We start from the raw sequence: 67,581 nt of genomic DNA, 5'->3' as shown, positions 1-67,581 counted from the left end.
CCGGAGCGCTACATGCCAGCCCCCCGTAAGTGCCATGCGAGAGTGGGCATCGAGCCAGGTCGGAGTGTTCCAGCTTAGCGTATCTGGTCTCCGGTGCGCTGTCTCGGTCCAGGCTATCCTGCACCGGCGCTGCGCATTGTGTCTCCGGGGCGCTGGGAGGGCTCAGTTCGGCCTATGCCTGTGCTCCGCCCGTGCCGGGCAAAAGTGGGCATTCAGCCTGGAGTTTGGGTGGCAAGCCTACGCACCAGAACTCCAGTGCTCCCCCACAGCCCGGTTTATCCTGTGCCTCCTCCTCGGACCAGGCCTCCAGTGGGCGTTGCTCCAACCTGGTTTATCCTGTGCCTCCTCCCAGGACCATGCCTCCAGTGGGTCTCTCCAGCCTGGTCTATCTTGTGCCTCCTCTCAGGACCAGGCCTCCAGGGGGTCTCTCCAGCCTGGTTTATCCTGTGCCTCCTCCCAGGACCAGGCCTCCAGGGGGTCTCTCCAGCCTGGTGTGTCCTGTGCCTGCGCCCAGAGCCAGGCCTCCTGCATGTCTCCCCAGCCTGGTGAATCCTGGGCCAGAGCCACCAGAGCCACCTGCCAGTCCGGAGCCGCCAGAGCCGCCCGCCAGTCCGGAGCCGCCAGAGCCGCCCGCCAGTCCGGAGCCGCCAGAGCCGCCCGCCAGTCCGGAGCCGCCAGAGCCGCCCGCCAGCCCGGAGCCGCCAGAGTCGCCGCCAGCCCGGAGCCGCCAGAGTCGCCCGCCAGCCGGGCGCAGCCAGAGTCTCCCGCCAGCCGGCGCAGCAAGAGTCGCCCGCAGCAAGAGTCGCCCGCCAGCCAGAGACGCCAGCCGGGCGCAGCCAGGGACACCCGCCAGCGGGGCGCAGCCAGGGACGCCCACCAGTCGGGCGCAGCCAGGGTCGCCCGCCAGCCGGGCGCAGCCAGGGTCGCCCGCCAGTCCTCCGGCGCAGCTAGGGGCGCCACCTAAGTGGGCTAAACCAAGGGTGGAGCGGGGTCCACGTCCCGCACCAGAGCCGCCGCCGTAGGAGGGCCCACCCAGACCCTCCCCTTCAGAGTCAGGTTTTGCGGCCGGAGTCCGCACCTTTGGGGGGGGGGGGGTACTGTAACGCACTGGCCATAGAGAGGGGTTTTTGTTCTCTATTTTGGTTAGGCCAAGGTGTTACATGGGTGGGCGTTCTATGTTTATTTTTCTATGTTGGTTTGTTTCTTTGGTTGGCCGTGTGTGGCTCCCAATCAGGAAGAGCTGTAGTTCGTTGTTGCTGATTGGGAGTCATACATAGGCAGCCTGTTTTTCCTTTGGGGTTTGTGGGTGATTATTTTCTGTTTAGTGTTTTGCACCTGACAGAACTGTTTGGCTGTCGGTTTCTTGCTTTTTGTGTTTAAAGTGTTCGATCTTTTAATAAATTCATGATGAGCACTAACCACGCTGCATCTTGGTCCCCTCTTCCAGACGATCGTTACACAAACAGGCTATAATTTCTTTAATTTGTGGTAGAACTTTTACATTTTTTTTTTACATTTGATGTATTTAGTGTAAACAATATGCTAGCTGTAATACTAACTAAATCATGCTAAGCAGTCTGTCAATTTTCTCCAGAAACTGTAGAAGTGTCATTTCCATCATAGTCATTTCCATCACAAACTTAAATGTGGTGGAAATGACAGATAGTGGTGGAAATGACACAAATCCATTATCTTATTCATTTTTAGTTTACTTTTTTTACTTTAAGCTTATTTAATAATGTTTTAAATTTATTCAATCTAGAAAATGCTCCAAGTTGAAAACTAAGTAGTATTTGCCTTTATTTTTTAGAAGATGTCACATAAAACAGCACAGAGGTCACAGACATATAGAAACAAAATCAAAAAGTATCCTATACGATACCAGGAACATCTGCAAAAAGACAGGGAGAGATACTGGAAGAAAAAAGAGAAGGGAAATCTATCTCTGAGCTTACAAAGCGAGAACAAAGAAACAAGAGAAGGCAAAGGAAATTCCACCAATGGAATAGAAGACAGACTTTAAAGTTGCAATGGAGACCTACCTATCAGGCAACACACCACCTCAGTCACCAGATGGCTTGCAGCCAGAACACGAGGATAACATACCTGCCCCTAACTTACCTGCCCTGATGCACACCCTGATACCCCTTCCTCGTCGTCTGCAACAGCAATGAGAAGTCGAATACTTGCTGGAAGGAAAAAGGTTGGAAGAGGTCGCTCAAAAGCATACAGAGATCTTAGTATGACAAATGTCAAACTTGATAATGCTTTACGGAAAGCTGAGAAATACTATAAAAGGTATGATCGACTGATGAACAAAATGGAGAGACAAGATTCCCCAAAGACAAAGACAAAACAGCAAATGAAGGGAACTCCGAAGAACTTGAGAAGGATTTTATTGTTTCAAAATGCCATCATTGCAGAGTTAAAACAAAAGTATAAAAAAAAAAGTGCAGTGCCAAGGACAAACAAGTGGCTTCAAAAATGCTCAGAGGCAACATCCTGAGAAAGTATGGCCTGGTCAAAGCCGCAAACAGAGAATCTGGATTTTCAGCAAAAGCAATGAGGGCAAATAAAAACAGGCCATCAAGTCTTCAATACTCCAGGAAAAATCATTGTAACAGAATTAGCACAGCCACAGAAGAGAAAATCACTAGATTCTATGAACGTGATGACAACAGCAGAGCAACAACAGGGAAAAAGGACACACTAACGAGGAACAAGAAGAAAAAACAGAAGCGCTTCTTGAATGGCACAATTCAGATCATTTATCAGAAGTTTAAGAGGGAATATTCAGAAATTCAAATTTCCTACTGTGAATTCTGCAAAAGACGTCCTTTTTGGCTTGTCAAGCCAGCAGTCCAAGATAGGGACACATGTCTCTGCAAAACCCACGCCAATCTCCAGTTCATGGCGGACAAACTACAGTATCACAAAGTGATCAATCAGCTGCAGCAACATTGAGAAACTCATTGAGTCTTTGTGCTGTGAGAACCTGAAGAAAGAGTGCAGGTATAGAGAGTGCTCCCTTTGCCAAGCAAAAGAGCTTAAAACATCTGACTTTGATGCTGGTGAGCAGACATGGTGGTTTGAGTGGAAAAACAAAGCTGGAGAGAGAGAAGAAAAACAAAGAGGGAAACATGGAGAAGTTTACTACATTTGACAGTAAAAGAAAAGGTATGTGGCACACTGCAGATTCTATTGGAAGACTTCCTTCTCCAAAGGATTGAAAGAGAAGTTGGGGAAACACATGTACAACATTCGACACCAATACTCCAAACTGAAAGAATTAAAAGAGAATCTGGGGAAAGAGGAGATCATTGTGCATATTGACTTTGCAGAGAACTACCTGTGTAAATGGCCAATGAGAGACGACATCATATGGTACAGACCACAGCATGTGCTTGGACTTGTCCCTGAGCCCCATCCAGGGACCAAAAGGCACATGGAGCTGGATGCCTTGGTCTGGGAGGAACTTAGCTCTCTTTCTAATCCTTAGATACACTTGGAAACTCACTATACAGTACATACAAAGCAGGGCATAAAATCATAAATTAAAATAAACATGTGTAGCTCTCAGTTAACTCTTCCCTCTATATATGTGCTAGAATTTCTATTTGTAGCATCTAAGTGTAGTCAAGGACAACATATTGTTCTCATGTTGAAAAGGTGTTAGATCCAGTGTTTTGGAATCTTACTTTGTCTTATATTAAATGTTTAACAATGGTTGTTGTTCAAAATGTTTGGAATAAAATATTTTCATACGTTTTTTTTTTTACATAGATGTAATTTCCACCACACCTTGTCATTTCCATTACAACCCATATTTTTGAGGTAAATTAGTATATTATGTGTAATTTACATACATTTATTTGTTTTAGATATGGAAATCATATGGTTGTTATCATAATCTCACAAAAAGGTTGGGTGGAAATATCTTATTTTTCATGATGAATAAATGTTTTCAGCTATCACCAAGGCAAGTTTATACATTCAGGCGTTGTGTTGAATTATTAATATTAGGAAAACCTTGAAAATCACTTAAAATAATATGCAATACAAGTTCATGTCCAAATGTATAAGAAATCCGTTATAAATCAATTGTATGATATTTCATTTTCAACTAAAATGGATGTTTAATGACGTGATGGAAATGACATTTGTCTATTTTCTGTCTGGGAAAAATGACAAAATATATAAACTCCTGAATAGTACGATCCTGGAGGGGAGCCAGGACCTTTTTGTGGAAGCTGATGTATCACCGCGAGTAGAAGAAGAGGACGTGGAGGAAGGTGGAGATAGGAAGAGGGGAGAAGATGGAGCAGAAGACGGATGAAATAGGGAGCAGCATGGATTCAGAGATGAGAAGAGGGAGTTTTCAGGAGGAGGGGGGGAGTGGTCTGGGTGGAGGCACTGGGGACGCACAGATTTTGGGGGGACGCTCGGCCCATGTGGGTGCTTCGGGGGGAGGTGAAGTGGAGGGGAGTGGGACGCTGACAACAATACAGGAGACGGAAATGGATACAGGAAGCATAACAGGCACGGGAAAGAAGAATTTGAGTTGGTTGGATGAGATGGATTTAGAGTTGATTTCGGATACAGACGACACTGAAAAGATAGACAGAATAAGGGGAGGCTACAGGAAGAGGAAAGCGGCGGCGGGGGACGTGAAAAACAGGTAGAAGATAATGACTATATATATTTGTTTTATTATTTATTGGAATGGTTAATATCATGTCAATAAATTCGAATGGTTTGAGAACACTGGAAAAAAATTCTAAGAATAGTAAAAATGAAGAATTCTGATATTTTATGCATTCAAGAGACACATTGGGATAATGTTTGTATTTTAGAAGTGAAAAGAATATGGAGAGATTTTATTTTTGTAAACAATGGTAAGGGGAATTCAAGTGGTGTTGCTACTTTATTGAGGAAGGATGTGGTAGATAATGTGAAACATATATATATAATGATAATAATGGGAGGATTTTAATTTTAGATTTTGAATATACGAGTGTGGTTTTTAGGATTATAAATATTTATGCGCCTGATACTGAAATAGAGCGCAAGGATTTATTTTTAGAATTAGGGAAATGGGGTGAGGGAAACTGTATTGTGGTTGGGGATTTTAATGTTAAAATGGATAGACTGGATATGACAAGAGGAGCTATTTTTAGAAGTGATGTATCTAGGAGGGTTTTAAAGAAGATTATGTTAGAAAAAGGAATGATTGATATATGGAGGGATGAAAATCCAGATAAAATATCATTTTCTAGAAGGTAGGTGGTTTTAGGGGTTTTGAAACAAACAAGGATAGATCTGGTTTTAGTAAAAGAAGGTTTAAGGAATTTTATGAAAGATATTAAGTATGTTTTTACAACTTTTAGTGATCATGCAGGTTTAACATTTTTGGTGGGTTTAGATAAGGAAAGAACAGGGGGTGGAGTATGAATGCAGGGTATTTAGGAGATGAGGAATATGGGAAACAACTTAAATCATTGATAGAATATGAAATGGAAGATAAACATAAAGGGAATGATAAGTGTCAATGGTGGGAAAATGTTAAAGAAAAAATAAGTCTTTAGTATTAGATATGCAAGGAATAAGAGATTTAGGATGTGAAGAAAATGAGTTAAGAGCTAAATTGAATGAAGAAATGAAGAAATGTGATAGTGAACCTAATTATAATATTGAAAAGTTTTTGGAATTTAAAAGCACAATTGAGTAAATATGAAATAGATAAGTGTAAGGGTGCAATTATAAGAAGTAAGGCAAAGTAGGTTTTGGAGGGGGAGAAATGTACTTCCTTTTTTCTTGGTTTAGAGAAGAATAAACAGAGGAGAACATATATTAGAGAGAAATATAAACTCAGATGGTATTGCGCCGTCGCTACCTTCGCTCTCTCTCTCCCTCTCTCCCGCTACTTTCTCCTCTTCCATCCTATCATCTCTTCCCTCTGCTCAATCCTTCTCCAACCAATCTCCTGATTCTGCCTCCTCAACCCTCCTCTCCTCCCGTTCTGCATCCTTTGACTCTCTATGTCCCCTATCCTCCCGACCGGCTCTGTCCTCCCCTCCTGCTCCGTGGCTTGACAACTCATTGCAAGCTCACAGAACAGGACTCCGGGCAGCCGAGCGGAAATGGAGGAAAACTCGCCTCCCTGCGGATCTGGCATCTTTTCACTCCCTCCTCTCTACATTTTCTTCCTCTGTTTCTGCTGCTAAAGCCACTTTCTACCACTCTAAATTCCAAGCATCTGCCTCTAACCCTAGGAAGCTCTTTGCCACCTTCTCCTCCCTCCTGAATCCTCCTCCCCCTCCCCCCTCCTCGCTCTCTGCGGATGACTTCGTCTACCATTTTCAAAAGAATGTTGACGACATCCGATCCTTGTTTGTTAAGTCAAACGCCACTGCTGGTCCTGCTCATATTGCCCTACCATATGCTTTGACCTCTTTCTCCCCTCTCTCTTCAGATGAAATCTTGTGACTTGTGACGGCCAGCCGCCCAACAACCTGCCCGCTTGACCCTATCCCCTCCTCTCTTCTCCAGACCATTTCCGGAGACCTTCTCCCTTACCTCACCTCGCTCATCAACTCATCCTTGACTGCTGGCTATGTCCCTTCCGTCTTCAAGAGAGTGTGAGTTGCACCCCTTCTCAAAAAACCTACACTCGATCCCTCCGATGTCAACAACTACAGACCAGTATCCCTTCTTTCTTTTCTCTCCAAAACTCTTGAACGTGCCGTCCTTGGCCAGCTCTCTTGTTATCTCTCTCAGAATGACCTTCTTGATCCAAATCAGTCAGGTTTCAAGACTGGTCATTCAACTGAGACTGCTCTTCTCTGTGTCACGGAGGCTCTCCGCACTGCTAAAGCTAACTCTCTCTCCTCTGCTCTCATCCTTCTAGACCTATCTGCTGCCTTTGATACTGTGAACCATCAGATCCTCCTCTCCACCCTCTCCGAGTTGTGCATCTCCGGCGCGGCTCACTCTTGGATTTCATCCTACCTGACAGGTCGCTCCTACCAGGTGGCGTGGCGAGAATCTGTCTCCGCACCACATGCTCTCACCACTGGTGTCCCCCATGGCTCAGTTCTAGGCCCTCTCCTATTCTCACTATACACCAAGTCACTTGGCTCTGTCATATCCTCACATGGTCTCTCCTATCATTGCTACGCAGACGACACACAATTCATCTTCTCCTTTCCTCCTTCTGATAACCAGGCGGCGAATCGCATCTCTGCATGTCTGGCAGACATATCAGTGTGGATGACCGATCACCACCTCAAGCTGAACCTCGGCAAGACGGAGCTGCTCTTCCTCCCGGGGAAGGACTGCCCGTTCCATGATCTCGTCATCACAGTTGACAACTCCATTGTGTCCTCCTCCCAGAGTGCTAAGAGCCTTGGCGTGACCCTGGACAACACCCTGTCGTTCTCTGCTAACATCAAGGTGGTGACTCGATCCTGTAGGTTCATGCTCTACAACATTCGCAGAGTACGACCCTGCCTTACACAGGAAGCGGCGCAGGTCCTAATCCAGGCACGTGTCATCTCCCGTCTGGATTACTGCAACTCGCTGTTGGCTGGGCTCCCTGCCTGTGCCATTAAACCCCTACAACTCATCCAGAACGCCGCAGCCCGTCTGGTGTTCAACCTTCCCAAGTTCTCTCACGTCACCCCGCTCCTCCGCACACTCCACTGGCTTCCAGTTGAAGCTCGCATCTGCTACAAGACCATGCTGCTTGCCTACGGAGCTGTGAGGGGAACGGCACCTCCGTACCTTCAGGCTCTGATCAGTCCCTACACCCAAACAAGGGCACTGCGTTCATCCACCTCTGGCCTGCTGGTCCCCCTACCTCTGCGGAAGCACAGTTCCCGCTCAGCTCAGTCAAAACTGTTCGCTGCTCTGGCACCCTAATGGTGGAACAAGCTCCCTCACGACGCCAGGACAGCGGAGTCAATCACCACCTTCCGGAGACACCTGAAACACCACCTCTTTAAGGAATACTTGGGATAGGATAAAGTAATCCTTCTAACCCACCCCCCCCTTCCCCCCCATAAAAAAGATATAGATGTACTATTGTAAAGTGGATGTTCCACTGGATATAAGGTGAATGCACCAATTTGTAAGTTGCTCTGGATAAGAGTGTCTGCTAAATTACGTAAATATAAATGTAATATTAGAAACAGTGCAGAATTTTTACAAGGATTTATTCAAGAAAGGGGAGGTTGTTGAGGGGTGTGTAAAGGAGATTTTGGATAGTTTGGATGTGCAAATTGATGTAGAGGACAAAGACATGTGTGATGGGAAAATAACAGTGAATGAAGTTAAAGATGCGATTTAAAGGTTTACAAGTAAATAAGAGCCCGGGAGTAGATGGAATAATTGCAGAGTTTTATAAAATATATGAACGTTTTTTAGCACCTATTTTATTGGAAGTTTATCAATATATGGAGGATAATAATAGTGTTTCAGAATCTATGGTGACAGGGCTGATAACAATTTTATATAAAAATAAGGGGAGCAAATTTAAACTGTAGAATTATAGGCCAATTAGTTTATTAAATTCGGATTATAAGATTCTAGCTAAGATACTGGCAAATAGAATGAAGAAAGTTTTCAATTATATTATAGCACCTACACAGAATTATAGTGTGCCTGGTAGAGATATTGCTGATACAATTAATACAATTAGAGATGTGATAAATAAATGAATCAGGATAAGATGGGGGGAATTGTTTTAAGCATAGATTTAAATAAAGCTTTTGATAGGGTGGAACATGATTTTATGTTTAGGGTAATGAAAAAATATGGTTTTGGTAATAGGATGGATAAAATTATTATATAAGAAGGCTGTCACGGGTGTCGTTGGTAATGGAGGACCAAAACGCAGCAGGTATGTGTAAGCTCATCTTGACGTTTATTAACTCAGAATGAACGTACAAAAATAACAAACAAGAGAACGAACGATCAACAGACAGTCTGGCAAGGCACAAGGCTAAACACAGAACAATCTCTCACAAATACACAGACAAACACAACCAACTAATATAGGACTTCCAATCAAAGGCAACACAACACAGCTGCCTTCAATTGGAAGTCCAACCCAATTAACTCAACATAGAAATAGATCAACCAGACTACACATAGAAATACATCAACATAGACCATAATTCAAAACCCGGAAATAATAAATCAAACGCCCTCCTAACTAACACACCACCCTGAACCACATAAAACAAATACCCTCTGCCACGTCCTGGCCAAACTAAAATGACAATTAACCCTTATACTGGCCAGGACGTGACAAAGGCAAAAAGTAGGGTGAAGTGTAATGGGGTTTTAACTGATTCTTGTATTCTTGAGAGATCTGTGAGACAGGGGTGTCCTTTATCAGCTTTATTGTTTGTTTTATCAGTAGAACCTTTAGCAGCATTCCTGAAAAAAGATACATTGAATAATTGTGTACAGACTCCGCAAGGAGGTTTTAGTATGATTCATCAATATGTAAATGATACCACTATAACAGTTAGAGATGAGGGAAGTGTAAAAAGGGTGATGGAGTGTTTTAAAGTATATGGACAAGCCTCAGGTGCAAAGGTTAATATGGAGAAATCGGTAGTGATGTATATTGGAAATAGGAATGAGAGGAATTTTACTTTTAAGGTGGTAAAATATTATTTTAAGGTGTTAGGAGTGTTTTTAGGGGTGAAGGAAATGGAAGCTAGGGATCTGACATGGAGTGGAGTAATAAGCAAAGTTAGAAAGGTGGTAAATATGTGGAGGGGGAGGTCTTTGAAATTAAAGGGAAAGTAATTGTAATAAATTCATTATTGATGTCAGTTTTTATTTATGTAATGAATGTTTTAGATATGCCAGAATGGGTATTATCTGTAATGAACAAGATTTTAACAGATTTTTTATGGGATGGGAAGAGTGCTTCCACTACAGAGAAAATAGCTTTTAAAACGTTGATTGCTGGTTATGAGGGGTTTTGAATTTGGTGGACTTAAGTGTCAGGAAAACAGCAATTAGAGTTAAAATGGTATGGAAATATTTATATGGTGAATTGGATTATGGGCGGAAAAGGTTTTTTAAAGAGTATTTGCAGGAGGTTGGGAGGATGGGGGATAATGGTGTATTTATGAGTATAAAAAAGGAAATGTTTGGAAATATACCATTGTTTTATAGAGAAGTGTTTGAGACTTGGGGACAGTTTCTACCAAGTATTTGTTATGAATGTACCATTTCAGAAAATATTTTAAATCAGCCAATATTCCTGAATCCAAAGATAAAGAATAAGAATATGATGTTGTTTTGTAAATATTTTATGAGGGCTGGGATGAGGCAGATTGGAGATATTTTATGAGGTAATTCCAGGGTTTCTTCCAACACAGGCTATTTATGATAATGTGGTGGAAGTGGATGATGAAATAAGTAAAACTATAGTGGAGAATATGTATAAGAGAATATTAGGAAGTATTCCGGGGGAGTGGGTTGTTTTAATAAATAAAGAGGTGGTTAATAGAGCTACCGGTATTATATTACGAGAGTACTGGGGAGAAACATGAGTTGTCAGGTTTAAAAGTTAAAATGGTTTATAGACAATGTATTTTAAAAGAGATAAAAGTTCCTGCTTCGGAAAAAGTGTGGTCTAGGGTGTTTGTAAATATGGATGTGAAATCAATATGGAAGAATGCAAATGTAAAATATAACACTGGAATGTGAAGATAATGATTTTAAATTGAAACATAATAGGATTTTTACAAATGTGGTATTGCATCAGATAAATAAGGGTAGAAAAAGAGTTTGATATTTGTGATGTGGGGCTGGAAAATGTTATGCATTTTTTTATTGAATGTAGAAGGTTAAAGGAGTTTCATGAGTTTTTGAAGAGGCTGTTAGAAAAGCATTGGGGGGAAAATATTTGTGAAGGGTTGGAGTGGAGGAGGTTTTTTCTTTTTGGGGTAAAAAGGAAAAGTAAAGTTTTAAATATTAATCTGTTAAATTATGTTTTGATTCATGCAAGATATGCTATAAGATTAAGGAGGGATTTGGGGCATTATGAAGGAAAAATTGTGAGTGTAGAAGCAATTTTATGAACATTTTGGAGAAAGATGTGAAGCTGGTACATTAATATGGCGGAGGAGACTTTGAAAAAACGTTTGTGAGGTGAAGTACTTTGATTGGAACATTGCCTAATGGTAAACTTGTGTTCAATTATTAAGTGGTTTCATTGTTTAATTGGAGGATGTTTGGAGATTTAATTTATTTTCACTTTTTTGGAAGGGGGTGAATTCTTCACCCTAATTTGTGTTATTCATTAAATGTTGTAATAATTGATTGTTTTTCATAATAAAAGATACAAAATAAAAAAAATATGACCAATCTCAGAAGCTAAGCAGGGTAGGGCCTGGTTTGTTCTTGGATGGGAGACCGCCTGGGAATACCAGGTGCTGTAAGCTTTTTGCTCCAGTAGAGGGTTCTCTTGTGTCATGCATGGAGCAACTGCCTTGTATTTATCGCCCTAATAATATCATGTATTTTTATTGGACTAAATGCAGTTTGTAAGTGCTTCCCTGCCCTGCCCTGATCAAATCAAATCATGGACAGGGCGTTTCCCTCAAAGTAGGCAGTACATTCGGCATTTGTTTTTAGTCTAGGAGACTGTCAATGTCTGAAGTCCATTAGGGCCCTGTAAAATCCATTCAATGATTGTTTTTCCTGCCCAAGTTTACATTTCCAGTTGACCGTTGGTCCCTGTTTCTGCAGGTTTTCGCTCTCAAAAGTACACCTTTTTAATAGAAAAACAACACGATTGGATGTTCTATGTCCACGACAACGTTTCAACCCTATCAGGAGACCACTTTTGTAGTTACCCTTAAATGCAAGTGTGCGCCAGGAAGAGACTTTTGTTTGGTTAAGCGGTGTTTCTGTAGCGCTCATGTGATTGCAGAGTTTGCAAAACAAATGGCCACTGGATTGATGCAAATAATCATGATATAATTCTGCCAGGCTGGCATAGGCTACTTTGTTAGTTAACATTTAATTGGGAAGGTTTTGGGGGAAGCCTTTCCTTCTCTACCAGAAGGTTATCATTAGCCTCATCGCTAACAGCTACACAAGTGTAGACATGTGCGCGCTCCACTGGTATGCTCACAGACAGGCATGCACAAAGACTTGGCAGTCCTGTGCTGTTTCAGAAAGTTGCATGTAAATACGAATCACTGAATCGTTTTGTTAATGTGTTATGATTCACTTGGACAAATGAATGCCTAAATGATTACTGACCCGTAGCACTCACGTTTGTAGCCATGAAATGCTTTGAAAGGCTGGTCATGGCACACATCATCACATCCCAGAAACCCTACACCCACTCCAATTTGCAAACCACACCAACAGATCCACAGATGATGCAATCTCTATTGCACTCCACACTGCCCTTTCACACTTAGACATAAGGAACACCTATGTGAGAATGCTATTACGTTTACATTTACATTTAAGTCATTTAGCAGACGCTCTTATCCAGAGCGACTTACAAAATGGTGCATTCACCTTATGATATCCAGTGGAACAACCACTTTACAATAGTGCATCTAAATCTTTTAAGGGGGGGGGGGTTAGAAGGATTACTTTATCCTATCCTAGGTATTCCTTAAAGAGGTGGGGTTTCAGGTGTCTCCGGAAGGTGGTGATTGACTCCGCTGTCCTGGCGTCGTGAGGGAGCTTGTTCATTCATTGACTATTCATTGACGACAGGTCAGCTTTCAACACCATAGTGCCCTCAATGCTCATCACTAAGCTAAGGACCCTGGGACTTAACACCTCCCTCTGCATTAAGTTTTCTGATAGACCACTGCGCCACTCGGGAGGCCCTAAGGCACTGCCGGCCGCGATTGGGAGACCCATGGGGCGGTGCACAATTGGCCCAGCGTCGTCCGGGTTAGGGGAGGGTTTGTCCGGCAGGGATGTCCTTGTCCCATCATACACTAGCGACTCCTGTGGCGGGCCGGGCGCAGTGCTCGCTGACACGGTCGCCAGGTGCACGGTGTTTCCCCCGACACATTGGTGCAGCTGGCTTCTGGGTTAGGTGGGCATTGTGTCAAGAAGCAGTGCGGCTTGGTTGGGATGCGTTTTGGAGGACGCACGGCTCTCGACCTTCGCCTCTCCCGAGTCCATACGGGAGTTGTAGCAATGAGACAAGACTGTTACTACCAATTGGATACCATGAACAAAAAGGGGGAAAAAAATAAATAAATAGAAAAATTAAATAAATGTTTGCTCATGAAACAACAGTGTTAGGCCTGAACACCGACAACGATGAGATAGACTATAGGGAGGAGGTCAGAGACCTGACTGTGTGGTGCAAGGACAACAACCTCTCCCTCCATGTGATCAAGACAAAGGAGATGATCGTGAACTACAGGAAAAGGTGGACCGTGCACGCCCCCCATTCTCATTGACAGGGCTGTAGTGGAGCAGGTTGAGAGCTTCAAGTTCCTTGGCGTCCACATCACTGTCATGACGTTGCCCTCTCTCTGGGTACAGAGAACACAGTTGAACCCCCTCCCTCTGCACCAGTCCTTTTCTATGCACCATCCCCCGACCTCTATACTTCTGACACTGCTGTGGTGAGAGGGGTCGTAAAATTCCAAAGGAGAATGTCCTGCCTCACGGCCCAGTTTTGAGACAGAGAGGGGTTTCATAGAGAGACAAAGGAATTCTTCCAATTCACAGAATTGGGGAACCGAACAACATTTATGTTCTGGGGAAGGTATAAAAGATCGGTGAAGAATCCAGCTACGAACTGGTCCACTTGGTACAATTTTGTGATACTCATTAGAGACAATATTGCCATATTACCATAATAATGTTTATATAATAGCCTCAGCTATGAGACTTACATCTAAATGGCTGTATACAATGATTTAATAAGATTAAAGCTATTTGGAATATGTTGAGAGGCTATGTACTGATGTTAACGTGATAGAATTGTATTTCTGTATAAAGCTTAACTCAGTCATCGGCACGCCCCCAGGGACACAGACAGGACAAGGCGTCATGTGACAGCTTGTCTATGTTCGGTATAAAACCCCCACCCAGAATTTATTTCACAAGACCAGCTTACCTCAGAAGAGAGAGCCAAGGTTTGACCATGCATTCCTCTACTGAAGTTTAACCATACCACATGGTTAAACTTTTAGGCTATCGATACCGACAGAATAATAACAAGTCTTTGATATTAATTAATAGTCTGCAGCTAGAAATTCGATATCATTGAATGCGAAGACCGACAAAACATCCTTTCTATAACGACATGAACGAATGTCGCTTTGAAAGATCCATTCTAACCGAGGGAGAGAGAATGCGGACAAAAACTCTCCAACAGGACAAAAACTCTCCAACAAGGATCCCGACGACACACTGAGCGTAAATATATATTGATTGCAATTGTTCCCGAATGAGTGAGCGTTCATGTGCAAAGGATTAGCATATCAATTGTTAATATTTATCAACTCTGTTGTGCCTTCTCCGCTGCCCCCAACCCCTTGTTTGTTTAACAAGCCGCCATGCCGGTTTAGCCCACTAGGGCACATTACTCTACCAATTCTTTGTGACGATAACTACTGTTTGTATGCTTTCTGTGAATTACTTTGTTTAGTAAATAAATGATGTTAAGACAGTTGATGTATGGATGACTTAGTGAAGACTGGGTTCGTGCAGATACAACAATTTACGACGTTTGGAATGAGACTGGACGAGGTAAAATACACCATTTAAACCAGAAGATAATCGGCCAGATACTATAATATAATATATAATGTTATAATATAGGAAAGTTATATTAGGAAAATTATAACTTTGTAATCTGAATATTTTCCTTGGTGCCCCGATCTCCTAGTTAATTACAGTTAAACGATTAATCAATTTAATCGCGTAATAACAATTACAGGGTGTTATTTTGATAAACATGTCTTCAGTTTAATGGTGCCCAAAGACACGACATCACCAACAAACTAACACTGTCCAAGCACACCAAGAGAGTCGTGAAGAGGACACGACAAAACCTATTCACCCTCAGGAGAAAATATTTGGCATGGGTTCTCAGATCCTCAAAAGGTTTTACAGCTGCACCATTCCTTCGCTTATGGCCATACCAGTCTGAATTCGCCTGATCTCGGAAGCTAAGCAGGTTTGGGCTCGGGCCTGGTTAGTACGTGTATGGAAGACTACCTGGGAATACCAGGTGTTATAAGCGTTTTGTCCAATGAAATGCACTGCATGCAAATAGTGTAGTTTGTGTAGGCAATAGCAGCAGGAAATAAATTATACATTTTTCCCATTCTATATTGTTTTATTTTCAATACAAATGGACTGAAATTAAAGCGCTCTCATATGCTTCTGAAATGGGCCACATGATAGAACTTGAGATGAAATTCAGTTCTTGCAAGATGAGATTACTGTTCCACCATTGTTCCTGCCAATGTGAGTGGCCTTATTGTTGATAGTGGATGAGAATAGACAAACACCAATACCTCAATCAAATCCAAACAATAGGCTATGTCCATAATGTCATGCTGATCAATAATATATTCTCCCTATCCCAGTCTGCTGTCCCCACATGTTTCAAGATTGCCACTATTGTTCCTGTGCCCAAGAAGGAAAAGGTAACTGAACTAAATGACTATCGCCCCGTAGCACTCACTTCTGTCATCATGAAGTGCTTTGAGAGACAAGTCAAGAATTGTATCACCTCCACCTTACCTGTAACCCTAGACCCACTTCAATTTGCTTACCGTCCCAATAGGTCCACAGATGATGCAATCGCCATCACACTGCCCTATCCCATCTGGACAAGAGGAATACCTATGTAAGAATGCTGTTCATTGACTATAGCGCAGTATTCAACACCATAATACCCTCCAAGCTCATCATTAAGCTTGAGGCCCTGGGTCTCAACCCCACCCTGTACAATTGGGTCCTGGACTTACTGACGGACCACCCCCAGGTGGTGAAGGTAGGAAACAACATCTCCACTTTGTTGATCCTCAACACTGGGGTCCCACAAGGGTGGGTGCTCAGCCCCCTCCGGTACTCCCTGTTCACCCATGACTGTGTGGCCATGCACTCCTCCAACTCATTCATCAAGTTTGCAGACAACACAACAGTAGTAGGCTTGATTACCAACAATGACGAGACAGCCTACAGGGAGGAGGTGAGGTGTCAGGAAAACAACCTATCACTCAATGTCAACAAAACAAAGGAGATGATTGTGGACTTCAGGAAACAGCAGAGGGAGCACCCCCCATCCAAATCGACGGGACAGCAGGGGAGAAGGTGGAAAGTTAAGTTCCTTTGCGTACACATCACAGATAAACTTAAATGGTCCACACAGACAGTGTGGTGAAGAAGGCGCAACAGTGCCTTTTCAACCTCAGGAGGCTTAAGAAATGTGTCTTGTCACCTAAAACCCTAAAACTTTTACAGATGCACAATTGAGAGCATCCTGTCCGGCTGTATCACCGCCTGGTACGGCAACTGCACCGCCCACAACCACAGGGCTCTCCAGAGGGTGGTGCGGTCTGCACAACGCATCACCAGGGGCAAACTACCTGCCCTCCAGGACATCTACAGCACCCGATGTCACAGGAAGGCCAAAAAGATCATCAAGGATAACAACCACTCAAGCCACTGCCTGTTCACCCCGCTGCCTTACAGAAGGCAAGGTCAGTACAGGTGCATCAAAGATGGGACCGAGAGACTGAAAAACATCTCAAAGCCATCAGACTGTTAAACAGCCATCACTAACACAGAGAGGCTGCTGCCTACATACAGACTTGAAATCATTGGCCATTTTAATAGATGGATCCCTAGTCACTTTAATAATGCCACTTTAATAATGTTTACATATCTTGCATTACTCATCTCATATGTATATACTGTATTTTATACCATCTATTGCATCTTGCCTATGCCGCTCTGTCATTGCCCATCCATATATTCATATGTACATTGTGGCGGATGAATCAGAATTAGTTGGGTAACATAGATAATTATTATGTTTTATTAGCATAATATGCTTATGTGAGATACTTGTCATTAGAATGTATCCCTTTGGACTCTGGTGTCTTTTAGTTGCACTTTTCCCTTAGCTGGGGCTCAGTCACTTGGGGCCCAGAGAGGGGAAGAGGTCAGACTTGTCTTTGACATATCTCTGTTGCTATGCAGAATATCAGACAGGGAGGAGGACAAAATGGAACATTGTCTTCATATGTGAATGTGTCTTTACCTATTCTTAAACCATGTGAAGAGATGGCGTGATTAATGGGGAACCAATTATTTGTCTCCACAATGTCTGTGCGGAAGTCACTCCCCTCAGTGAGCTTGTCCAGGAGTGGGATCAAGAGGGGGTTTACTTGAGATGGGAGTATCTAGAGTTGACAATTGATATGCCATTGGATGAGATGGTGTTTTTGTACTATGAAGTACCAGGAACGAGATTAGAACCTCGTCATTAGGGACCAAACTGAACGATAATATATAGGGAATGTTATCTGGTTAAGGGATACTCCTTTCTCAAGTATAAGGTCCCTTTGTGAACAGTTCCTAAGATCTGTTGTTCATCATGTACATTGAGAGGGGTGGATCTTGGGTATAAAAGCTCTTTGTACTTATGTGTAGTCACTTTTCAATGGTTCATTAGAGATAGCGCATCATTGAAAGTCACGTGCTTTTGCAAATGCATCTTAATTATTAAAGATGTAGTTTTAAGTATAACTCTGACTGGTGTGTGAAGTTTGTAACTCTCCTCATTTGGTAATGCAGAAATTAGCCACCACAACATATTCATTCCTTTATACTTGTGTAAGGTAGTTGTTGTGGAATTGTTAGATATTACTGCACTGTCAGAACTAGAAGCACAAACATTTCGCTACACTCGCAATAACATCTGCTAACCATGTGTATGTGACCAATCAAATTTGATCTGATCTCTATAGATAATTAGAATAGGTAAGCCTACGGTAATGTTATAGGGCTGTCACACAGTGCAGAATGCATTAGAAATTGAATCATGAATCACAAAAACATGTTCTTTACATTTTCCACAGTGGTGTAAATCTTGAGGACAGGACAACCTCTGGGTGTTGTTGAGTTCCACCTGGCATACGTTCTCTGCTGAGTTCACAGAGCTGAGGAATGCAGTGTGGTGTCTATACAATGAACTGAGACATATGCATTTGGGACAGAGGCATGAGGGCGTGCATAACATTGACTCCCACACCTCAGTCCAGCTAGCCAAAATATTTGAATGGAGTTCTGGCTCCAAGCTGGAATCTAATAAGAAGACATTTTTCATGTATATAGGAGCGCCATTGATAGGCTATAGCCTAGCCTTCATTTCACTTTCTTTGTGTTGCATTGAAGTTGTTACAGGCCTGAAGAAAACATGTCACTTTTCCATTACAATCTTTTATCAGAAATCAATTTCATACGGTCTCCCAACCAAATGTAGGTCTCAATTGCAGGTTGATTTGAAAGCCAAAACAAAGTTCTCTCAGTGTCCACAGAGTCCAGAGCCTTTGCAAGACAGTCTCTTTATGGCCGAGATTAGCATGTAATCCCCTTTTGTGGAGGGTTAGTGGATTTTGGGGTTGTTGGGAGTAGGGCAGGAAACTAGCTGTTATGTAAAAGCTATTAGCAGTCTGGAAGATAATACCCTATTATTGGCCCGAGAGGCGATCCCCAAGGACATTTGGGGACTGAGGTGCTCATTCAGAATGAGGGGGTGGGGGACGAGATTTGTCCCTTGATCAGAAATACTAATTGGTTCTATAATACATGTAAAGTAGGATATGTAATATACTGTATGACACAAGTCGTCATACCGGCTGTATTTCTGCCTGCTTGAACGGCGAATAGCTCAGATACACATGAAAACATTAAAATGCCCCGGGAAGCGATAGAACATCGCTCAGAGATGCACAAATACGATATAACATCAAAAATGGGTTTCCTTTAAGAGGCCATTTTAAGAGTACTGTAGATCTACATGTGTGATGGTTGTCTACCTTGTACCCTTTAGGATTGATTCGCTCACCATTTTCTCACTATAGTTCGTCCAGTTTGTCAGTTCACATGAATATTGAGAGAGATTAACGTGCCCTATTTAATACTACAGACATTAAAACATGGAAGGAGGGCTGGCTGAGACAGCCCTCCAAGTAACTATGCAGGGACACGATGGTATCAATCTATGAAGCCTATTTTATCTAGCCAATATATATCCCACGTTTGCTTGGGCATGTTCTCCATGAGGCTCTTGTGTGGGAAAGAATCATAACACCTCTTGCACAATTATTTTTTAATGGTTCACTGTAAGCATGTGTTAGTCATCATGGAGAAAACTTGTTATGCTGATCCAATCACCTTCAGCTGTTATCAGTTGAGATGGGTGCTGGTGATCTATGACATCTTACTATAGGCTGCATCAATATATTAATTACAGTTGTATATTACTATGAAATTATTGCCATTTGTAATATTTCTCATATCAAGTATAGCATTAATAAATAGTTCAGACAAATAATATAATTGCAAGTTCTAATTTGATGTAAAACACAAAATGGAAGTCAAGTTTGAGTCTCGGTCCAGGATAAGTAACGTCACAACGGACTCTGGTCGTAGAGGGAGAAAGGGCGACTTGAAGTTCACCATTGTTGATGTACAGCTGCAATTTGAGCCCAGAGACTGTTTTGGGGTTTATTCAAAACAGAACAGTCATGGAGGTAATGTGAATCTACACAACAGAGAACAGACAGAAAATGTTAGCTAGCTTCCACTGTTCTGAATAAGCTCCTGAAACAAAGGAGTAGGCTATAACAGGTAATTCCTCAGCTGACCATTTGGCTACTGATCATCTAATCCAGATTGTATAATTCATCTAATACACACAACTCTAGTCCTTGAAGACTGCAGCCCGGCTGCTTTTATGCATCTCCTTGTCAAAATATAAATGTATTTATATTCCTTATGTCTGCCCTGATACACTAAGTAGCCAAGTATTTTGAAAGGAGCAAAAAAGGAAGTCAATATTGACAGGCTTTGTGTTCCTACTTTTCAGTCCATCACAAGTAAGAAACAGTAAACCCATCCGGAAAACCAGACACTGAGAAGCATTGGACTTGAGATGGAAAAGATGTCAATGTATTGATCTGACCTCTTGTTCATCTGAAGTGTCTCAGTGTCTGTTTGACCGACTCCACTGCTCCTACCCTCATTTGTTGTGGTCTAAAGGCAGGATATTGCTGAGCACAGAACCACCAGTCTACCATTCTTAGGGCTTTGAGATTAAGCACCTTTTGTTGAGGGATCCACAAATGAAAAGACAACGCGCTGCAACCTTATAACTTTTTCCTGTTGTGTTAACACTTCCGCTTATAAAACGTAAGTTTCACATATTCAATTAAGAAGCACCTTAACATACTTTGAACCTCAGTGTCAGTCAAACTCAAAATCACTGAACTCCTCTGAATCAGCATTAGCTACAGCAACAATCACATTATAGATCTGGAATACAGTGACAAATATTAGCATAGGGAAATAAATATCATCGTCTCTAAATAATTGTTAAATAAATACATTTTAAAAATGTCCATCGGTCAGTGGTAGCTATAGGCCTAGAAATAGGGACACACATTACACAAACGTAGAAACAGTGAGAACAGACTGGGCCTTTTCCAGTGTTCACTTATGGTTCTCTAGTATTACAGGCCATTCTCTCTATAAATCAATGTTGACTACCATAGGCCTAACCTCCATAAATACACTACATGACCAAAAGTACATGGACACCTGCTTGTCAAACATCTCATTCCAAAATCATGGGCATTATATGGAGTTGGTCCCCCCTTTGTTGCTATAACAGCTTCCACTCTTCTGTGAAGGGTTTCCACTAGATGTTAGAACATTGCTGTGGGGACTTGTTTCTAGTCAGCCACAAGAGCATTAGTGAGGTCACGCACTGACGTTGGGCCTGGCTGTCAGTCGGCGTTCCAATTCATCCCAAAGGCGTTCGATGGGGTTGAGTTCAGGGCTCGGTGTAGGCCAGTCGAGTTCTTCTACACTAATCGACAAACCCTTTCTGTATGGACCTCACTTTGTGCACTAGGGCATTGTCATGCCGAAACAAGGGCCTTCCCCAAACTGTTGCCACAAAGTTGGAAGCACAGAATCGTCTAAAATGTAATTGTATGCTGTAGCGTTTAGATGTCCCTTCACTGCAACTAAAGGGCCTAGCCGGAACCTTGAAAAACAACCCCAGACCATTATTCCTCTTCCACCAAACTTTACAGTTGGCACTATGCATTGGGGCAGGTAGTGTTCTCCTGGCATCCGCCAAACCCAGATTCGTCCGTCGGACTGCCAGATGGTGAAGAGTGATTCATCACACCATAGAACGCGTTTCCACTGCTCCAGAGTCCAATGGCGGCGAGCTTTACACCACTCCAGCCAACGCTTGGCAATCTTCAGCTCCCGTCATGGAAACCCACGCTCGGTCATGGAAATTTCATGAAGCTCCCGACGAACAGTTCTTGTGCTGACGTTGCTTCGAGGCAGTTTGGAACTCGGTAGTTAAGCATTCGGCAATGCCGTTCTGTGAGCTTGTGTGGCCTACCACTTCGCGGCTGAACCGTTGTTGCTCTTAGACGTTTCCACTTCACAATAACAGCACTTACAGTTGACCTGGGCAGCTCTGCCAGGGAAGAAATTTGACAAACTGACCTGTTGTAAAGGTGGCATCCTATGACGGTGCCACGTTGAAAGTCAGTCCTCTTCAGTAAGGCCATTCTACTGCCAATGTTTGTCTATGGAGATTGCATGGCTGTGTGTTCGATTTTATACACCTGTCAGCAACAGGTGTGGCTGAAATAACCAAATCCACTAATTTGAAGGGATAGAGAGATATATATATATATAGCATCTATAAAGTACTTATTGAGTCTATAAAGTACTCCATCTAGTCCAGTACTCTTTAGTTGGCATAATAAAAAAAAGGTACACAAATGTAGTTAAATCTATAATCTGGCAATATGTACAGTATGCACAAAAAGTATGGCTCCCCCGACAGACTTAACACTAAGCAGATTGAACACAGACTGCTAGATAGTCTAAGCAAGTTCAAGATCTGTACAATGGTGGTTCTGTACGTGGTATCAGAATACAAAAACACTTTCAAACACAGCGTAGGCCTACTCATTAAGCTGCAAGACCAAATCTATGGTACATACACATACCATTCTAATTGCTATGATTACTTGAATTTAGTAGAAAACAAAAGAATAGAAAAACCCTGGTTGTTAATATTATTGCACCCATTGACTTCAAGCGAAAAGGTGGTGCCATCTAATCGAGCTAAATGAGGCATAAGAGCAGTCGGATGCTAAGAGGTGATAGCATCAGGACTCAAACAATCCATTTATCAATGTTTGTGCCAAAAACAAACTTGTAGATAAGGATGGAAAGTAGTCCAAGGGATGGATGGTAGATAAGAATAGTGCTTATTGATGAAACCATCGGAGCGTGTCGAGGTGATAGTGTTGACAGGATTGAAGGAGACAACAGGGTACATGTTATGTAAGAGGTACAGGTGTTAGTGCACACACACACACGCAAAACACCCTTTGGGATCTGCCATTTGAGGCCCTCTCCTAAAGCAATATCCTCTTGAGCAGTCCATTTAAAGGTGCAGAAAGAACAAATACTGCCATCACTGTCCCCTGAGTCAATGACCCTGACTCGGCCACTTGTCCTCACTTAGGTCCTCTTTGGTCTTCTGGATGCAGGTGAAGATCTCCTGGAAAAGGGCCTTGTACTCCGGCTGAGGCCCATTGTCTTCAGGGACAGCTGGGAGCCCGATGGAGGTGGCCGAGCTTGAGAGGCGCCGTCGGGGGTAACTGACAGCACCGTGGGAACTGTGGGGTGTCTGCACGGCCTTGTGACTGAGCCCGTCTGCCCCCAACTGGCAGCGCCGCAGAAGCTCCTCATATTTGATCTGCAGGAGGCAAACCTTCAGTCACTCATTGGCAACTTTCCACACTGTATAACAAACTCAAATGACTGCATAAAAATGTAATTGGCTTCACCTCCTAGACCCTTTGTTTGTCATTCTTATTCATAGGGCACATCGTAAACAAATGGAAATAGTTTCACCCTCTGTCTTTGTGTTGATTATGCAATAATGATAAATGAAAACCTTTACCTGCAGTGCACTATACTGGGCGTCCACCTCATTGAGCAGGGAGATTCCTCTCTGCTTCACCGCCTCTGCTCTTCTGATACATGTACGCTCATGCCCCCGCCGGATGTCGTCTGCTAGTGTCCCCTTCAGAACACTTTCGCTGTTGCACCTCTGCAGGCTGCGCCTCCCCTGCTCCCCCACCTCCTTCTCCTCCCTTTGTACCAGACTGGGCTTCTCCTCTGGGGCGAAGAAGACCATGTCGGGCAGCAGTAGCCGGTCAGGTCTCCTGACACTGGTGGAGTAGAGTATTGTCTTTATTATGCTGAATATACAAACATGTACCAAGTATGAATAGAAAGTGTCATGATCGTACCTGTTGGCGTAGTCGGCCTGCCACAGCTGCCGTAGCTCCTCCACCTCTGCCTCCAGCTCCCTCTGCCTAGCCCGGCAGCCCTCCAGCAGGGCCAGCCGCTGCTCCAGAGCCCCGTTCTCCCTGGCAGTCAGCTCAGTCTCCTGTTCCGCTGCCTCCCGCTTCCCCCGCTCAGAGGCCAGAACAGCCTGCAGGGTCTGGATGGAGCGCTGGAGCACAGAGTTCTCCTCCTCTGGGTCTGGGTCCTGACAGGACTCCTTCCTTGCTGGCCAGGAACGCTCCACACGCAGGCTCTCATAGGCCATGTACCTGGGACAGGGAAGGACTAAGGGTCAACAAGATGGTGAAAGTGGTTATAGAGACCTGTTTTTTTTATCATGTACAGTACCAGTCAAAAGTTTGGACACCTACTCATTCAAGGGTTTTTCTTTATTATGACGATTTCCTACATTGTAGAATAGTGAAGACATCAAATCTATGAAATAACACATCTGGAATCATGTATTAACCAACAAATATGTGTTAAACAAATATATACAGTGGGGGAAAAAAGTATTTGATTCCCTGTTGATTTTGTACGTTTGCCCACTGACAAAGAAATGATCAGTCTATAATTTTAAAGGTAGGTTTATTTGAACAGTGAGAGACAGAATAACAACAAATAAATCCTGAAAAACACGTCAAAAATTATTTGCATTTTAATGAGGGAAATAAGTATTTGACCCCTCTGCAAAACATGACTTAGTACTTGTTGGCAAAACCCTTGTTGGCAATCACAGAGGTCAGACGTTTCTTGTAGTTGGCCACCAGGTTTGCACACATCTCAGGAGGGATTTTGTCCCACTCCTCTTTGCAGATCTTCTCCAAGTCATTAAGGTTGCGAGGCTGACGTTTGGCAACTCGAACCTTCAGCTCCCTCCACAGATTTTCTATGGGATTAAGGTCTGGAGACTGGCAAGGCCACTCCAGGACCTTAATGTGCTTCTTCTTGAGCCACTCCTTTGTTGCCTTGGCAGTGTGTTTTGGGTCATTGTCATACTGGAATACCCATCCACGACCCATTTTCAATGCCCTGGCTGAGGGAAGGAGGTTCTCACCCAAGATTTGACGGCACATGGCCCCGTCCATCGTCCCTTTGATGCGATGAAGTTGTCCTGTCCCCTTAGCAGAAAAACACCCCCAAAGCATAATGTTTCCACCTCCATGTTTGACGGTGGAGATGGTGTTCTTGGGGTTATAGGCAGCATTCCTCCTCCTCCAAACACGTTGAGTTGATGCCAAAGAGCTCCATTCTGGTCTCATCTGACCACAACACTTTCACCCAGTTGTCCTCTGAATCATTCAGATGTTCATTGGCAAACTTCATACGGGCATGTATATGTGCTTTCTTGAGCAGGGGGACCTTGCGGGCGCTGCAGGATTTCAGTCCTTCACGGCGTAGTGTGTTACCAATTGTTTTCTTGGTGACTATGGTCCCAGCTGCCTTGAGATCATTGACAAGATCCTCCCGTATAGTTCTGGGCTGATTCCTCACCGTTCTCATGATCATTGCAACTCCACGAGGTGAGATCTTGCATGGAGCCCCAGGCCAAGGGATATTGACAGTTCTTTTGTGTTTCTTCCATTTGCGAATAATCGCACCAACTGCTGTCACCTTCTCCCCAAGCTGCTTGGCGATGGTCTTGTAGCCCATTCCAGCCTTGTGTAGGTCTACAATCTTGTCCCTGACATCCTTGGAGAGCTCTTTGGTCTTGGCCATGGTGGACAGTTTGGAATCTGATTGATTGCTTCTGTGGACAGGTGTCTTTTATACAGGTAACAAGCTGCGGTTAGGAGCACTCCCTTTAAGAGTGTGCTCCTAATCTCAGCTCGTTACCTGTATAAAAGACACCTGGGAGCCAGAAATCTTTCTGATTGAGAGGGGGTCAAATACTTTTTCCCCCCACTGTATTATATTTGAGATTCTTCAAAGTAGCAACCGTTTGCTTTGACAGCTTTGCACACTCATTCTCTCAACCAGCTTCATGAGGTAGTCACCTGGAATGCATTTCAAATAACAGGTGTGCCTTGTTAAAAGTTAATTTGTGGAATTTCTTTCCTTCTTAATTAATGTGTTTGAGACAATCAGTTGTGTTGTGACAAGGTAGGGGTGGTATACAGAAGATAGCCCTATTTGGTAAAAGACCAAGTCCATATTATGGAAAGAATAGCTCAAATAAGCAAAGAGAAATGACAGTCCATCATTACTTTAAGACATCAGTCAATGTGGAAGGCCAGTCAATGTAGAAAATTAAGAACTTTGAAAGATTCTTCAAGTGCAGTCTCAAAAACTATCAAGGGCTATGATGAAACTGGCTCTCATGAGGACCGCCACAGGAAAGACCCAGAGCTACCTCTACTGCAGAGGATAAGTTCATTCAAGTTAACAGCCTCAGAAATTGCAGCCCAAATAAATGCTTCAGTGCTCAGGTAACAGACATCTCAACATCAACTGTTCAAAGGAGACTGTGTGAATCAGGCCTTCATGGTCCAATTGCTGCTAAGAAACCACTACTAAAGGACACTACTAAGAAGAGACTTGCTTGGGCCAAGAAACACGAGCAATGGACATTAGACTGGTGGAAATATGTCTTTAGGTCTGATGAGTCCATATTTGAGATTTTTGGTTCCAACCGCCTTGTCTTTGAGATGCAGAATAGGTTAACGGATGATCTCTGCATGTGTGGTTCCCACCGTGAAGCATGGAGGTGGTGTGATGCTGCTTTGCTTGTGACACCGTCAGTGATTTATTCAAAATTCAAGGCACACTTAACCAGCATGACTACCACAGCATTCTGCAGTGATATGCCATCCCATCTGGTTTGAGCCTAGTGGGACTATCATTTCTTTTTCAACAGGACAATGACCCAACACACCTCCAGGCTGTGTAAGGGCTATTTGACCAAGAAGGAGAGGGATGGAGTGCTGCATCAGATGACCTGGCCTCCAATCACCCAAACTCAATCCAATTGAGATGGTTTGGGATGAGCTGGACCGCGGAGTGAAGAAAAAGCAGTCAACAACTGCTCAGCATGTGGGAACTCCTTCAAGACTGTTGGAAAAGCATTCCAGGTGAAGCTGGTTGAGAAAATGCCAAGAGTGTGCAAAGCTGTCAAGGCAAAGGGTGGCTACTTTGCAGAATGACAAATATATACTGCTCAAAAAAATAAAGGGAACACTTAAACAACACATCCTAGATCTGAATGAAAGAAATAATCTTCTTAAATACTTTTTTCTTTACATAGTTGAATGTGCTGACAACAAAATCACACAAAAATAAATCAATGGAAATCCAATTTATCAACCCATGGATGTCTGGATTTGGAGTCACACTCAAAATTAAAGTGGAAAACCACACTACAGGCTGATCCAACTTTGATGTAATGTCCTTAAAACAAGTCAAAATGAGGCTCAGTAGTGTGTGTGGCCCTAACCCTAACCTCCCTACGCCTGGGCATGCTCCTGATGAGGTGGCGGATGGTCTCCTGAGGGATCTCCTCCCAGATCTGGACTAAAGCATCCGCCAACTCCTGGACAGTCTGTGGTGCAACGTGGCGTTGGTGGATGGAGCGAGACATGATGTCCCAGATGTGCTTAATTGGATTCAGGTCTGGGGAACGGGCGGGCCAGTCCATAGCATCAATGCCTTCCTCTTGCAGGAACTGCTGACACACTCCAGCCACATGAGGTCAAGCATTGTCTTGCATTAGGAGGAACCCAGGGCCAACCGCACCAGCATATGGTCTCACAAGAGGTCTGAGGATCTCATCTCGGTACCTAATTGGCAGTCAGGCTACCTCTGGCGAGCACATGGAGGGCTGTGCGGCCCCCCAAAGAAATGCCACCCCACACCATGACTGACCCACCGCCAAACCGGTCATGCTGGAGGATGTTGCAGGCAGCAGAACGTTCTCCACAGCATCTCCAGACTCTGTCACGTCTGTCACGTGCTCAGTGTGAACCTGCTTTCATCTGTGAAGAGCACAGGGCGCCAGTGGCGAATTTGCCAATCTTGGTGTTCTCTGGCAAATGCCAAACGTCCTGCACGGTGTTGGGCTGTAAGCACAACCCCCACCTGTGGACGTCGGGCCCTCATAGAGTCTGTTTCTGACCATTTGAGCAGACACATGCACATTTGTGGCCTGCTGGAGGTCATTTTGCAGGGCTCTGGCATTGCTTCTCCTGCTCCTCCTTGCACAAAGGTGGAGGAAGCGGTCCTGCTGCTGGGTTGTTGCCCTCCTACGGCCTCCTCCACGTCTCCTGATGTACTGGCCTGTCTCCTGGTAGCGCCTCCATGCTCTGGACACTACGCTGACAGACACAGCAAACCTTCTTGCCACAGCTCGCATTGATGTGCCATCCTGGATGAGCTGCACTACCTGAGCCACTTGTGTGGGTTGTAGACTCCGTCTCATGCTACCACTAGAGTGAAAGCACCGCCAGCATTCAAAAGTGACCAAAACATCAGCCAGGAAGCATAGGAACTGAGAAGTGGTCTGTGGTCCCCACCTCCAGAACCACTCCTTTATTGGGGGTGTCTTGCTAATTGCCTGTAATTTCCACCTGTTGTCTATTCCATTTGCACAACAGCAGGTGAAATGTATTGTCAATCAGTGTTGCTTCTTAAGTGGACCATTTGATTTCACAGAAGTGTGATTGACTTGGAGTTACATTGTGTTGTTTAAGTGTTCCCTTTATTTTTTTGAGCAGTGTATTTTGATTTGTTTAACACTTTTTTGGTTACTACATGATTCCATGTGTTATTTCATTGTTTTGATGTTCACTATTATTCTACAATGTAGAAAATAGTACAAATAAAGAAAAACCCTTGAATAGTAGGTGTGTCCAAACTTTTGACTGGTACTGTATGTGCTTTATCAGTGGTTTTGTATTGCATGCTAAAACAGGCTACTAAACTATGTGTGTATGTATACAGGCTAGACTTAACCCCATCTGAAAGATTTATCTGCAGGGGATTATGTCCGAAAAGCCTTGGCCCAGATTAGGTGGTCTGGGTCTGTGTGACCTGGGGACGCCCAGTCAGCACACGGCTGATAATGGCGATAATACGGGGGGGGGGTCGTAGTGGCCCGGCTTAACAGGTCATTAGACTATGGACCCATCTCAATAGTCAAAAGTGTGTCTCTGCCTGTCTCCTTTACTTAATATGTACTGAAAGGGAATACACAGATCACTATAAGGGGAAGAGATGAGAAGAGGCTCTATGACTGCTGGTTTGACACCAGTGATGATTGGTAGTGCAGTTTCTATAAACTTTCAGAAAGACATGTAACTTGGCTACACACACAGTTCCTGGAATGATGTACTTTAACTTGGCCAGTGACAAACATTCAGGCTAGCTGAAGTAAAACATTCCTCTCAAGGCACATGCTTGTTACTGTACTTTAAAATAACATTTAAGGTAACTTCCTCTGTTTATTGTTTGTTATTGTGTTCCTCTGTTAGCATGCACATAATCTCCAAATTGTTTAGTTACTATAATCCGAGTGCAGGAAATTAGTGTTGTGACACAAAGTTCACAGTGACCACTGCAGAATAAGGCCAGATCATTTGGTCTCTTCTCAGCCTAGTCTTGGTTTGCATGGTTGAGATGACAATTAAAATTTATCAACATTGATTTGAGCTGAATAAATCTGGTTCTGTGGTGGAATGGCTATGTTTTAGAGTAACAATAACATTAGCGGTTTGTTGGCACCAGGTTCAATTGCACAGCTGCAGGACACATACATGCACACACTCACTTGTCTTTCTGCAGGTCATACAACTCCTTGAGGCAGGACACACTCTGTGCGCCAAGGTTGTGTCTCTGTTCGGCCAGTTCTCTCCTGCTCCGGTCAGACTGGGCTGTCCTCAGCTCCTCCACCTGGGTCTGCAAGTCCTCCATGTGGGTCTCAAGACTGTTGATCGTTTCTGTCAGGCTGAGAGAGGACAAGCATTTGAAGTGGTTCGAATTACTGAGCTTTGTGGTGAAAATTTAGCCAAAACCTTGCCACTTAGTTAATTTGGGGCAAGTATTTATACTGGGGGGGGGGAAATGTTTGCAGTTACTATTTTCAGAAAGGAATCAAAGTCCTGAGTCTCACCAGTTGATCCTCTGCTGGGCGACACGGTTGTCCAGAATCAGCCTGTGGTTGCCCTGCTCCAGGTCTCTGGCCGCCACATCTAGCTGCTCGTATACCTTAGCATGCTGGTCATTCATGTGCCTCAGCAAATCCACCTGCTTAGTCAGGTACTGGGAGGAGGTCAAAGGTAATTGCCATTGAAATGGGATGGAACAGTTTTTGGCTCCACTAATAGGGTCCAGCATTTGTCAGGTGATAGAGTTCATACTGTATGTAAGTATTGATCAAGCATTTAATTATGGTTACATTATGACTGCTACAGTATGCGAGTTCTCTCATTCTTGCAATTCGATTCTCAGAACAATGATCCATTACAAAACAGGTCAGTGCATCTTCTGAAGAGGACCAGAAGCACCAAACACACTTTTGGACTGGCAAAAAAACACTGCGGCTTTGTGACCAGAATACTTTATGCAAGCATGGAGCTGAGACATATACCACTTAGCATTATCAGGATGGGTCACTGCCACTTGTTAAAGGACTCCTAAGTGATCCCCGCGTGCCCTCGAATTTAGGCTTAACCATCATTACTCATTCAAATCATTAGAGTTTGATATTAACTGACTGGCAGACGAGGCATAGGAGGATAAAGCCCTAAGTGAAAAAAAGATAGCAGTGTCACAATACTGACAGATGAGTAACACTGTCACAGTAGTTGCATAGGTGACAATAGTACCTTGAACTTTACATATCTATCTACCCATTACCTGAAAATAAAAAGCCTATATTCCTCTGTTCAAGGATCCAACCCTTTTTTCAATTTTCACCTAAAATGACATACCCAAATCTAACTGCCTATAGCTCAGGAACTGAAGCAAGGCTATGCATATTCTTGATACCATTTGAAAGGAAACACTTTAAAGTTTATGGAAATGTGAAATGAATGTAGGAGAAAAATAACATTAGATCTGGTAAAAAAAAATAATACAAATAACCATTTTTGTTCCATCATCTTTGAAATGCAAGAATAAGGCCATTACATGACTTAGGACTCAAAGCGCAATTTAGATTTTGGCCACTAGATGGCAGCAGTATATGTGCAAAGTTTTAGACTGATCCAATGAACCGTTGCATCACTGTTCAAAATGTTGTATCAAGTCTACCCAAATGTGCCTAAATCGGTTAATTGAAACATTTAAGTTCATAACTGTGCACTCTCAAACAATAGCATGGTATTAGCTACTGTAATATGGACAGTGCAGTAGGATTATCATAATTTAAGCTTTCTGCCCATATAAGACATAGCTATGTCCTGGAAAATGATCTTGTTACTTACAATGTCATGCTAATCACATTAGCGCATGTTAGCTCAACCGTCCCGCAGGGGGGGGGGGACAGCGATCCTGTAGAGGTTTTAACATTAACGAAAAATGGCAATTCCACAGTAACAGAATGATGCTGAGACTCCCGATTTTCCACTTTCAAATGTACTTAAAATAAAAACCAATGATAGCAAAGTCCAAAAATAAAAACACAACTTCATGTACAAGGACAACTTCTAACAATTTCCACAGAAAATTTTACCAAAACACATTTACTTGAAGAACAGTGCAGAGGCAATGTTTGATAACAGAATGACAGCACAAACAGCACAGACCATCATTCTGTTACCAAACTTTGCATCATTCTGTTACCGTGGAATAGCCAAAGAGTAGCCTAAGACCAGGTACAGACACCACATATAGAGATGGTCAGTTACATGGGATTACAACTCTAAGCACTGAAGGCATTGGCCTCATAATAAGCACTGTAAAGAATTTTAAAGGTCCCTTGTTGACCTGCTGTCAATTAGATGGTCTCGCCAGTAATTGAAATAGAACGGGACAGTTGGTACAGTCAGTAATAGTAGGACATCCTGGGGTTAAACGAGACTGCTCACCGAACACATACTGCTTGTTCCACCATGGTCGCCCAAAGCTAGCACCTGCGCAGTGCACATATTTGCTCATCTTGTACAGATCTGTTGTTCATGTTTATGTTTGGAAATGAAGTGATTTACTGTACAAATCAGACCTGCGCCGCATGCCCGGCACCCATAGCTCAAGTCGACCCTTGTGAACAAGCAAGGAGTTCATACTTAAGAAGTGGTCACTAGTCAGGAAGATGGAGGAAAGGCAGAAAGGTCTGATACGAAAATGTCATGTCGTTTGTACCGCCACCCTAACTGAGAACGTGTGTGTGAGTACTCAGCAGGATACATTCCATGAATATAGTGAGGGTACTATTAGGCTACCCCAACATTTTGGTCGTTAAACACACCATCATATATCATGAGGTGTGAGGCAGGAAAGAGTATTTGCACACCAAGTTCTCTTAGGCTATGCTGTCTAAACTCAGCCCTGTGTTGAGAGGCAGGATAACATCAGTAGTAACTATGTGAAAGTTCACTACCTTGACTAAGCCTTTGGCTACTGAAGGAAGCATAAAGCTGTTGGCCACTGCTCTCCTTTCAGAGGAGGTGAAAGGTATCCTAAAGGGTGCCTTAAAGATAGTAAGACAAATACCTGTCCATGATACGTAGACCTTGCCAAGAACCGATTAAGTCATGAGCTAATCCAGACAGGCTTTCACTTGATCCCATTTAACGAGAGGAAACTAATGATCGGAAGAGCCTCACAAGAAAAGAGGTTTGGGGGAGAGATTTGTTAACGTGGACTTTCGGCTCCCATTGACGGACTTGTTGGTCTGTGCGTATGGTTGTTTCCTAATGATGTCATACAGTTGAGCTAAGCTTCTTATTGCTTTTGAACACCGGAAGTCCTGTTTTTGTTTACATACAGGACAGGTGCAGTTCCTTCGGAAAGTATTCAGACCCCTTGACCTTTTCCACATTTTGTTACGTTACAGCCTTATTCTAAAACGGATTAAATACACATTTTAAATTCCTCAGCAATCTACACAGAATACCTCATAACGACAAAGTGAACAGGTTTAGAAATTTTTGCAAATTGATTCAAATAAAAAACAGAAATACCTTAATTACATAAGTATTCAGACCCTTTGCTATGAGACTTGAAATTGAGCTCAGGTGCATCCTGTTTCCATTGATCATGCTTGAGTTGTTTCTAAAACTTGATTGGAGTCCACCTGTGGTAAATTAAATTGATTGGACATGACTTGAAAAAGGCACACATCTGTCTATATAAAAAGGTCCCACAATTGACAGGGCATGTTCGAGGCACAGATCTGGGGAAGGGTACCAAAACTAATTCTGCAGCATTGAAGGTCCCCAAGAAAACAGTGGCTTCCATCCTTAAATGGAAGAAGTTTGGAACCACCAAGACTCTTCCTAGAGCTGGCCGCCCGGCCAAACTGAGCAATCGGGGAAGAAGGGCCTTGGTCAGGGAGGTGACCAAGAACCCGATGGTCACCGACAGTAAAAGGCACATGACAGCCTGCCAAAATGCACCTAAAGGACTCAGACCATGAGAAACAATATTCTCTGGTCTGATGAAACCAAGATTCAACTCTTTGACCTGAATTCCAAGCGTCATGTCTGGAGGAAACCTGGCACCATCCCTACGGTGAAGCATGGTGGTGGCAGCATCATGCTGTGGGGGTGTTTTTCAGCAGCAGAGACTGGGAGACTAGTCAGGATCAAGGGAAAGATGAACGGAGCAAAGTACAGAAAGATCTTTGATGAAACCCTGCTCCAGAGTGCTCAGGACCTCAGACTGGGTCGAAGGTTCACCTTCCAACAGGACAATGACCCTATGCACACAGCCAAGACAACGCAGGAGTGGCTTCAGGACAAGTCTCTGAATGTCCTTGAGTGGCCCAGCCAGAGCCCGGACTTGAACATCTCTGAAGTGACCTGAAAATAGCTGTGCAGCAGCGCTCCCAATCCAACCTGACAGAGCTTGAGAGGAAGAATGGGAGAAACTCCCCAAATACAGGTGTGCCAAGCTTGTAGCATTATACCAAAGAAGACTCAAGGCTGTAATTGCTGCCAAAGGTGATTCAACAAAGTACTGTAATGAAACAGGCAGTGAGCAGGTCTTGAACCCTCGACCTTCTAGCCCGAGGTCCAGTGCGCTATCGACTGTGCAGCAAAAGCATGCTCGTGCGGAAGAGTCGATATCAGTGCTTATAAAGCTAGGGTCGCTACACTACTGTGAAAAGAGTCTGAATACTTATGTAAATGTGATTTTTTTTATTTTTAATAAATTAGCCAAAATTGAAAAAAAAATAAAACACTGTTTTTGCTGTCATTATGGGGTATTGTGTATAGATTGATGAGGGGGAAAAAGAAATGTAATACATTTTAGAATAAGGCTGTAACCAAACAAAATTTGTAAAAAGTTGAGGGGTCTGAATACTTTCCGAAGGACAGGTTAGCTAAGACTATGTCAATTTGGTGAATGAATGTACAGTATCTGGTACAGTATCTGCAAAATGATAATTTATTAACAAGCAATATTCCAGCCATATTGACCTTCAGAGCAAGGTTTAAAAAGTGATTCATTCATATTACACATCTTGCAGCCGTTCAATATGTTGCGGACTGATTCAAAATCAGTGGGAAAAATGTAACCTACAATGTGGTGTGCGTGTTTGTATTTGCTCTCAGTGGCTTAGTATGATCATATTTAGACTAGCTACCTCAATCTCCTGAAGCTGCTCCTGGTTGGTGGAGTACATCTGCTGCAGCCCCTGCTCCAACTCATGGTTCCGGTCCAGCAGGGTCTTACCCAGCTGAGCCGCCAAATGGAGATCTGTAAATACACACACGCAAACAAAACACATTCATTGTATATATAACAGGGTTGGTTATGTTTCCAACTTGCCTCTAAAGAAAAGTGTATTTAATGTTCAAGCATTCTTTTTGGTTGGTTCAATTCCGATGACAATAAGGCGTGTTGTTATTGGCCCCGCTTGAATTTCAGGTCTCCCCAGTATGAAATGTGACGCAAGGGGTAGGTCACGTTCTGAATACTGTTTTCCATTTTACAATGTGTACATTGCTGATTTATACATGTGTGGGTATATGGTACCTGTTAGGGATTGAGGGGCTTTCTGGGATGTGCTTTGGTATATGATTGCTGTAAGTGTGTTAGCTAGCATGCCCCGATGTAATGGTCACATAAGCCCACTGTTAACAGTTGTTTTCATGCTACAGATTTTACCATCGACAGCCATCAACATCATTAATAAGCCCTGCACAATGAACATGCTGCTTCCTATTTAACAACAGATAATACATAATGCTCAACTGGGACCACTGGCTGGGGTGATTTTTTGGGACAAAACACACACAACTCAAGGAGAGTACGATTATCATTTGTTACATATACACACTAAACATGGATCAGTTCACACTTTCACAAATGTGTACACACACAGCATGTTAGGCTCCTTTAGTCCAATATTGGGCTAACATTACTCCTTTTAGTCCAAGGACCTTACACGTTCTGTTTAAAGGTGAATTGGCTCTGGAAGCCAAAACCTCAATCTAAATCGATTCTCAATTGCGGTATGGTTCTAGAAACATAAATCCCTCTACTTTCACATCAATATAATTTCCAAATGCAAAATACACACTTACTGTACACAGATTTAAGCGGTTTAACACAGTTGCAGCCTACAGTATTTTTCAGTGACAACACGTTTGTGGCGTCTGACTTCCGTTTACACACGTGTTCGGAGACGCAGATAGCTAATTTGCACAGGTAGTCCACCTGTTTTCTGTAAATAAGCACTGTAACATGGAAATATGGCTGTGTGGGAACCCTAACAAAATAAAAGGTGTATCAATTTAACCTTACGATTTGTATAACAAGAACGTCTAGCAACCCAAAGGTTGCGAGTTCGAATCTCATTGCGGACAACTTTAGTATTTTAGCAACTTTTCAATTACTTACTACTTTAAGCTACTTTGCATGTTAGCTAACCCTTAACCCTTTCAGCCAACCCTTCCTTTAAACTAACCCCTTAGCCTAGTTAACATTAGCATCCTAGCCACCTAGCTAGAATTTGTAACATATCATATTGCAAAGTTGTAACATATTGTACACTTTGTAAATTCCTAACATTCCAAATTATAATTCAGAACATATTATACAAAATGGGTGACGGACATCCACAAATTAATTCATAATATACGAAACGTATCATACTAAATGGAGTGTATTGGATTTACATACAGAATAATACAAAATGCTCTGAGACCAGGTTGCAGCCAGCCACCTAATGTAATGGAACTGAGTGTCATGATCAACTACATACAGGTGCACAATAATAACGCAGTACACATATACATGCAAATAGTGCCCAAACAAACTACAAAAACCGTAGCCTACACACAGACTACACAAGACACAATATCAACGCATGCGAAGTGACAAAGAGGCTGGTGATTGTCCTCTCTCAGCTTCGGCTGTTTAGGGCGCAACGCCGGCAACACAAGTCTCTTACCGTGCTCAAGGTCCTGTTTGCCATACCATGGCTCCTCATCCTTGAGCTCAAACTCTTCCTCCACTATCATATCGGTCAGCATTTTCCACTGACAATTAGAGAGTGCGCGCTCTACCCGGCAGAATCCTAAAACACCGGTGTGATAAACAGCCTGGAGTGACCAGACAAAATCCTCTGATGTCGTAGTCCGGTGTCTTTCTGCGGCAACGTGGCAATCTGTGTAGCCGGAGAACGAACTCAGCCCCTAAGTAAAAAGCAACACTACTTTTTTAATGACAGTTCATTGACCAATAATTAGAAAGTAGGTGGGACCAGAGCACCTTTCTGTCCAATGTTTGTTTGTTATGGTTCGGTCACATGGGTTATTGCCCCGCCTATTTCCGCATTTACAGAAACGGGTTTGATAGCTGCAAGAGAGGAGCATAATGTTATTATTTTATATTAACACATAGTTGTGATTGTGCATTCATCAGTGAGGTTATCTTAATTAGTATTTGTAAAGTCTGTTTGCTGACCAAGCCGAAATAGTAGAAATCCTGCGCGCGACTACAGCACTTTTGCCATGGAATATGAATAGCTGTGAACTCCGTTTCTATAAACTCACCTGCTTGTGTGGTCATAGAGACTTTTCAGTCAAGTGACACTCGACTGACTTTGCAAATCTGTGGTAATTAGATCAAAGTGAGTAGCCTGGAGAAATTAAACCACCACCAGGCATGACTGTGGAGAAACCAGCCGCAGGTGTTCGCACCTACGGCGGCCTGAACATCCTGAGGCACCTGGCGAGTCTGGGGGCTCACCCCGCCGCCGTGGCTTACTCCATGACCACCCTGGGAGCAGGCATGATGAACAGCATATTCAGCTTCTACTATGTCAAGCTTTTCCTCAACAAGTACAAGATATCAGAGGGAGCTTTCCATCAGTCACAAGTGAGTACTGTACTACAGTAACAGTAAACTTTGAGAGGCAGGTAGCCCAGGGGTTAGAGTGTTGGGCCAGTAACTGAACCAAATGATTATTTATTGAACAGCAACTGTAGCCTTTGGGCCCTAAGACTATGGTGCACTTGTATAATAATAGGCCTACATTATGCACTGCCCAGTAATAGTATGTCAATACAAAATGGGAATAACTGGCTTGACATGTCAATGCTCAATGGTAGTGAGGAATGTACGTACAATGGTATTATTGGCCATGCAGCTTGCTCACACTTTATTAAGTGGAACGAACAACACATGACAGCATATACAGTCCTTAGACATGTGTAATTTGGGCAATTGTGCAATATTAGCAACTTTGAGATGCACATTTATATGCAAACAAGACAATAATTATGTCGTCCCTCTGTCATCTCTTCATCCTGACAGGTGGTGTACATGGTGTGGAATGCAGTGAACGACCCTCTGTTCGGCTACCTGCAGGATAACTCCCGCGTACCGTGCTGCTCTCAACGTCGTCTCTCCATCCTGTATGGTGCTCCCTTCTACGCAATTGCCTTCCTGCTTGCCTGGTTTCCATGGCGAGAGTACGCCCCCGGCGACTGGATGAGCGGCGTCCACCTGATGGTGGCGTTGTGTGCGTTCGACGGGATGCTGACGTTTGTGTTGCTGGCGCAGTGCGCCCTCTTTGCAGAGATATCAGGCCACCACCAGAGCAGGCTGAGACTCATCAAATACAACCAGGTAGGAAAGGGAGGTGTTTTGTGTATTGTTTTTTTTTGTTTTTTACACGTTTCATTTTAGCCTGTATATGGTATTTATTTTGTTGTCTGAAGTCAGTAAAAAGTGTTCTCACGTTTGTCTCCTCTTCCCCCTCCTCTCCCCAGGTGGCGTCACTTATAGGTTCCTCCAGTGTTCTATTCTGCGGCCTCCTCTCCCAGAACATGGATGACTTCCCATCCTTCCAGGGCTTCACTGTCCTGGTGGCTGGTCTGGCTTGTGGCTGCATGATCTACACAGGCCTACACAGCAAGAGCCGCTTTGACACCAAAGGGTCAGCACCGGGGTCAAACTACCAAGGTTCTGGCCAATCAACTCTTTCCTTCTCCTTGGTGACCTCTATGACCTTGCAGATCCTGACCAATAGGGACTTCCAGCTCTTCGTGCTCATGAACTTCTTTCAGGTCAGAAAATAGACTGGGATACAGCCACTCAATGGGGCCACAGAATGTGGTTTGATCTGTTAATGGGGACATGTGTGTATATGAGTGTGTACCACAGCTGACCATTACATTTATATTTCCTATCCATTGCACTTTTTCCAGGTCTTCATGGTGGCATTCTGTAATAACTTCACTATGATCTTCGCCGAGCATCTGATACCCCCCAACGTGCTTCCGTCACTGGCCAAGAGCTTCATGTATGGAGCTGGCTTCATCTGTCCTCAGGTAACATACCGCAGCTCAAAACACTTTATACTGACTGGAGGGAGTCACTAACCTCACTCAGCATCACCAATGTATTGCATTGAATGCCTTGCCAAGTGCTGACCACACACTAGACCACCTATTTTATAACATTGCCTCATTGATTTATTTCCCAGTGTTACTTACTGTATCTTATTGTCATCTCTCTGTGGTGCGTCTCTCTCAGTTGGTTGTGCTGAGCAGTCAGAGCCTGCTCCACGGCCTAGGTTACTACAAGATCATCCTGCTCACCTTCTACGTGGAGGCTGGCATGGCTGCCGTCATGCTGGTGCTGGGGCCACATCACTACTACATCCTGGCATTCTTCCTGACCGCTAACATGTAAGAAGTTATGTTGTGGTAGTGTCATTGTAATGTTATTATATCATCTATTTCTATGTTATTGTAGCCACTGGCATTAATGACAGTGAATTTCCACATATATCAGTGTCAGTTATGTAATTCAGTAACATGATTTGCTCCATGAGTTGGATATACAACTGTGCCATTTTACAACTGTTTGCTTTATCATACAAACACTATTTAATTGTAAAAAAAAAATATATTCTCTTTGTCACCATTAAGGGTCCTTGTCCAGGCAGCCTTCAGTCTGTTTAACCTGCCTCTGGCTGACATTATCGACTCAGACTTTCAGAGACACAAGCGCAGGTAAACCCAGGTCTGCTGTGTGACAGCACAGTTATAAAAGTGCCACATCAGCACACAGTGACCTCCACACGCCCAGCCATCCATTACAGATAGACAGAAATAGAACACTACTCTCTCAGGTGTGTTCTATAGGTTAACACTGAGCTTCATTGGCAGTGCTACAGTACCTAACAACCTCCCTTAGAAGGGCACCTACCTAACACTACAAAAGTAACAGAGGCTGTATGTACTTTGTAGGGCACATTATGTATGTATTGATATTAACTCACCAAAGTAAGTGCGGAAGAGGTTAAGTTATTTGGACTTCAAATGCAAAAGGTTACAATCACTGTGCATCTCTGTAAGTCACGTACAGTACACAGACAGGAATGTAAACACAGTGACGGAGGTAAACACTAGCAAGGGTATGACTAAAAGCGCTTGAGCCCTTGATGGAAAATATAAATCCAATCATTCCAATCCATGATTATTATTGTCATTGTTATATCCTTATGACGTCCAAGTAAGTGGATCAAGTATTAAAGCCTTGTTGTGTCCTTTCCCTCTGTGTCCCCTACAGCTCCCCCCTCTCCTCCATGGTGTTTGGGACCAATGCTCTGTTCACTAAACCAGCCCAGTCTCTGGCTCCTATGCTGGTGGTCTCCATCCTAAACCAGTTTGGCTATGAGAACCTGAAGGACGCTGGGAGGGATGCAAACCCCAGGTAAGGGCTGCTGGGAAGGATGCAAACCCCAGGTAAGGGCTGCTGGGAAGGATGCAAACCCCAGGTAAGGGCTGCTGGGCGGGATGCAAACCCCCAGGTAAGGGCTGCTGGGCAGGATGCAAACCCCAGGTAAGGGCTGCTGGGAAGGATGCAAACCCCAGGTAAGGGCTGCTGGGAAGGATGCAAACCCCAGGTAAGGGCTGCTGGGAAGGATGCAAACCCCAGGTAAGGGCTGCTGGGAAGGATGCAAACCCCAGGTAAGGGCTGCTGGGCGGGATGCAAACCCCAGGTAAGGGCTGCTGGGCAGGATGCAAACCCCAGGTAAGGGCTGCTGGGAAGGATGCAAACCCCAGGTAAGGGCTGCTGGGAAGGATGCAAACCCCAGGTAAGGGCTGCTGGGAAGGATACAAACCCCAGGTAAGAGCTGCTGGGAAGGATGCAAACCCCCAGGTAAGGGCTGCTGGGAAGGATGCAAACCCCAGGTAAGAGCTGCTGGGAAGGATGCAAACCCCAGGTAAGGGCTGCTGAGAAGGATGCAAACCCCAGGTAAGGGCTGCTGGGAAGGATGCAAACCCCAGGTAAGGGCTGCTGGGAAGGATGCAAACCCCAGGTAAGGGCTGTGTCTCAACAGTCTTAAATGGCCTCTCCTTATCGCTAATTGTATTATTGTGGTGAGAACTGAACAGTTGAAAGTGAATTCCCTGTAGACATCCATTTTGCTTGTGTCTGTGTCTTCAGATAAGTGAGGCGAGGAAGGCACTTTAGACTATCAAGGACGACCATTTAAGATCCTGTTCTGTGTTTTGCATTATTAGCTATAATCCATGTTTGCTCTGCCAGCATGCAAATTAACTTTAGCCTGACCAAACCAGTCTTACTGTTACGGCCTGGTGTATTTTGGGGCTGTTGGAATGATCTAGGATTGGTTCACTGCCAGCGAGTCACCTGCTGAATTAAAGTAGCATTTGATTCATTTCAGGTGCCGATATCACACATTGTTATCTGTAGATGTAGTGTTTGACAACTTTCTGGGGTTATAGCTTGAACTCTGTTACACTTACTAAGACTGCTTACTCCCCCTAGTGGTGGAATAGCTGCATTGACCTGTTACATTAATTGTGTCAGTGAACCCATGGAAAGCAACTGCATTTATTCTATGACATGGTAGTTAATTATATGTTACTTTAATGTATCTCTATCATAGCATTATTAGATGTAATTTTTATGAATTGTCTTGATACACAGACATACTGGTTGAATTCATGACAACACATTTCCAGTAGCTCCTCTATATCTTGTAACATATCCTGTACTGTCTGAATAATGTCCTACTCCTTCCCTGCAGTGACTTGGAGGCCCTCCACACCACCATGTTCTACCTGGTGTGTGTGGTGCCCATGTGTGTCGCCGCCCTGCAAGTCTTCGCCTGGAAGCCCTTCTCAATACGCAACAGTCACACCGTGGACCCCATGTATATCGACGGCTGAGTCACTCAATTTATGCTGTTTATGAGTCACTGTCTATGCTGTCTTTTAAGACTTGATAGGTTGCTGCAGCACTCCTAAAGGGAACATGGTGGTGTAATGGCCGGAGGGTACTGCAGAAGAAAACACTCCATCTGTATGTGTTTATGTTTGTCGGTGAACTTGGCTGGTGGTGATGAAGGTTATGGTACTGACCCTAACTCTGGTAGCAGGAGCACAGTACCTGAGTCTGCTATTACTCTATGCAAAAATATTATGTTAGTTACTGTGAACTTTTTGACTTAACCAAGTTTGAGGGATATTGTAGCATCAGGTTACTTTCACATAGTTTATTAGTTTGCAGATTTTGTTCTCCAAAAAAATTGAATGTAAAACAGATATTGTCTTTGACATTGTGTATACATTGTCTATACTACATACTGTTATCATGGGACCTGAACCATTGTGATGCTGTGCCTTTGTCTAAATAGTTAATACCAATCAAATATTCTATTACTTTTCATTCAAATGATTTGCATTAATTTGTTGGGGAATGTTTTCTACAAGTCTTTTTACAATGATTCCATTTTAATTAAAAACAATAAGCCTTCATTCAAATAACTTGCACGTGTTATTTACGCTGACTTTTGAAACTGAAACATGGACAAAATAAATTGGATATTCAACTTCAGATTCAGTACAGAGACTTCTGTTTTTCTTTCTGATTCATTTGAAGTTCATCAAATCTGGATTATTTTTGTCTTGTTACTCTCTCCATATAGCATGTTTTCCATTTTAAACTGACTGAAGAGGAAAAGGCTATACGGACACTCCTGACCTGCAAACTGATATTCCGAATTTGTTAAATTTAGGTCAGGGTTACTGGTTTGGTTAAGGTCAGGGTCAGTTTTAGATTTTGGTTAGTCGTTTTGCAAGTCAGCAGTGTCCTTATAGTTTATACTCTCCCCTGCCTGAAGATCAGTCTGTGTAGGGAAGTAGCTGTCATTAGTGGTTATCCTTTTTGTTGAGTCACTGGTTTTGGTAAATGTCCTCTGGATCGTTGGAGTGGGGGCTTTCAACCTGCAAGACGATTCAGTTGAGTTTATCAGCTGTCGAGTCAACATGGTGTAGATTAGATGTGTTGATGGAGAAGAGTTTGCTTAAGAACAAGGTGTGATAATTTAGTCAATTGAAAACAGGTTGATATAACTAAGTCATAACATAAACATAACATAAAATCTAAGCACTTTCCTAGCCTCTCTCATACTTATTAGGAAAGCCAATAAGCCATATTAGGAAAATGCAATGTGACCATCCCGTACCTTGTTTTGAGCAGGGCCACTGTGGTTGGGGTTTTTCTTGTTACTTTGTAACTTCCTCTTGCCGTACAGCTCTTGCACAACAGCACCAAACTGTACTCGAACTTTATTCTTCTGTAAGAGAATGAACAGCAAACAAATCGGTTACATCGCAGTGGTAAATAACAACTCAAAAGTGTTGTATTTCCTTGTCTTTCTGCAATGTAAACATACATTAAATTCTCAACATTGTGAGACTGAGGGTTGTACTAGGAATTTACAAAACAATAGCAAGGGCTTAGAAATAGAACTGTTCCTTGTTTAGGACATTGGGCTTTCCACAACATGGTGAAACGAAATATTGTGAACACATTGCAGATTGTGGTGGCATCAAGTATTCTTTAAGACATCATGAACAACTTCAGTGAGGCAGTAGAAAAGAGAAGACTGCACCTGGAAGTCACTCTTCTCTGTGCCTCTGCAAACGGCAATGTCTTTCCCAGTCTAGTGTAGAATGAGCGGGTTAGAATCCAATGTAGACTAGATGATTATGATGGTTGCATGATTGGTCAATATATTTTATGCACTGTTACGTCTCAAACAACAACCAATTCACAATGATCATTATATCTATGTATCTAGAGTAATACAATAGCTTACCTTCTTACGAATGATCAGAATCAGTATTGCCAGACTGTACAAGACCAACACGACAAACAGCAGCCACAGCAAAACATGCCAGGCCATCTGCATGCCCCTCTCTGAAAGCACACAGGAGAACTGTCACTTGGTTTTCATATGGTTGTAAATGCAAAACTTGAGTAGAACTGAAAAGTCCCCCTTGCTACCCCAAACACTCTAACCCATAGAGATACATTAAATGATGAGTAATCATTTCAAATGACACGTGTTCTATTTAATTCTATGCTCTTACCTCTCACCACCAGCGTGGTGCCCTGCCCTATCTCCTGTGCCCGGCTGCATACCACGTCTCTAAACACGGCAGCACAGTGGTACACCCCGCTGTCATTGGCCTGGAGTGAGTTGATATTTAGGCTGTTTCTCTCCAGGCTGTATTTGTGTTGCTGGGTCATCAGATTGACCGAGTGGTGAGCGTCCTGCTTGAAGACGAACCAGAGGACATCAATTTTCCTATTAATATCATATGCGATGTTACAGGGGAGAGTGGCTGACTGACCCCCTATCCGCCAAATGATCTCGTCTGGCTGGTGTAACGATAACCCTGCGGGGCAGTTTTCCTTGTTCCCCATGATGTCTGGAGTAAAAAGAGATACAGGTACAATCATAAACTTGTACTCTCAATCGTTATAAGTGAAGCCAATATGGAATCAAAACAGTTTTAATCTGATATTTTATTATACTGACATAAAGATACATTTAATTTAGCTGATATGTCCTTACCGGCTGTCGAGATTAATAGAGGAGATAGAGGAGAACACTGATAGAGGAGAACACAGATAAATCCGTTCTGATGAAAACATGATGTTGACACCATATGTGCGCGTGCGCTGTGATCTCATGACTAAGTGTGCAATAGACAGAACAGGAAGATGGAAGTTTTCACTTCTCTCACTTTTCCATCCTGTTTACCAAGTATCTCAAAATTATGTGTTTGGTGTTGTAATTCCAAACAAATTTTCTCACAGTTGTCAGTCAAAGCTGTCTTCTCGTAGTAATGTTGCAGCATCAGCGAGATGTGAGAATCAATCTGTCCGCCTTTCTTCAAATTCAAGGCCCTGGCATGACTGTCACATTGCGTATTATTAAACTAGAAATTCTTACCGATGGATGCTGGTAGGCGTGTTTTGCACAGGTGTCACTCAAACCACTGTATCCAATCCGAACCCAACTTGTTTTGTAATTTACGTTTTTCTTACGCCCCCTTCCACGTCGACTTGCCCTATCGCCATATTTCAACTCGGTGCATCAAAAAAGGGATAGTGAAACCGGTTAAATAAGTTAGCTAGAAAGCTAGTTTAAACCAGAAAAAGTTGTCAACAGTGGACTTTAAGTCATTTTCACCGGTGTCAAAAGAAGGCATCAGCTCCAGCAATGAACATCTTCAGGTTAACGGGAGACCTCTCTCACTTGGCAGCTATCATCATTCTCCTGCTCAAAATATGGAAAACCAGGTCGTGTGCTGGTGAGTATATTAGCTACTAAAATGTATATTTCTTCAAATGACTTATTGGCTATGTGCTGTCTACTTATGTATTTAGTTAGCCGTCTGCCCATATTCCAACCAATCTAGTTAGCTGTAGTTTAGATCCCTGTAGACAGCTAGCTAACATGGATAGTTAGCGTTATATTCCGAACCCACTGATATTTACCTGCTAGCCACAGAACAAACGAGCAACGAATGGCATTTTAAGTGCTGATCAGTGTATATATAATGCATCATGAAACAATTAAATGCAGATCATGTTGTGTTCGCTAGCTAGTGAGTTTGAATTGGTTGAACGTTAGCTACTTCATCACACTGTAGCATGTCAACTTGCTAGCTGTCTATTCTAGCGCGGCAACTTGGATTGCTCAGATTTTTTAAAAGTTAACTACTAGCTAAACGGATTACTGTTTAATCAAAGCCTTCATTGAATATCTGATTTGCCACCTATGTAACTGGTAGCTCGCTAACTTGCTATACAAAACATGTTAACTACGGTATCTTATTAGCTAGCTACGTGTAACAGACAAAATAGTCGATGATTTAAAAAAAAATCGATTGCTCATAAAGTGATGCAAGTTTGGACACTGTACCGTGCTTTCAGATGAGGTATTTATTAATAACTTATGTTTAAACATCCCGTCTAGTGTCACCTTGTTTTCTGCAACAGTCTGGCATGCGAGTTCACTCAATGTCCCGGCGTTTGATTGTTAGATCTGGACTCTGACGTGGCATTCTTGAAAGGATCACGAAATTAAATTAGGTGGCAAGGAATCAATGCATTCTCACTCAAAAGTAGTCGACACTTCTACATTTATGTCTCAAATTAGCTGAACACATCCTATATTCTAAACACTCGCACACGTTTCTCTCATCGACCTTGTTTGCATCGGATTAATTTGTCTTTGAGGCATTAGGATCTGCTGTCTTTTTCTAATACCAGTCACTGTAATATATGGAATAAATAAGATTTATTGTGCACATTACGATTAGGCCTACATGGAGATGCATTAGTTCCTGGGTGATCACCCTGGTCTTGAGATGCTGCTGCATTTGTTGACGTAGTTTCAGCAAACAGATACAGTTCATTTACCCTCTAGTCAGACATGGGTTTGTCTCATTCACATTTCCAACTGCTGTTGATAAGATACTATCACAGTTGCAGCTCTGACTGGGCAGGGGCTTGCAAAGGAAAATACTATTTTGGAAGTTGTGAAGCACTTGCCATTCTTCCAGAACTTGTTCTTGAAGTGATGTAAAACTATTTTATTTATTTTTTAAACTAGAATAATCATTTCTTATTTCATATTATCTGTCCTACTGTTATAAAACTGGTTGTCCCTTCCAGGTATCTCCGGGAAGAGCCAGATCCTATTTGCTTTTGTCTTCACTACTCGCTACCTGGACCTCCTCACCTCCTTCATTTCCCTCTACAACACCACCATGAAGGTAAGAGGATGGCAGGACCTTATTACTGAGCCTTCCTTTATTTCTCTCCATACCTCCAAACCACTGATAGTATTGATTAAGTGTTATGAGTTGGGCCAGGCAGAATCTGTGGAATTCCTTAGAGTTGTCAATGTCCTCACCAAATCTATCTGAGGCTTCAGATAAGTTCTATCTGTAGATTTCTTCTGGCCCTAGTCCTTATGAGAGACGGTCTGGACTCTGCTATTATTTTCTTCTCAGCACCATTAACGTGGGATACGCTGATTTTTCTCCCTCTTCCCTGCAGGTGATCTACATTGGTTGTGCCTACGCCACTGTCTACCTGATCTACATGAAGTTCAAGGCCACCTACGATGGGAACCATGACAGCTTCCGAATGGAGTTTCTGGTGGTTCCTGTAGGGGGCCTTGCCTGCCTGGTCAACCATGACTTCTCTTTCCTAGAGGTTAGAGACATTTACATTACATATGAAGGAGAAACCCCTAGTTGATGGCTACTTAACCTATTCCGCATGATCAGTTGTTAGCGGGCGGGTGGATGAGCTTAATGGCTAATATACATTGTTGTCTTTGTCTTTCTATCAGATCCTGTGGACATTCTCCATCTACCTGGAGTCGGTGGCCATCCTGCCCCAGCTCTTCATGATCAGTAAGACGGGCGAGGCGGAGACCATTACCACCCACTACCTGTTCTTCCTGGGTCTCTACCGGGCCCTGTACCTCTTCAATTGGATCTGGCGCTTTTACTTCGAGGGTTTCTTTGACATGATCGCCATCGTGGCCGGCATGGTGCAGACCATCCTCTACTGTGACTTCTTCTACCTTTATGTCACCAAAGGTGAGTGTCCACCTCTGATTCCTGTTCTGCCATCTGTGTATTCGCTGTTTGACCTGGTATTTTATGTATGCGTAAGTAAGCTTTGTTGGAGTAATTGATGGTTGAATTTGTAGGACTACATCATATCCTAAATGAGTTATAATCTATCTAGATGCACTTTGAATGTTGTAGTACACAGGAGTCAGCACACTGCAAGGGAAATAAATAAAAAAATTGGACCCTCTGACATATCTCAATAATCCTCAGTGCTGAAAGGAAAGAAGTTGAGCCTTCCAGCATGAGAGGTTCAGACGGAGACCCCGTGTCTCCCAGCAGACTCAGGGTGCGTAGAGATGACATCACGGAACCCCGCCGAGCGAGCACAAGATGCCTGAGAGAGAGAGCAACTCAAGGGGAAAAACACTAGTCTTCTTCATGAGTAACTTTGAACTGGTAAACAACAAACAGCTCCAAAACTGAATGAGAGGTCATCCCAGGTCTTCACGCAGTCTTCAGATATCTGTTTTTAGCATCTTGCCTTACCTTTTCTCATTGCTGTTCAGAAAAGAAAGAAAGAACATGTTTTTTTTTCGAAATGTGAGGTGTGCTCTTTGATGGCTCAACATGCATTGTCGATTAGGGTTGACTCAATGCAAAGTACTATGCCGAACTTCAAAATGAAATGCAAAAATGTAGTCTTTAAGATTAAGAGCGTCTGCTAAATGACTAAAATGTAAGATGGAAACGATGTGTCTAGGAGTGTTATGTAATGATTTGTCTTGATATTTTTTTCATACATTGTTTTTTACATTTAACCCCTTGGCCAATTTATTATTCACAACTACATTTACTTATCTGTTTTGTAGGTGCTCTTTCCTTTGGATATCCCAGTTTGCACTCCTCTTTAAAAAAAGTTATCCTGCAAAGCCCACTTTCAGGTTCTTGTGTTTTATAGAACCCTTTGCCCAATATTTTTTTCCCCAGTTGCCCTTTTGACATTTTTGGTAAAATTTACTTCCAATGCAGTTGTCAAATTGGAAAAAGCTCCCATCTTAACATGATAAATATCACCTTTCACATCACCAACCAAAATAAGAGTTTATTGCATTATGTAGGCCCAGCCTCAGCTTGTTCAACATTGGATGATTGTAAGTAATTTAGGGGTCCGTGTCAGTAAATGTGCTTTCCGATAGGGCTATTTGGTTTGTTTTCAATGCAGTCATAGACTAAGGTTAATTTGGTATTGATTGAATACTGTAATCGCCTTACATGGTCAGTTTGTTGTTTAGCTGTTTAAATAAAGATGCAGTCATTTGTCACAGGTAAAACACCCATTGAAATGTAAATGATATTCTAGAACAGGGTTGAGGAGGAATGCGTGTGAGATATGGTGTTTGTTATGTATGCATTTGGGTCAAATCTCAACATTTAACTCATTTTCCCAGCTAAGTAAACCCCATACTCTTTTCATTTGAGTCATTCCTATAGCTTTTGTTTTAAGTTGCATGATACCACTTCACCTCCAATAAACTTTTTATGAAAAAACAATTTTACCTTGTTACTGTGAAAAAACACAACCTATGTACAGACGGCTAGAAAAAGATCAGCCCAAAAAATGGTAAGTACTTAGAATTACTTGTATTTTATTAGAATCCCCATTAGCTGTTGTGAAAGCAGCAGCTACTATCCCTGGGGTCTACATTAAACATGACATATCAGAACATTTAACAAGAACTACAAATCTGGTGAAGGGTCAATCATTACAAATGGGCACACTTTTGTATATTTATTAGAAAATGTCTTACAATACTGAGACGCTGGCCTTTCTAGAGCAAATACATTTTGTGCAGTTGAAGTGATTTACTTAACATTCCATCAAAGTAACATCTCACTACTAATCTTCAGAGAAAAGGTACATTAAATTGAATACATAAAACAATTTATTTTAGATGATACAAATCATCAGTCACTATCTGTTAGTGCATACTTTACATTCTGTATATCTGGAGTGTTTCTGGTTCACACAAACTGACATGACCTTAGTCACAGAAACTAGCTCCCACTGTTCAAATGGACCACAGATTTTAAACTTAATCAAAAGACTGACCTGTTAATCCTATGTGGATCAAAACTAGAGGAACACATACAATCTTTGGCAAATGTACAATATGGATTATAGCATACTGCACACATTGTTTACAAAATAAACAGATTGTCAAATACAATGTAGCAGTAACATGTATACTATTTGGACTGCTACCTGGTCATCTGTCATGTTCTAAATGGGCTTTGTTTAACAACAAATAATTTCTACCATTACAGGTGCTTAGTCCCCTCTCCATGGCAAATGAGGACAAATAAAAACCAAGGTACATTCACTGCATGTAACATCTGACATGCAGACTAGCAACCGATAGCAGCTTGAATTTCTACGGTTTATCATGTATAAAATATACATCTTTGTTCTCTTAATCCTTAGAAAGATCAAGGAAATAGAGATATTAGTGTAAATGCTATAGTGCAATACAATAAGAAATCAACAATCAATGTGTCTACAATTATACAACCTCCAGAATCATATAAAGAAATATTAATACTTGTATCAATGGTGATGATTCCATTGGACTGTATGGATAATAGATTTTTCTTGTTAAAGGCCCAAGGCAGTCAAAGACATGATTTTTCTTTGTTTTATAAATATTTCCACACTATGAGGTTGGAATAATACTGTGCAATTGTGAAAATGATGCCCTTTCAGTGTAAGAGCTGTTTGAAAAGACCACCGATACACCATTTCAGCCTGTTTTGGTTGGCTGAAAATGTGGCCTGCCTGTTGACATCGCCTGGCTGTAAATTAGTTAATAAGAAGAAGAGTTCCAAACGTCTCAGACAATAACAGCTAGTTTTCAGTTTTTCCCTCCTCACTTAGACCTAAACAATTATTGCTTGAGAATATGCTCTTTCCTAAAAAGCAATTTTTGCTTGTTTTAATTTATAAAAAATAAAAGGTACTTAATTATTAGCCCGAAATTATTTGATATTGAGATAAAAACAGCTGCATTGGGCCTTTAATAAAAAGTCAACCTGAGGTTTTACTCTAGTTCTCGAGTCTAGAGGAACCCCTATCTGCCAGTGTGAGGACTGCAGTGCAGTGATCAGTATACGATTGTGTCTGTAGAAGGCCATCTCCATCACTGACGCTACAGCTCCTTAAACCTCGAGCTTCCCATAGGATTCTTCATCTTCTTCTCTGTCAGATTTTAAAGTAGGGGAAAGAACAAACAACTTGAGTATTAAATTAAAGGGACACTTTAAACTTATGAGAAACAACATTGTATGATATCAAATGATGTGTTAAGTTGAACACACCTATCTTGTCCCATGACTGTTTTATTTGTCGCAGGCTACAACCTAGTGACTTGGTACGTACTGACACTGGGTGAAAGAAAAAGAAAGTGGAAGAGAATGAGAATCTCAAATGAAGGGCCTCTGTGTGTGTGTTTTCACTCTAGGCTGTGTTTTGATACCACTGGCTGTAGTAGAAGTTGAGCATGTTGGAAAAGGTAATGTAACAGGCACCGAAGACCAAGGAGACCAGGATGGCGAGGATGGCCAGAGCAGAGAGCACACACAGCAGACTGATCCCTCCCAGGGACAGCAGTAACACTGGAGGGAGAGGAAGTAGGAAGAATGAGAAAAACAAGAGCGCAAGAAAGGGTTTCAGTATTATCCACCTTCATTGTCCCTGATAGACACATTCAGGCTAGTTGTTATACTACAATGCTGGGAAAAGTATTGGTACTGTAGTAGTGGACAGTAGGTATTGTATCGGTAGTGTAGGGACTTACCCTCCAATAAAATGAAACCCACTGTGACAGCAATGAATGTAACAGTGGCAAAAGTCAGGAAAATCCCAATGGGTACAGTGGCCATGGCACCGAATACCAACACAGCCAGGGCTAAGAATGGGTGGCCATTGAGGTACTGCCCCATTGATGTGTTCATCAGCTCTGCCACCTAGTGAGAAGAGAGAGAAGTGTCGTGAACATGCTTCACATTACCTATTGTCCTATTAAGAAGTAATACATGCCTATTACTGTTAGACCAAGAGTTTGTAACAGTGTTGCTGAAGAGGAGACAGGGTGCACTGTTACCTTGGGGTCATAGTACAGGCTGTCCATCATGCTACTCAAACTGCCCTGAAGCTGCAGTAGCCCTTTGGGGATAGTTGTCACATTGCTGCACTGCATTGTTTGATTTCTGTCATGCACAGAAGTGGAAGAAGGGAGATAATGGGAGGGGGTGGGGTTTACATTTGAAAATAATTGTTTTTTTGCTGTCACATAGTTTGGCTACCTCTCATGGATACAAACATAGAAATATCTAGCTAGCTCACTTCTAAGTCTATTTCAGCAAAGCGCCCAAATGATGACACCTTAGCTACGAAGGTTTCTTGGTTTGTTTACTTTCACTAACGTTAGCCTAGCTGTCTCGCTAAAACTATTTCCAACGACTTGCTAGCTAAAAAGCAAGCAACACATCGAGTTACTCCTCGATTCCACTCGGTCTTAATTTTATCACAGCAACTCATGAAGTTCGCTAATAATCCAAACGTTTTGCTAAACTGTCCGTTACCTCCTGCAGCTACTTCTTCTATACTATTATGGCGGTCCGCAAACACACGTTATCAGTACATGCCGCCACCTACTGTACTGGAGTGTCTAGTCCAGGTGTGTCAAACTCATTTTAGCGCAGGGGCCACATGGAGGAAAATCTATTCCCAAGTGGGCCGGACTGGTAAAATCATGGTATATATAACTTAAAAACAACAACTTCAGATTGTTTTCTTTGTTTTAATACGATCAACATAAAACATAAAGCTGGAGCCTGAGGACAGTGTGTCCACAATAGTACAAGCACAACATCACTATTAATCATAAAACACCTCAAGTTTATTGGAAAATTCTAAAGAAAAAGAACACACAAACACAATGCCTCAGTGATTCACAGAAGTATATCACAGATCACAGAACTATATCAGGGTGTCTCATGCAGCACTTTATGTGGGGTTGCATAGTTTATTTGACTCCTGATACCTGGCATCTTTTAGCTTTCACCAGCGCATCAATATCAGGCGTCACATCCTGAGTGGCAGCCAACTTCAGGATGTGATTCAAGTGCTTGTGCGTGAGCCTTGAGCGCAGCTTTCTTTTATTTATGCTCATTACAGAGAAAACTTGCTCACAAAGATATGTGGTTCCAAACATGCACAACAGTTTTGCAGCGAGGGCTGTCAAGTTGAGGTAACCTGGCAAGAGATTCTGATAAAATGTGTCCAAGCCAGCTGCGGCAAATTTGCCCTTCATATCCGAGTCACACTGCAAGTCTATTATTTCAAGTTGGATGCTGACGGGCAGATCAGAGGGATTCACGGTGAATGGCGAGCAAAAAACGTTGAAGTCTTTCTCCAGTTCACCAAAAATCTGAAAGCGTTGCTCAAACTCCCGTAACAGTCCCGTTATTTTATCTTTGAACCGCATCATGTCTGCCACATGTTGGGTCGCGCACACATTTTTCAGACAGGGGAAGTGAGCTGCATCACCACCGGCAAGTTGCGTCTCCCACAATGACAGCTTCAACTTGAAAGAATGTATGCTGTCATAATACTGCGTGACGACTTTGTTGCGCCATTGCAGCTGTTTGTTCAAGTTATTCAGGTGCTCTGTAACATCCACCATAAATGCAAGGTCCTGCATCCATTCTGCGGAATGAAATTCTAACACTGGTTTGCCCTTTTCTTCCATGAACTGTTCAATTTCTTCTCGTAAATCAAAGAAACGCCTAAGCACAGCACCTCGGCTTAACCATCTTACCTCAGTGTGGTATGGCAGGCCATAGATGTGGTCTTTCTCTCTGAGAAGGCTGTCAAACTGACGGTGATTCAGGCTTCTGGATCGGATGAAATTAACAGTTTGGATGACTACTTTCATGACGTTATCCATCTTTAATGACTTGCAACACAAAGCCTCCTGGTGCAAAATACAGTGAAAAGTCCAAAAATCACGTCCTCCATTTGCAGATTGCACTTTCTCTCTGAACTTTGTCACAACGCCTGCTTTTTTCCCGATCATTGAGGGCGCACAATCTGTAGCCAGGCTGACAGCGCGGGACCAGTCCACTCCGACCCTGTCCAGCGCGCCGACGAGTGAGGTGAAAATATCAGCTGCTGTCGTTGTATCTGTCATCTGCACCAACTCCACGAACTCCTCGTGACGGTCAATGTGTCATCAACTCCGCGGATGAAAATGGCCAGTTGTGCAACATCTGTAATGTCCGTGCTTTCATCAATTGCAACTGAAAACCCAATAAATGACTTTACTTTTTGCTTCAACTGGCTGTCCAAATCCACTGAAAGATCGGAAATCCTGTCTGCAACTGTGTTTCTTGTCAGGCTGATATTTGCAAAAGCCTGGCGCTTTTCAGGGCACACAATCTCCGCTGCCTTCATCATGCATGTTTTTACTAATTCACCCTCACTAAATGGTTTTGAAGCCACTGCGATTTCATTAGCAATGAGGTAGCTAGCTTTCACTGCAGCGTCACTGATGTCTCGGCTGTGAGTAAACACAGACTGCTGTTTCTTCAGACCCGCCAACAGTTCATTCACCTTCTCTCTTCTCCGCTGTCCTTGAAAGTTGTCATATTTGTCGGCATGAAGACTCACATAGTGGCGACAAAGGTTATACTCTTTCAGCACTGCAACATGCTGTGAACACACCAAACATACAGCTTTCCCATTCAATTCCGTGAATAAATAGGAGGATGAACATTTTTCTTGGAACACTCTGCACTCTGCGTCCACTTTTCTCTTTTTTGACAGAGACATATTGGGGCAATGAGGGTGCCAAAGCACATAATGTTAAAAGTAGAAGCCGTAATAAATATCGCGGGCAAAACAAAGTAGCTCATCCGGACTGGCTGCACTTGCTTGACCTACTTGCTCTGCTCCGGTATAAACAGTTTGCTTGCTTAACACAATTGCTATTGCGCCATCCAGTGGACACAATTGGAACAGCAGTTTCTTTAATTGAAAAATTGCAGCTCATTTTTATACTTTACAAAATCATCTCGCGGGCCGGATTAAACCCATTTGCGGGACGTTTGACACCCCTGGTCTAGTCAATCACAATTTACAGACTAAATGAATAAAGAACCAAACATTAAAATTAACGTAACCCTCCTATCTTGTACTACTCTGTTCGTTATCTACTTGTCAGTAAGAGTGCCGACTGGTTTGAAGCTGCTTCTTCTTCTACGATATCTGCAAACAAATATTTGGGACAAATTCTCTGACATTGAAACTAAGGAATCCTATTTGTGCTTCTCCAGGAAAAATCTTCTCAAACCTCAGCAGCACTGATAAGCTTTCACTTCTTTGACCCTCTTTCCTACTGATCAACCTTTTTGGCCTCAATCACTCTGCCTCCCTTCATATTTTCTTTAATATCATCTATGTGTAGCAGTGTGATGTTGTTCCCCTAGATTATGCACCAAATTGCACACAATGACCAATTCAAATTGGCCAGGTCAAGAGGGGATGCTAATAATTTGATAATAATAATTCCGTGTTTTTTTAAAATTTAATTACAGCTGCATAGCTAATGTTATTTTTTGGTGTACAAACACTTTTTCATATCAACATTGTACATACACGTTATTGTAAAAGTTTTGTATATTTTGGTTTGGCCCATCGCGGGTTATCTGTATTTCCTTACCCCCTTATTGTTCTCTTTTTGCCTGACCTTCGGCTAGCAAGATACCTGAGAGCTGTGACTGCACCAAGTGCTAAAGTATTGTGTGTTGTCTCTTTGTGTGCAGGGCAAATAAAAAGAATCCAACCAGCAGACCTCCAGTTGTGGCAGTATCCTAATTAAAAGTACACAACGCAGAACGAACCACGCCACAAACTGGTGCCGCGACCTGCCGTCTGGTCAGCTCAAGCCGTCCACCGGGGCTGTGCATGTGGATGAGATGCGCGATATGCGCATGCGCACTTGTTGATTGTTTGCTATAAGTGAATATATATACTGTAAATAGTGAAGGTGAATGTAGCATATTCACTAGATAAGGGTATTTGTGTTTATTTGCATGTTTTGAAGGAATTTGTTTATTGCAATTTTTTTGTATTTGAATGCAGTAAATTACATTGTATTTTAGTGCTCTATTGAGCCATGAAGACTCTCAAGTCCATAAAAGCTCCTGGGAGTAGAGTATTTGCTAATCCTGAGTTTACAAGCACTGGGAGGGGAGCTGTTTATTCCACCTGACCAGGGTATCCCACCTCTGTCTTCTGATGTACCATCATCCCCAGTCCTCAGTAATAATGGGACACCTCCGAGTCAGCTTAGTGACCTTATTAAGCAGATTGGTTTAGAGATAGGAGAATCTATCAGAGCGAGTTTACTGCAGCCTGGGGCTTCAAGTCTTTCTCCTGCCCATTCCCCTCATCAACCCCAGCAGTTTACCCTGCCTGAGCAATGTGGGTTAACTTTTATTGATGCGTCCAAGCTGAATCTGGTTGTGAAGTCAGAAGTTAGTGGTCCACCTTTCTTTAGGGGTGATGGCTCAAATAAGTACTCTGTCCTGGAGTGGGAGGAGTTAATGGGAGTCTACTTAGAGAAGAGGGGTTACACTGGGTCTGAGCATGTTGGGGAGGTGATGTCTAGGCTCATGGGGAGGGCACGGGACGTGACCAAAGTCTGGATGCGTAACAACCCTGTTGTCACAGATGTTAAGGCAGTGTTCAGTGTTCTCAGGCAACACTTTGGGGATACTGTCTGCTCAGGTATGTCATTAGCTGATTTCTACTCAATCAAACCATATGCTAATGAGGGTCCAATAGATTTCTGGATTAGGCTTAACAAAGGTGCAGAGGCAGCTGAACAGTACCTTGTAAGTGAGGGTAGAACCTTGCCCAATCAGTGCTCAGAGTTGGCAGTCAAGTTTGTACGCAACTGTCCTGATAAAGAGTTGGCCCAAGTGTTCAAATGCAAACCCCTTGGAGACTGGACAGCCAGTGAGGCACAGGATCGTTTGGATGAACTGATAAGGGAGCGTAAAGCATGTAAAACACAACTTTCACAGCAGGTGGCTGCCGTCTTTGACTCCCCCCAGGAGGGAGTGGGTCCTGTGAACAGACCTAATGTGTCATCTTTTTCTGGATGCGGCCGTGAACCAGAACAGGCCCCATCTGTATCTGAGGGTGGGACATTAGAGAAAGTTTTGAGTATGTTAAAGAAGGCTCTTGTCAGCAATACTCCGTCTGTGAACAGAGGGCCCGTAAACAGTTCCCTAAACGTCAGCGTGAGTGCACTGTCTGTGGAAACACTAATCACTGGACCAAAGCTCACTGTCAGATGCACCAGCTGTGTTTCAAGTGCTTCTCTCCTGGCCACATGAGATTTGACTGTAGTGAGGCTGGGCAGCGACACAGCCCTGGATGTGGACAGACTGGCAGGTCTCAGGAAAACTAGAAAGCCTCCATTCTGAGGAGGGCAATGTGGGGCAGTCTAATTTTACCTCCACTGATGATGATATCCAATCTGTTTATTCTTACTTTTGTGAGTCAGTACCCAAGAACAACACAGTAATTTTTCAGAACACAATGAGAATTACTCAGAATGACAGTTTGTTTTACACCACCGTGCTAGTACAGGATAAAGTTGAGCTGAAGGGGATGTTAGATAGTGGGTCCATGGCTACTACTCTGCGTGCAGATGTTGTACCTCGTTGAGGGAGGCAGGAGTGGTAGAGGGGAACTTTCTAGCTCCTTCAGACATCATCCTGGTGGGTTGTGGTGGGACACAAACTAGCCCAGTGGGCATGTGTGACTTAAAAATACAGCTTTATGGCTTCAGTTATGTAGTCCCAGTGCTTATTGTAGATGGGCAGGTTGATGAACTCATTGTGGGCACTAACGTGTTGAAGTCTCTGATTAGGCAGTTCAAATCAAATGACGGCCACTGGTGGTGGGTACACCAGGTCCATCTGGCCAGTGTGATGACAGCCAGTTCCTGCGTCTCCTATCAAATCTGGAGAGATGGAGTGGAGACTCCATCAGTTTTGTTGGTGCGTTTAGTTCAGTAATCCAAAGGCACAAAGCGCGCTCTCAACATCCAGATGAAAAGTCAAAAAAGTACAATAGAATTTCGTAGAAACATGTCAAATGATGTTTAAAATCAATCCTCAGGTTGTTTTTGTCATAAATAATCAATAATATTTCAACCGGACAAAAGCTTCGTCAATAGAAAAGGAGAAACAAGAAAGGCGCACCCCCGATCACGCGCTGGACTCATGTCTGGAAATTTCCACTGTCCACTCATTGAAAGTGCTGTATCTCCCTCATTTTTCTGAGTAAAAGCCTGAAACAATGCCTAAAGACTGGCCACGTGTAGAAGAAGCCATAGAGATCGTGAACTGGGTCCTAAGTCTTTGTATGGTGGATAGGATTTCAATGGAAAAACAGCCTTTCAAAATAATAGTACTTCCTGGATGGATTTTCCTCAGGTTTTCACCTGCCATATCAGTTCTGTTATACTCACAGACATTATTCTAACAGTTTAGGAAACTTTAGAGTGTTTTCTATCCAAATCTACCAATTATATGCATATCCTAGCTTCTGGGCCTGAGTAGCAGGCAGTTTAATTTGGGCACGCTTTTCATCCAAAAATCCGAATGCTGCCCCCTACCTTAGTGCAGTTAAATGCCCGCACAGTAAAGGATGCTCATCCCCTGCCTCATCAGGCTGATGTACTTGCTGCGCTGGGAGGTAATGCCTTCTTCAGCACAATGGACTTTACGTCAGGGTACTACAATGTTCCACTGCATGAAGAGGATAAGAAATACACTGCCTTTTCCTCTCCTTTAGGTCTGCACGAGTACAATCGTTTACCTCAAGGCCTTTGCAACAGCCCAGCTACTTTTATGAGAATGATGCTGACCATCTTTGGTGAACAAAACTTTCTAAGTCTCCTTTGCTATTTGGATGATCTGATCGTTTTTGCTAAGACGGAGGAAGAGAGTCTGCAGAGACTTGAGATGGTTTTTCAGCGGTTGCAGGAGCACAATCTTAAACTGTCTCCGTCTAAGTGCAAGTTTTTGAGGAGGTCTGTTACGTTTTTGGGCCACATCATTTCTCAGGAGGGTGTAGCCACTGACCCTGCTAAGGTTCAAATGTGACTGAGAGTGAGATGATGGAAACTGATGGTGTCACTCCGTGTCCTAGCAAAATCCGTTCTTTCCTTGGTATGGTAGTATACTATCAACACTACATTGAGAATTGTTCCATGGTTGCCAGGCCATTGTTTCAGCTGACTACAGGTCAGAAGAAGCCTAGGAGAGGCAAGGGCAGAAAGAGGCCTGGTCCCTCTCGCAGGCTCACTGCTGTGGACTGGACTGCTGAATGTCAACTCGCTTTTGAAGATTTGAAAGCAGCAGTAGTTGACCAGGCACTGCTGGCTCATCCAGATTTTTCTCAGCCATTTTTACTTTCTGTTGATGCATCTACTAGTGGTTTGGGAGCTGTACTATCCCAAGTGCAAGATGGGAAGGCCATAGCCAGGCCAATAGCTTTTGCTGGTAAATCTCTTAATCATGCACAATCCAAGTATCCTGCTCACCGGCTGGAATTTCTAGCCATGAAATGGGCCATTCATGATAAATTCAGCCATTGGCTGCAAGGGCATAAGTTTACTGTGTGGACCGACAACAATCCACTCAAATATATTCTTACAAAGCCGAGACTTGATGCATGCGAGCAGAGATGGGTTGCAAAGCTGGCACCCTTTGATTTTGATATCAGTACATACCAGGGCCGAAGAATGTCGTTGTTGATGCTTTGAGCAGAGAGCCATTTGTCCGCTCCAAAGTTCTGCACCGACTGACAAGAATTCCATATGATGTCCTGCTGGAGGAAGCCAGAGGTCTTCGAGTGGATGATGTACAAGACATGTTCCGCCTCTCCTGTGAGCAGCCCGAGGCTGGCTGTAGAACGTCTATGGCTCCTGGGAGTGAGTTGAGTAGAGCTGGAGACGATGTTAGTGGGTTGGTTTCCTGTGAAGAGGTGTCTGCTGTCCTCCATGCTCACCGCCGATGGGATGATGGTGCGACAGTGAGGGACGTTTCACATGTGCAGCATCTTGAGAAGTTGATGTCCATGGGTCAGGGCCCTTTTCCTGTCCTTACACACAAGGAGCTGTATGATAACCAGTCACTGGATCCTATCATCAGCAGAGTCATGTTCTTTGTAGATAGAGGCCGGCGCCCATCTAGGAGAGAGTGAGTCTTTGAAGCTAAAGAAACAGTTTATACTCTAAGACAGTGGGGAAAACTCATCACGCGGTTAGGGATTCTGTATCATGTCTCAAAACACCCAGTGAGTAAGAAGAAAATATTCCAGTATGTCGTACCTGTGTCTTTGAGATGCCTTGTGCTGAAGGGAGTTCATGATGATGCTGGTCATCAGGGTCAGCAGCGCACATTGTGGCTTACGAGACAGCGGTTTTACTGGGAATCTATGGAAAAGGATGTGTAAGAGATGTGTGTTGAGTAAAGCACCTGAGCCTGAAACAAGAGCTCCACTTGTCTCCATTGTGACAACGGCACCTTTAGAACTCGTGTGTATTGATTTCTGGACTGCAGAAGATTCTAACAACAAGTCTATTGATGTGTTAGTAGTGACTGATCACTTTACTGAGCTGGCCTGTGCATATCCATGTCCAAACCAGTCTGCTAAGACTGTTGCTCGTATTCTCTGGAATAATTTCTTCTGCATTTATGGGTTCGCTGATTGTATCCATTCTGACAGGGGTGCTAACTTTGAGAGTTCACTTATTGCAGAATTACTTCAGTTATCTGGTGTTGAAAAGTCCCACACCACACCTTATCATCCCATGGGTAATGGTCAAGCAGAACGTCTGAATCGCACACTGGGTTGAATGATTAGAGCTCTGCCAACTAGGTCCAAGGCTAAATGGCCTCAGATGTTGAACACATTGGCATTCTCCTATAACTGCACTGTTCACAAGACTACTGGGTTTCCGCCCTTCTTCTTGATGTTTGGACGCACCCCTAGGTTGCCGGTAGATGTTATGTTTGAAAGTGTGCTGTTGGATGGGGACACAGTAGATGTGGATAAGTATGTCCAGTCTCTGGGTGAGGATCTGAGAGAGTCCATAACATTGGCCTAGCAGCATGCCAGTAAGCAACAAAAGAGACCAAGCCGAGGTCTACAACAGATGGTCTAAGGGTCACTCGGTGCAGAAGGGAGACAGAGTTCTACTTGCTAACAAGGGGGAGAGGGGCAAGAAGAAACTGGCTGATCGCTGGGAGAGTGTGGTGTACATAGTTGTTGCGAAGAACAGCTCACTGAACACATATTGTATCCAACACCCTACCACTGGACGCATCAAAAATGTGCATAGGAATCTGATTATGCCAGTCAACTTTCTGCCTTTGCCTTCGTGGGAGGAACCTGAGGGTCACGGATCTCTATTGAGTGGTGACGTGATCTCTGAAATGTCGGCAGAGTCCAGCCAAATGGATGGGAGTGACTCCAGGACTGTCCACTGGGTAGCAGGCCTTCCTGAGTATTCTGGGAGGATACTCCAAGAGGATGGTGAAGTCCCAGCTGATGGAAGTGAGGTGGAACAACCGTATGAAGTCCCCTTAAGTGAGGTGTGCTCAGCAGAAGTGGACCAGAGAGATATCCCTGAAGCCTACAAGAGTTCTGATTGTGAAACTCCATTCCGTGTGGATGATGCTGTGACAGATAATGTTACCTTGGTTGAAGATGCTTCGTCAGTGTGGTCTGTGACAATCTACCAGGATTCTGATCAGTCGTCTGACACTACTAGCGTTGAGTCTTTAACTGAAAGTGTGCTGGCTCCAGATATGCCGATCTGTAATACTCCCCATTCTGAGGTTAGACCTCTGAGCACGGTTAGTGCTGTCCGTGACATTCCTGCTAGGTTTTTGGGTGAGGGTGTTTGGACTAGACTAGGTAGACTTATTAAGCCAGTGAATAGGCTAATCCAAACTATGTCTACACAGGAAATTAAAGAGTTCTTGGTTTCTCAGTGACGGTAGGATATTGCCTACCTTTTCTTTTTTTATATATGTAGTAATCTAAGCGTGTCTTAGAATGATTTGTGGGTTTGTCTAATATATTTGACAATTCATCTAACTTTGTGTGTAGTCCATCAGCATAAAATGTATATGGCATTTTTCGTATACGGTTGAATAAGGGATTAGCTACCCCTTATTTTTCCTAATCCTTCGCGGGATAGCTTTTCAGCTGATCGACCATTTGTGGGTCTAGAATTAATTGACTACACTGGGTTACTCTGTCGCCCTGTGGGTGTGAATTAATTTTATTTTCTTTCTTTGCTTTGTTACCTTCGAGGTAATGTGTTTTGTTTTGTGCCTATAATCTAGTGTAAAACAGTGGGGGTGAATGTAGCAGTGTGATGTTGTTCCCCTAGATTATGCACCAAATTGCACACAAGGACCAATTCAAATAGGCCAGATCAAGAGGGGATGTTAATAATTTGATAATAATAATAATAATTCAGTGTGTTTTTTAAATTTAATTACAGCTGCATAGCTATTTTTTGGTGTACAAACACTTTTTCATATCAATATTGTACATACACGTGATTGTAAAAGTTTTATATATTTTGGTTTGGCCCATCGCGGGTTACCTGTATTTCCCTTATTGTTCTCTTTTGCCAGACCTTCGGCTAGCAAGATGCCTGAGAGCTGTGACTGCGCCAAGGGCTAAAGTATTGTGTGTTGTCTCTTCGTGTGCAGCGCAAACAAAAAGAATCCAACCAGCAGACCTCCAGTTGTGGCAGTGTCCTAATTAAAAGTACACAACGCAGAGTGAACCACGCTACATATGGACATAGATATTGGGACCCCAGTGATGACTCCACTCAACCTAGCATAAGCACCAGGTACATGACTTTTAATCTTACATTTACATTTACGTCATTTAGCAGACGCTCTTATCCAGAGCGACTTACAAATTGGTGCATTCACCTTATGATATCCAGTGGAACAACCACTTTACAATAGTACATCTGTCACGTCCTGACCAGTATAGGGGTTATTTGTTATTGTAGTTTGGTCAGGATGTGGCAGGGGGTGTTTGTTTTATGTGGTTCAGGGTGTTTTGTGTATGTGTTTAGGTAGAGGGGTATTTGATTTATTAGTCCGGGGTTTGTTAGTCATTGTTCTATGTTAGTATATTTCTATGTTCTATCTAGTCTTTTGTATTTCTATGTTTAGTTAATTGGGGTTGGACTCTCAATTGGAGGCAGCTGGTTATTGTTGCCTCTGATTGAAGGTCCTATAATTAGGAGTTTGTTTTTCATGGGTTTTTGTGGGAGATTGTTGCTGTGTATAGCTTTGTGCCTTACCGGCCTGTTCTTTGTCGTCGTTTGTTTTGTATACGTTGTTAGTGTTTTTTCCTTCTTTGTCCTTTAATAAAAGAAGATGAGTATACATTTTCCTGCTGCGTCTTGGTCTAAACCCTACGACAACCGTGACAACATCTATATCTTTTTTCTTTTTTGGGGGGGGGGGTTAGAAGGATTACTTTATCCTATCCCAGGTATTCCTTAAAGAGGTGGGGTTTCAGGTGTCTCCGGAAGGTAGTGATTGACTCCGCTGCCCTGGCGTCGTGAGGGAGCTTGTTCCACCATTGGGGTGCCAGAGCAGCGAACAGTTTTGACTGGGCTGAGCGGGAACTGTGCTTCTGCAGAGGTAGGGGGGCCAGCAGGCCGGAGGTGGATGAACGCAGTGCCCTTGTTTGGGTGTAGGGCCTGATCAGAGCCTGAAGGTACGGAGGTGCCGTTCCCCTCACAGCTCCGTAGGCAAGCACCATGGTCTTGTAGCAGATGCGAGCTTCAACTGGAAGCCAGTGGAGTGTGCGGAGGAGCGGGGTGACGTGAGAGAACTTGGGAAGGTTGAACACCAGACGGGCTGCGGCGTTCTGGATGAGTTGTAGGGGTTTAATGGCACAGGCAGGGAGCCCCGCCAACAGCGAGTTGCAGTAATCCAGACGGGAGATGACAAGTGCCTGGATTAGGACCTGCGCCGCTTCCTGTGTAAGGAAGGGTCGTACTCTGCGAATGTTGTAGAGCATGAACCTACAGGATCGGGTCACCGCCTTGATGTTAGCGGAGAACGGCAGGGTGTTGTCCAGGGTCACGCCAAGGCTCTTAGCACTCTGGGAGGAGGACACAATGGAGTTGTCAACCGTGATGGCGAGATCATGGAAAGGGCAGTCCTTCCCCAGGAGGAAGAGCAGCTCCGTCTTGCCGAGGTTCAGCTTGAGGGGGTGATCCGTCATCCACACTGATATGTCTGCCAGACATGCAGAGATGCGATTTGCCACCTGGTTATCAGAAGGGGGAAAGGAGAAGATTAATTGTGTGTCGTCTGCGTAGCAATGATAGGAGAGACCATGTGAGGATATGACAGAGCCAAGTGACTTGGTGTATAGCGAGAATAGGAGAGGGCCTAGAACTGAGCCCTGGGGGACACCAGTGGTGAGAGCACGTGGTGCGGAGACGGATTCTCACCACGTAGGAGCGACCTGTCAGGTAGGACGCAATCCAAGAGTGAGCCGCGCCGGAGATGCCCAACTCGGAGAGGGTGGAGAGGAGGATCTGATGGTTCACAGTATCAAAGGCAGCAGATAGGTCTAGAAGGATGAGAGCAGAGGAGAGAGAGTTAGCTTTAGCAGTGCGGAGAGCCTCCGTGACACAGAGAAGAGCAGTCTCAGTTGAATCACCAGTCTTGAAACCTGACTGATTTGGATCAAGAAGGTCATTCTGAGAGAAATAGCAAGAGAGCTGGCCAAGGACGGCACGCTCAAGAGTTTTGGAGAGAAATGAAAGAAGGGATACTGCTCTGTAGTTGTTGACATCGGAGGGATCGAGTGTAGGTTTTTTGAGAAGGGGTGCAACTCTCGCTCTGTTGAAGACGGAAAGGACGTAGCCAGCGGTCAAGGGTGAGTTGATGAGCGAGGTGAGGTAAGGGAGAAGGTCTCCGGAAATGGTCTGGAGAAGAGAGGAGGGGATAGGGTCAAGCGGGCAGGTTGTTGGGCGGCCGGCCGTCACAAGACGCAAGATTTCATCTGGAGAGAGAGGGGAGAAAGAGGTCAAAGCATAGGGTAGGGCAATGTGAGCAGGACCAGCGGTGTCGTTTGACTTAACATACGAGGATTGGATGTCGTCGACCTTCTTTTCAAAATGGTTGGAAGTCATCCGCAGAGAGGGAGGAGGGGGGGAGGAGGGGGGGAGGAGGATTCAGGAAGGAGGAGAAGGTGGCAAAGAGCTTCCTAGTGTTAGAGGCAGATGCTTGGAAGTTAGAGTGGTAGAAAGTGGCTTTAGCAGCAGATACAGAGGAGACAAATGTAGAGAGGAGGGAGTGAAAAGATGCCAGGTCTGCAGGGAGGCTAGTTTTCCTCCATTTCCGCTCGGCTGCCCGGAGTCCTGTTCTGTGAGCTCGCAATGAGTCGCCAAGTCACGGAGCAGGAGGGGAGGACCGAGCCAGCCGGGAGGATAGGGGACATAGAGACTCAAAGGATGCAGAAAGGGAGGAGAGGAGGGTTGAGGAGGCAGAATCAGGAGATTGGTTGGAGAAGGATTGAGCAGAGTGAAGAGATGATAGGATGGAAGAGGATGCAAGAGGAGAGAGTAGCAGGAGTGAGAGCGAAGGTTGCGACGGCGCAATACCATCTGAGTAGGGTCAGAGTGAGTAGTGTTGGAGGAGAGCGAGAGGGAAAAGGATACTAGGTAGTGATCGGAGACTTGGAGGGGAGTTGCAGTGAGATTATTAGAAGAACAGCATCTAGTAAAAATGAGGTCAAGCGTATTGCCTGCCTTGTGAGTAGGGGGGGACGGTGAGAGGGTGAGGTCAAAAGAGGAGAGGAGTGGAAAGAAGGAGGCAGAGAGAAATGAGTCAAAGGTAGACATAGGGAGGTTAAAGTCACCCAGATCTGTGAGGGGTGAGCCATCCTCAGGAAAGGAATTTATCAAGGCATCAAGCTCATTGATGAACTCTCCAAGGGAACCTGGAGGGCGATAAATGGTAAGGATGTTAAGGATGTTAAGCTTGAATGGGCTAGTGACTGTGACAGCATGTAATTCAAAGGAGGAGATAGACAGATGGGTCATTAAACTTTTAAATTTGCAGAATCTTCCATTGCTGAGCCTGGCTGCCACAAAATATGAGCAATCTACCATTTCCAATGAACCGGGCTAATTTGACTTCACCCATCTCTTTCTCTACGGCATTGGTTAGTTGGATAAGGTGGCAGAGACCATACACCAGGTAATAGCATTAAAGATCAAAGTGCATGGTGTCACAGATCAAGTTACATAACTGCTGATGAGGCACCTGTTTCTGGGAAATCAGATAGCACAGTAAAATGATTGTAAAATATCTAGATTATGTAAGAGCAAAGGCACCCAATCGATAACAACAAGGAAGATATCTATTCTGAGTGTGTTAACAGTGTGGGATGTGTCCCTTCAGTGAGAATGAGGGTTGTCTGGAAACAAAATGTATTTGTGTAGTAGAATGTATTGTTTGAGAGTTTGAGTTACTAATGTACTCAAGGTTTTGTTTAATTCATTTGTTTGTTCATTCATTCATTCAATATTACAGTTTAGGAGAAACAAGACATAGCCTAGTTTGATGTCAGTACAATATGTGAGACACACATTGAAATATAATTAATAGAACAGAAAAAGCAACAAGACACATAGAATTAGAATTTATGTAACTGACAACCCCATTCAAGAAGGTTTCATCCAAATTCTCTACCCTTCCCCCCTAGTGTATACAGAGATTAATAGGCAGTGGTCAGTCTAAATGTTATTGCTTACTGGTCATAAAAACTAAAACCAAAAGCAACAAAACAAGATATGATACAAAACAACTTGTCCGTATTTAATGAAAGAGAAATAAACAGAAAGTTATGCTTTTATAGCTGATCTTGTTTAATAAATAGAAATAGAACAATAGTCAAGGATGGTGAAAGCAGTCAGGGTTGGTCCAATGAAAATGCTTTATAAGTTTAAAAATAAGTGCTGATGTCAAATACAGCCATATTTCTTGCCAGTAAACTGTCTCGATCTTGGAGAGGTCAACTGAATACATGGCATAGGTGCAGTACAATAGTGCCATATTTTACCTATAAAACAATCAAAGGCTACATTACTGCCATATAAACACACTCAGCAGGTGTACCTATGCTGAAATGAGAATCGTTTTTTATCGTAAGCATAAAACTTCCATCACCACGAAGTAAAATATAAGGATGTGATAATATTGTGTTACCACATCATATTGTGAATATGTTACATTACCACATCTATAACATAATTGTTCTTTTGACATGTTTCCATTTACTTTTACCATTTGAACATAGAGTATAGTTTTTTGTGTTCTTTTTTCTGGGTAAGAATTATTGATGTATTTGATTATGTACGATTAGTATGGCTATTTGATGATACTTTACTGTTGCGTGTGATTTGACCTCCACTAATGATAAACCATGGAGGACCATAATCTGGGAGTAAGTTCTGCATTAGCAAACACTTTTTAAAATGATATTTTTTTGAGAAATTAAAATAAATAAAACACTAAACAATACATTAATTGAACTATAACGGGTACAAACGGTACTAGGGCCTACATAAAGCTGTCCCAACAGCAGAGTCCCGACAGCAGTCCCAAGTCCCAACACCTTACCACTGTTACACCTGGCAATCAGCGGAGCCTTGTCTGGAAGCAAAACAGTAAATTTACTGTCTTTAAAAAAAAACATACCTGATATGGCTGACTTGCTTAAATGAATGTGGTTTCTACTAACAATTGAGATTGAGAGTCGGGCACCTGTCGGGCGTTTCTCGCTCAGTGTTCCCTCATCATCGAGTTGCAGCCCTCCTTCTTCCCCCTCAGACCTCTCTAAGATAGCATACATCATCACGCTGATGTCCGAGAGGGCTCTCACCTGGCCTATGGCAGTATGGGAACAGCAGTCAACCATATGTGTCAGACTGGAGGAGTTCGTGGCAGAGGTAAAGAAAGTTTTTGATGCTCCATTGTTCGGGAGAGAGACTACCCAGAAGTTTCTCCAGCTTAAACAAGACTCCCGCAGTGTGACTGACTATGCTGTGGATTTCCTCATGTTGGTAGCTGATAGTGCCTGGAACCCGGAAGTGCTGTTCGACATGTTTCTGCACGGAGTATCGGAGGAAGTAAAGGACGAGCTTGCAGCCCGGGAACTAGCCCGGGATCTCGACTC

The 67,581-nt window shown here is 43.3% G+C and overlaps 5 protein-coding genes across 10 annotated transcripts; 2 read left to right on the top strand and 3 right to left on the bottom strand.

Moving 5' to 3' along the window:
• Window positions 1-20,234: 20,234 nt before the first annotated feature.
• Window positions 20,235-36,467, bottom strand: LOC106601730 (cerebellar degeneration-related protein 2-like). Its single transcript, XM_014194076.2, has 7 exons — window positions 36,212-36,467; window positions 34,400-34,512; window positions 29,759-29,907; window positions 29,417-29,593; window positions 23,619-23,924; window positions 23,267-23,537; window positions 20,235-23,059 (listed from the first exon to the last, which is right to left on the bottom strand). The coding sequence occupies exons 1-7, from the start codon at window positions 36,291-36,293 to the stop codon at window positions 22,790-22,792; spliced, it is 1,368 nt and encodes a 455-aa protein (XP_014049551.2). The 5' UTR covers window positions 36,294-36,467; the 3' UTR covers window positions 20,235-22,789.
• A 165-nt stretch (window positions 36,468-36,632) lies between these two features.
• Window positions 36,633-42,150, top strand: mfsd13al (major facilitator superfamily domain containing 13a-like). The gene is given in 8 exon segments (NM_001140218.1): window positions 36,633-37,140; window positions 37,579-37,893; window positions 38,037-38,333; window positions 38,475-38,597; window positions 38,803-38,957; window positions 39,201-39,284; window positions 39,844-39,987; window positions 41,333-42,150. Coding segments are annotated over 8 exon segments (1,473 nt in total). The 5' UTR covers window positions 36,633-36,927; the 3' UTR covers window positions 41,475-42,150.
• LOC106601731 (immunoglobulin superfamily member 6) lies at window positions 41,786-44,535 on the bottom strand. Its single transcript, XM_014194077.2, has 6 exons — window positions 44,171-44,535; window positions 43,683-44,024; window positions 43,409-43,509; window positions 43,202-43,252; window positions 42,773-42,883; window positions 41,786-42,530 (listed from the first exon to the last, which is right to left on the bottom strand). Exons 1-6 carry the CDS (start codon window positions 44,262-44,264, stop codon window positions 42,480-42,482), a joined length of 750 nt encoding a protein of 249 aa, XP_014049552.2. The 5' UTR covers window positions 44,265-44,535; the 3' UTR covers window positions 41,786-42,479.
• Window positions 44,536-44,676: 141 nt separating this feature from the next.
• On the top strand, window positions 44,677-48,746 carry erd22 (ER lumen protein retaining receptor 2). Its single transcript, NM_001140122.1, is given in 5 exon segments — window positions 44,677-44,912; window positions 46,282-46,382; window positions 46,669-46,827; window positions 46,967-47,219; window positions 47,466-48,746. Coding segments are annotated over 5 exon segments (639 nt in total). The 5' UTR covers window positions 44,677-44,821; the 3' UTR covers window positions 47,501-48,746.
• A 75-nt stretch (window positions 48,747-48,821) lies between these two features.
• LOC106601732 (general transcription factor II-I repeat domain-containing protein 2) lies at window positions 48,822-54,231 on the bottom strand. Of its 6 annotated transcripts, none has more exons than XM_045715497.1 (6): window positions 52,295-54,231; window positions 51,353-51,458; window positions 51,047-51,215; window positions 50,778-50,864; window positions 50,568-50,633; window positions 48,822-50,448 (listed from the first exon to the last, which is right to left on the bottom strand). In XM_045715497.1, the coding sequence occupies exons 2-6, from the start codon at window positions 51,446-51,448 to the stop codon at window positions 50,399-50,401; spliced, it is 468 nt and encodes a 155-aa protein (XP_045571453.1). In that variant the 5' UTR covers window positions 51,449-51,458; window positions 52,295-54,231; the 3' UTR covers window positions 48,822-50,398. The 6 variants fall into 6 exon arrangements, with proteins under 6 accessions (XP_045571453.1, XP_014049554.1, XP_014049553.1 ...); XM_014194079.2 differs by having other exon boundaries at window positions 50,726-50,864; window positions 53,072-54,231; XM_014194078.2 differs by having other exon boundaries at window positions 53,072-54,231.
• Between the last annotated feature and the right edge of the window lie 13,350 nt (window positions 54,232-67,581).

Source organism: Salmo salar, chromosome ssa03 (assembly GCF_905237065.1).
Source record: "Salmo salar chromosome ssa03, Ssal_v3.1, whole genome shotgun sequence".
Taxonomy (NCBI): domain Eukaryota; kingdom Metazoa; phylum Chordata; class Actinopteri; order Salmoniformes; family Salmonidae; genus Salmo; species Salmo salar.
This window is presented reverse-complemented; position numbering and strand designations above follow the sequence as displayed.

Coding starts and splice junctions, on each gene's coding strand:
- LOC106601731 (XM_014194077.2), bottom strand. CDS start 44,264: ATGGTGTCAACATCATGTTTTCATCAGAACGGATTTATCTGTGTTCTC. Junction 44,025..44,170: donor TCTATTAATCTCGACAGCCG/GTAAGGACATAT, acceptor TTTTTACTCCAG/ACATCATGGGGAACAAGGAA. Junction 43,510..43,682: donor CACCACGCTGGTGGTGAGAG/GTAAGAGCATAG, acceptor GTGTGCTTTCAG/AGAGGGGCATGCAGATGGCC.
- LOC106601732 (XM_045715496.1), bottom strand. CDS start 53,443: ATGACAGATACAACGACAGCAGCTGATATTTTCACCTCACTCGTCGGC. Junction 51,459..52,294: donor TGAAAGCTAAAAGATGCCAG/GTATCAGGAGTC, acceptor TGTGCATGACAG/AAATCAAACAATGCAGTGCA.
- LOC106601730 (XM_014194076.2), bottom strand. CDS start 36,293: ATGCTGACCGATATGATAGTGGAGGAAGAGTTTGAGCTCAAGGATGAG. Junction 23,925..29,416: donor TATGACCTGCAGAAAGACAA/GTGAGTGTGTGC, acceptor TCCCTGTCCCAG/GTACATGGCCTATGAGAGCC. Junction 23,060..23,266: donor CCCAGTATAGTGCACTGCAG/GTAAAGGTTTTC, acceptor TGCCTCCTGCAG/ATCAAATATGAGGAGCTTCT.